Below are 72,089 nucleotides of genomic sequence, written 5' to 3' on the forward strand. Positions count from 1 at the left end.
TAACATTGAAGAAGAGAAATAAAAGCGGAAGTAATGATCAAAATATATTTAAAACATCTAAACAAAAAGCCATCAAATGACAGGAATTAAACAATACCTGTCAATAATTACCATAAATATGAATGGATTAAACTCCCCATTCAAAAGACACAGATTGACTGATTGGATTAAAAACTAGACCCAAGTATATGCTGTCTTCAAGAGACCCATCTCACCAGTAGAGACACACACAGACTAAAAGTAAAGTGGAAAAGATATATACCATGCAAATGGAAACCAAAAATGAGCAGTACTAGCTATTCTTATATAGGATAAAATAGACTTTAAACCAAAAAACATAAAACGAGACAAAAAAGGCCACAATATAATGATAAAAGGATCTATCCAGCTAGAACACAACAATCATAAATATGTATGCACCCAATACTGGAGCACCATAGAGCAAACACTCTTAGATTTAATGAAAGAAATAGGCCCTAATAAGTTAATAATGGGTGACCTAAACACCCCTCTCGCAGTATGGGATAGATCTTCCACGCAACAAATCAACAAAGAGACACAAGATTTAAACTACATGTTAGACCAACTGGACCTCACAGATATATACAGAATATTTCACCCAACAACTGAAGAATATACTTTCTTCTCATCAACTCATGATACATTCTCTGGGATAGACCACACATTGGGTCACAAATCTAGTCTCAGCAAATTTAAAAAAAAAAAAATTGAAATCATTCCATGTATCTTTTCAGACCACAGTGGACTAAAACTGGAAATTAATAACAAGAAGAACCCTGGAAACTATACAAATACATGGAAACTAAACAATAGGGTCCCGAAAGACCTAAGCGTCCAAGAAGAAATTAAACAGGAGATCAAAAAATTTCTTGAAACTAATGAAAATAAAAATACATCATACCAAAACCTGTGGAATATTGCAAAAGCATTACTAACAGGCAAATTTATTGCAATAAACACTTACTTCAAAAGAATGGAAAGACTTCAAATAAATTTCCTAACACTACTCAAAGAACTTGAAAAACAACAATCCAACCCTAAAGGCAGTAGATGGAAAGAAATACTTAAGATCAGAGCAGAACTAAATGAAGTAGACACCCACAAAATGATAGAAAAGATCAAGGAAACAAAAAGTTGGTTTTTTGAGCAGATAAACAAAATAGGCAAACCATTAGATAGGTTAACAAAAGAAAAAGGAGAGAAGACCCAAACAACAAAAATCAGAAAGGAAACAGAGACATTACAATGATATCACAGAAATACGAAGACTCATTAGAGACTATTATAAACAACACTACGACAACAAATATGAAAACCAGGAAGATATGGATAAGTTTCTGGACACATACAAACTACCCAGACTGAACAAAGAAGAGACAGAAAACCTGAACAGACCGATAACAAGCAATGAGATTGAAGTGGTAATCAGCAATCTTCCAACAAAGAAAACCCCAGGTCCAGATGGCTTTACAGCTGAATTCTACCAAACCTTTAAAGAGGAATTAATATCAATTCTCCTCAAACTATTCCCAAAAATTGGAACAGAAGCTATTCTCGCAAACTCATTCTATAAGACCAAAATAACTCAGATACCAAAAACAGATAAAGCCATGCCAAAAAAAAGAAAATTATGGCCAATATCCTTGATAAACATGGATGCAAAAATCCTCAACAAAATATTAGCAATCAGAATACAGCAACACATCAAAAAAATTATACACCATGATCAAGTGGGATTCATCCCAGGGATACAAGGATGGTTTAACATGCAAAAGTCAATAAATAGGATACATCACCTCAATAAAATCAAGGACAAAAACCATATGATTATCTCAATAGATGCTGAAACATCATTTGACAAAATTCAACATCCCTTCTTGATACTCTCAACAAATTAGGTATAGAAGGAAAGTATCTGAACATAATAAAATCCATCTATGACAAGCCAACCACCAGTGTCATTCTGAATGAGGAAAAACTGAAAGCTTTCCTCTTAAGAAGAGGAACAAGACAAGGATGACCACTCTCACCACTTCTGATTAACATAGAACTGGTGGTACTAGCCAGAGCAATCAGGCAAGAGAAAGAAATAAAGGGAATCCAGATTGGAAAAGATGAAGTCAAACTGTCCCTATTTGCAGATGACATGATATTATTTATAGAAAAACCTAAGGACTCTATCAAAAAACTCCTAGAGCTGTTTAATAATTATGGTAACATTGCAGGATACAAAATAAATCCCTCAAATCAGTTGCATATATATTCTACAATAATGAGCTAAAAGAAAGAGAAAACATGAAACTAAGCACATTTACAACACTCACAAAAAAAAATACCTAGGAATCAATTAAACCAAGAAGGTGAAAGATCACTACAATGAGAACTACAAACCACTATTGAAAGAAATTAAAGACACAAAAAGATGGAAAGATATTCCATGCTCTTGGATTGGAAAATTAACATTGTGAAAATGTCTATATGACCCAAAGTGATCTAAAGATTCAGTGCAGTCCTCATCACAACACCAATGACATTTTCACAGAAATGGAAAAAATGATCTCAACATTCATATGCAACAACAAAAGACCCTGAATAGCCAAAGTAATCATGAGCAAAAAAAATAAAGCCAGAGTATAACACTACCTGACTTCAAATTATACTACAAAGCTATAGTAACCAAAACAGTATGGTATTGGCATAAAAATAGACAGTTGGACAAGTGAAGTAGAATAGAGAACCAGAAATCACCCTTCTGGCTTACAGCCATCTGATATTAGACAAAGGGAACAAACACATACATTGGGGAAAAGACTGCTTCTTCAATAAGTGGTGCTGGGAAAGTTGGATATCCATATGCAGAAGAATGAAACTGGACATGCACCTCTCACCATATACTAAAATCAACTTAAAACGGATTAAAGACCTGAAAATGTAAAATTACTAAAGAAAAATATATGAGAAACACTTCAGGAACTAGGTCTGGATACAGACTTTATAAACATGAGCCCAAAAGCACAGGCAACAAAAGAAAAAAATAAACAAATGGGACTATATCAAACTAAAAATCTTCTGCACAGCCAAGGAAGCAATCAACAGAGTGAAACAACAACCTACAGAGTGGGAGAAAATTTTTGCTAACTATGCATATAACAAGGGATTAATATTCATACTATACAAGGAACTCAAGTAATTATACAGTAAAAAAACTAATAACCCAATTAAAAAATGGGCAAAGGAACTGAATAGACATTTCCCAAAGAAGACATACCAAGTACATGAAAAAATACTCACCATCACTAGTCATCAGGGAAATGTAAATTAAAACCACATTGAGATATCACCTCACCCCAGTTAGACTGGCTATAATCAAAAAGATGTTGAGGGGGCCGAGCCCGTGGCGTACTCGGTAGAGTGCTGCGCTGGGAGCGTGGCGACGCTCCCGCTGCGGGTTCGGATCCTATATAAGAATGACCAGTGCACTCACTGGCTGAGTGCCGGTCACGAAAAAACGACAAAAAAAAAAAAAAAAAAAAAAAAAGATGTTGAGGGCCGAGCCGTGGCGCACTCGGGAGAGTGCGGCGCTGGGAGCGCCGCGACGCTCCGGCCGTGGGTTCGGATCCCATATACGAATGGCCGGTGCACTCACTGGCTGAGGGCCGGTCACGAAAAAGACAGAAAAAAAAAAAAAAAAAAAAAAAGATGTTGAATAACAAATGCTGGTGATGGTTTGGAGAGAAGGTAAAGTTCCTGCACTATTGGTGTGACTGTAAATTAGTACAACCACTATGGAAAACAGTATGGAGGTTTCTTAAACAACCACAGATAGAGCTTCCATATGTTCCAGCAATCCCACTTCTGGGTTATACCCAAAGGAATGGAAATCATCATGTCAAAGGGATACCTGTACTCCCATGTTCACTGCAGTTCTATTTACAATAGCCAAGATATGGCACCAACCTAAATGTCCATCAATGGACGATTGTATAGGTAAAATGTCGTATATATACACCATGGAATACTACTCTGCCATAAAAAAGAATGAAATTCTGCCATTTGCAACGATATGGATGAGCTTGGAGAAACTTATGTTGAGTGAAATAAGCAAAGCACAGAGGGATAAATACTGCATGTCCTCACTCATAAGTGGGAGCTAAGAGAGAAAGAAGGAAGGAAAGAAAAACCACAGTGGTGCATTGGATTTGCAGAGAGAGAGAGCATACCTAGGGATACAAAGTGGAGTGGGAGGAAGGGGGAGGGAGAGGGGAAAGGGGGGTAGGGAGGGAGGTCAAGGATAATTGTGTGGGTGACACAGGGTATACCCACAATTTGTGGTAGTGGGCATGCTGCCAGTATGGTTCTGGCCATCACGTCTTGGGCACGAGAGGTGACAATCAGCTTTGTATCCCATGAATAATCATAACCAATAAAAAAATTAATAAATTTTAAAAAATTTTATAAACTTCCATCTTACTAAGTCATCTTTTCATTTTAATTAGTTATTTTTCATTGATTCCTTGGGGTTTATTAGGTAAATATTTTCAACAGATTTATTAAAGTATAATTCACATCATACAATTTACCCATATAAGAGTACAATTAATTAATTAATTAATTTTTTTGGTGTTATGTTTACAGGATTTTGCAACTGTCACCACAATCTAATTTTAGAACATTTTCATAATTCTTAAAAGAAACTTCAAACACATTGCATTTCTCCTCACCCCAGCCTCACTACTAGTCCTACGAAATCACTAGTCTACTTTCTATCCCTCTAGCTTCTCCTCTTCCAGACATGGAATCATACAATATGTGGTGACTTCTTTGACTGGCTTCTTTCACTTAGCCAGTGAAACAAATTTAAGTTTCATCTATATTGTAGCACATATCAGTAATTCAATACTTCTTATTGGCGAGTAATATTCCATTGTGTAGATATTTCACATTTTACTTATTCATTCATCAGTTAATAGACATTTCTGTTGTTTCAATGTTTTGAATATGATGAATGAAGCTGCTATGAAAATTCGTGTACAAGTGGACATATGTTTTTATTACTTTTGGGAATATTTGTATGTCTAGGAGTAAAATTGCTTGGTTATATGATAATTCTATGTTTATCTTATTGAGAAGCTGTCAAATTGTTTTCCAAAGTGGCTGCACCATTTTACAATCCCAGCAGCAATATGTGAGAGCTCCAATTTCTCCAAATCCATGTCAACACTTGTTATTGTCTTTTTCATGATAGACATTCATGTGGGTATGAAGCAGTATCTCACTGTGGTCTTGATTTGCATTTTCCTAAAGAGTAATGATGCTGAGCATCTTTTTATGTCCTTATTGGCTACTGGTATATCTTCCTTAGAGAAATGTCTATTCAAATCTCTGTCCATTTTTAGAATTTGGTTAATTGTCTTTATTGTTGAGTTGTAAGAGTTCTTTACATAATCTGGATACTAGGCTCATATCATCTATATAATTTCAAGTACTTTCTCCCATTCTCTGTGTTGTATTTTTACTTTATTGATGGTACCGTTTCTAATACAAAATTGTAAATTTTGATGTAATTCAATTTATGTTTTTTTCTTTTGTGGATTGTACTTTGGGTGACATATCTAAGAAACCATTACCCAACCCAAGATTGTACACATTTACTTCTACATTTTGTTCTTAGAGTTTTATACTTTTAGCTCTTAAATATAGGTCTACCGTCCATTTTGAGTTAATTTTTGTATATGGTATGGTGTAGAGACTCCACCTTTATTCTTTTTCATTTGGATATCTAGTTGTCCCAGCACAATATGTTGAAAAGATCATTCTCTTTCTACTGAATTGTCTTGGCACCCTTGTCCAAACTTAATTGATCTTTTTTTTTTTTTTAATTTTATTTTGTCGATATACATTGTAGCTGATTATTGCTCCCCATCACCAAAACCTCCCTCCCTTCTCCCTCCCCCCTGCCCCCCAACAATGTCCTTTCTGTTTGCTTGTTGTATCAACTTCAAGTAATTGAGGTTGTTATATCTTCTTCCCCCCCCCCCGGTTTGTGTGTGTGTGTGTGTATGTGTGTGTGTGAATTTATATATTAATTTTTAGCTCCCTCCAATAAGTGAGAACATGTGGTATTTCTCTTTCTGTGCCTGACTTGTTTCACTTAATATAATTCTCTCAAGGTCCATCCATGTTGTTGCAAATGGCAGTATTTCATTCATTTTTATAGCTGAGTAGTATTCCATTGTGTAGATGTACCACATTTTCCGTATCCACTCATCTGATGATGGGCATTTGGGCTGGTTCCAACTCTTGGCTATTGTAAAGAGTGCTGCGATGAACATTGGGGAACAGGTATACCTTCGACTTGATGATTTCCATTCCTCTGGGTATATTCCCAACAGTGGGATAGCTGGGTCGTATGGTAGATCTATTTGCAATTGTTTAAGGAACCTCCATACCATTTTCCATAGAGGCTGCACCATTTTGCAGTCCCACCAACAATGTATGAGAGTTCCTTTTTCTCCACAGCCTCGCCAGCATTTATCGTTCAGAGTCTTTTGGATTTTAGCCATCCTAACTGGGTTAGATGGTACCTCAGTGTAGTTTTGATTTTCATTTCCCGGATACTGAGTGATGTTGAGCATTTTTTCATATGTCTGTTGGCCATTTGTATATCTTCCCACAGGTTTTGGTATGATGTATCATTATTTTCATTAGTTTCAATAAATTTTTTGATTTCCTGCTTGATTTCTTCTTGGACCCATATGTCATTAAGTAGAATGCTTTTTAATTTCCATGTGTTTGTGTAGTTCCCAGAGTTTCGTTTGTTATTCATTTCTAGTTTTAATCCATTGTGGTCTGAGAAAATACATGGGATAATTCCAATTTTTTTGAATTTATTGAGACTTGATTTGTGACCTAATATGTGATCTATCCTGGAGAATGATCCATGTGCTGATGAGAAGAATGAATATTCTGAGGTTGTTGGATGGAATGTTCTGTAGATATCTGCCAATTCCAATTGGTCTAGAGTATTGTTTAGATCTTGTGTTTCTCTACTGATTCTTTGCCTAGATGATCTCTCTAATATTGACAGTAGGGTTTTCAGGTCCCCTGCTATTATGGTATTAGTGTCTATTTCTTTCTTTAGGTCTAATAGAGTTTGTTTTATAAATCTGGCTGCTCCAACATTGGGTGCGTACATATTTATGATTGTTATGTCTTCTTGATGGATCAGTCCTTTTATCATTAAGTAGTGTCCCTCATTGTCTCTTTTTATGGTTTTTAGTTTAAAGTCTATTTTGTCAGATATAAGAATAGCCACTCCAGCTCGTTTTTCTTTTCTGTTTGCATGGTAAATCTTTTTCCATCCTTTCACTCTTAGTCTATGTGAATCTTTATGGGTGAGGTGGGTCTCTTGTAGGCAGCATATAGTTGGGTCCTGCTTTTTGATCCAGTCAGCCAGTCTGTGTCTTTTAATTGGGGAATTTAAGCCTTTAACATTAAGAGTTGTTATTGAAAGGTGTTGATTTATTCCTAGCATTATATTGGTTGTTTGGTTGTCTTAGGTGTCTTTTGTTCCTTGCTTTCTGATTTACTGTTTGGTTTCTTTGTTTGTTGGTTCCTTAGGTTGTAGATAGTGTTTTTGTTAGCTTGTTTTCTCTTCATGAATGCCATTTTTATTGTACTAGCGGGTTTAGATTTTTCTTAGGTTTTTATGGCAGTGGTAGTTATTTTTCAGGAACCAAACCCAGTACTCCCTTGATGATTTCTTGTAAGGGTGGTCGTGTGGTAGTGAACTCCCGCAGTTTTTGTTTGTCTGAGAAATATACTATTTTCCCCTCATTTCGGAAGGATAGCCTTGCAGGGTAGAGTATTCTTGGCTGGCAATCTTTGTCTTTTAGTATTTTGAAAATATCATCCCATTCCTTTCTAGCTTTTAGGGTTTGTGATGAAAAGTCTGATGTTAACCTGATTGGGGCTCCCTTATAGGTGATTTGACGCTTCTCTCTTGCAGCTTTTAAGATTCTCTCTTTGTCTCTGAGTTTTGCCAATTTGACTATGACATGTCTTGGAGAAGGCCTTTTTGGGTTGAATACGTTTGGAGATCGTTGAGCTTCCTGGATCTGAAGATCTGTGGTTTTTCCTATATCTGGGAAGTTTTCTGCCACTATTTTGTTGAATATGTTTTCAATGGAATCTCCATTTTCCTCCCCTTCTGGAATACCCATGACTCGGATATTTGAGCGCTTGAGGTTGTCTGATATCTCTCTCAGATTTTCTTCCATGTCCTTGATTCTTTTTTCTTTCTTTTTGTCTGCTTGTGTTATTTCAAACAGCCCATCTTCAAGTTCAGAGGTTCTCTCTTCAACTTCGACAAGCCTGCTGGTTAAACTCTCCGTTGTGTTTTTTATTTCGCTGAATAACTTCTTCAGTTCAGCAAGTTCTGCTACATTTTTTTTCAGGACATTGATTTCCTTGTATATTTCCTCTTTCAGATCCTGTATACTTTTCCTCATTTCATCATGATGTCTAGCTGAGTTTTCTTGTATCTCATTCAGTTTCCTTAGAATTATCACTCAAAATTCCTTGTCAGTTATTTCAAGGGCTTCTTGTTCTATAGGATCTAGAGTATGAGATTTATTAACTTTTGGTGGTGTACTTTCTTGATTTTTTGTATTTCTGGTGTCTTTTTTTTGGTGTTTATTCATTGTGGCAGGGGGTTTCACAGTCCACCGGTTTGAGACTAATGACTAACTAGGATGTTGCTGTGGTTGCCAATTTGGTATGGCTCCCGCCGTGACTGCTCAGTTGGCCTCTAGTGTCTTGTGTGTGTGGTTGCCTCGGGTCTTGGGCTTCTCCGGGGATCCACCTTTCTGGTCAGCTTGGACTCTGCTGGGCTGGTGGATCACGTACCACAGGGTGTGTGATCTCTGTTGAGCTTTCACTTTCTGTACAGGACTTCTCCCCGTTCCATGTGCTCTGGCCCAGGCTGTTAGATCGTGCAGTGGCGACCCCACCGGGTGTGTGGTTTCTGTCGAGTCTCCGCCTCCCTGGCCGCACGTCTCCCCCCTCTGTGCACACTGTGCTGGGCTGGGGTGTGTCTTCTGCACCCCTCGTCTATCAGCTGGGCCTTCAAGACCCTGCTCAGCACCGCCTCGCCCAGGAAGTCTACCAGGTTTCTGCTAGGCACAGACGACCGGTCTCTCTGGGTGCCTTTGTAGCACTGTGTAGATCTTTCTCGGGTCTTGTTCACCTTTGTATCCCCCCGGTATAAACCGAGTCTAGTGCCCGCCTGCAGCCTGCTCTCCGGCAGGTTCAAGCGGACCTGGGAACTCTCCTACCACACTATTCCCAACCAGAAATTCGTTAGGCTTTTTTCCAAATTGGTGGTCGCAGAGATGGTATCTGCCTCCCAGTAACAGGAAGTTTACCGGGGCGGAGTCCCGGGTGTGGTGGAGTGACAGTCGGCCCGCCCGTACTTCGTAGCCCTCCCAACACTGGTCAGGATGCCCCACACCCCCAGCCCCGCCAGAGAACCGCGGAGGGAGTGGGAGAGGAGGCCGGCCCGCAGGCTCCGGAAAGCCCCGCGCCAGGCCAAGCAAATGGGCTCAGTGATGGCCGAGCAGGGTGGAGCTGCCCGCACCTGGGAAAATGGAGGCAGCACCGGGGCAGTGAGTGGCCTGGTGGTGCAGGCGGGAGCCGCGTGGGCATCCACCCCCCGAACAGAGCTGTGCCAGGGATCACTCACAGTGCTGTGCCAGGTCGGGCGCTCGCTCTGTCTCTGGTTTGTTGCCTTCCGTGTTCTCGGCGCTGCCGCCTCGGGCTGTTCAGTTGCGGCGCCGCTCGGGCGCTCCCAGGAATCTTCTTTAATGCCGGCCTGAAACCTCGAATCCTGAATAGGGCAGCTGGCTGCCTTCAGTGCGGCCCCAGCCTCCGGGATCCTGGCTGCATCCACAGCAGCCCTGGCGCCGTGTTCCCTGTTTCAAGACTCGCTTTTGCAGCTAAGAATCAGTTCTTTTCCTGCTCCACACTTCAAAGCTGTTGCCTGTAAATGAGGCAGCCTCTCCTGCCGGGGGCAAAGTGGCGTTGAGCCCCCACGACCGGCCAGCAGCAGCAGTCCTCCCTTAAGAGATGGCCAGAGGAAGGTCCACAAGTTTCCCGGCTGCCTGAGGCCCAGTGACCACCTTTTCCACCTCAGCTACTCCGCGCCAGCCGCCGCAGCCGCCGCCATCTTGAAACTCCCCTAATTGATCTTAATATAAGGGTTAATTTCTAGACTCAAGTAATTTTTGTTTGTTTGTTTTTTGTTTTTTTTATTTTTGTTATTTTTTTATTTTTGCAGCTGACCAGCATGGGGAACCAAACCCTTGACCTTGGTGTTACAAGGTAGCACTCTAACCAAGTAGGCTAACTGGCAAGCCTCAAGTAAATTTTGACTTATTTATTTATTTATATTTATTTATTTATTTCAAATATTCATGAGATACAAAGCTGATTGTCCCCCCTCCTGCCCGTGATGTGAGGGCCACATTCATACTGGGGGCATACCCATTACCAGAAATTACTTTTGTACCCTTTGTTCCCTCTCAATTATCACCCAACCTCCCTCCTCTTCCCCCCCTCCCCTCCACTCCAATTTGTAGCCCTAGGAATGTCACCTCTCTCTGTTGGATCATGGCACTGCTGTGGTCTTTCTTTCCTGCCTTCCTTTCTCTCTTAGCTCCTACATATGAGTGAGCACATGCAGTATTTATCCCTCTGGGCTTTGCTTGTTTCGCTCAACATAAGTTTCCCCAGGTTCATCCATGTTGCTGCAAATGGGAGTATTTCATTCTTTTTTATGGCAGAGTAGTATTCCATAGTGTATATATACCGCAGTTTCCTTATTCAATCATCTATTGATGGACAATTAGGTTGGTTCCATATCTTGGCTATTGTAAACAGAGCTGCAATGAACATGGGTGCACAGGCATCTCTTCGACATGATGATTTCCATTTCTCTGCTTATATACCCAGAGAGGGATTGCTGGATCATATGGAAGATCTATCTGTAGTTGTTTGAGAAACCTCCAAATTGTTTTCCAAAGTGGTTTTACTAATTTACAGTCCCACCAACAGTGCAGTAGTGTTCCCTTCTCTCCACACCCTTGCCAGCATTTGTTATTCACCATTTTTTAAATTATAGCCAGTCTAACTGGAGTGAGGTTCCCTGATGACTAGTGATGTTGAGCATTTTTTCTTGTACCTTTTGGGCATTTATATGTCTTCCTTTGAAAAATGTCTATTCAGTTCCTTTGCCCATTTTTTAATTGGGGGTCATTTTTAATTGGGTCTATGTATATTCCGGATATTAGTCCCTTGTTGGATGCATAGTTAGCAAAATTTTCTCCCACTCTGTAGTTTGTCTTTTCACTCTGTTGATTGTTTCTTTTGCTGTGCAGAAACTTTTTAGTATGATATAGCCCCATTTGTTTATTTTTTCTTTTGCTGCTTGTGCTTTTGGGTTCACATTCATAAAACCTGTGCCCTGACGTAACTGCTGAAGTGTTTCACCTATACTTTCCCTTGGTCATTTTACAGGTTCAGGTCTTATACATAGGGCTTTAATCCATTTTGAGCTGATTTTAGTGTATGGTGAGAGATGCATATCTAGTTTCATTCTTCTGCATATGGATATCCAGTTTTCCCAGCACCACTTGTTGAAGAGGCAGTCTTTTCCCCAATGTAGATTTTTGTTGCCATTGTCTAATATCATATGGCTATAAGTCTGTGGAGTGATTTCTGGGTTCTCTATTGTACTCCACTGGTCTGAATGTCTATTTTTATACCAGTACCATGCTGTTTTGGTTAGAACAGCTTTGTGGTATAATTTGATGTCAAGCAGAATTTTGCATCCAGCTTTGGATGTTTTGTTGTTGTTGTTGTTGTTCAGGATTGCTTTGGCTATTCAGGGTCTCTTGTTCTTCCATGTGAAAGGTAAGATTATTTTCTCCATTTCTGTGAAGAATGTCATTGGTATTTTGATGGGGATTGCATTGAATCTGTAGGTCACTTTGGGTAGTATAGACAATTTCACAATGTTGATTCTTCCAATCCAAGAGCATGGAATATCTTTCCGTCTTTTTGTGTCTTCTTTAATTTCTTTCAATATTGGTTTGTAATTCTCATTATAGAGGTCTTTCACCTCCTTGGTTAAATTGATCCCTAGGTATCATATTATTTGGTGACAATTGTAAATGGTCTTACTTTCTTTATTTATCTTCCTGTTTATTCATTATTTGAGTATATAAATGCTACTGATTTGGGGGCATTTATTTTGTATCCTGAAATGTTACTGAAGTTATTAACCAGCTCTAGGAATTTTTTTGATAGAGTCTTCAGGTTTTTCTATATAAAGCATCATGTCATCTGCAAATAGGGAAAGTTTGACTTTATCTTTTCCGATCTTGATTCCCTTTATTATTTCTCTTGCCCGATTGTCCTAGCTAATACATCCAGTACTATGTTGAATGGAAGTGGTAAGAGTGGACATCCTTATCTTGTTCCTGTCCTTAAGGGGAAGGTCCGCAATCTTTCCCCTTTCACAATAATACTGGCAGTGGGCTTGTCATAAATGGCTTTTATTGTGTTGAGATATTTTCCTTCCTTACCTAATTTGTTGAGAGTCTTTATCATGAAGGATGTTGAATTTTGTCAAATGCTTTTTCAGCATCTATTGAGATAATGATTTAGTCTTTCCATTTTTTTTTGAAATAAGCATTTACTGCAATAAATTTGCCTCTTAGTACAACTTTTGCAGTATTCCACAAGTTTTGGTATGATGTATCTTTGTTTTCATTAGTTTCTAGAAATTTTTTGATTTCCTGTTTAATTTCTTTTTGGGGTCATAGGTCATTCAGGAGCCTATAATTTATTTTCCACATATTTGTATAGCTTCCAGCATTTTGCTTATTGTTTATCTCCAGTTTTAGTCCATTGTGGCCTGAAAAGATTGTTGGAATGATTTCAACTTTTTAAAATTTGCCAAGACTAGATTTGTGACCTAATATGTGATCTATCCTGGAGAATGTATCATGAGCTGATGAGAAGAAGGTGTATTCTTTAGCTGTTGGGTGAAATGTTCTGTATATATCTGCCAAGTCCAGTTGGTCTAGGGTGTAGATTAAATCCTCTGTCTCTTTGTTGACTTGTTGCCTGGAAGTCTTGTCCCATACTGAGAGAGGGGTGTTCAGATCACCCACTCGTAATGTATTAGGTCCTATCTCCTTCTTTAGGTCTAAGAGTGTTTGCTTGATATATCCGGGTGCTCCGGTATTGGGTGCATACATGTTTATGATTGTTATGTCTTCTAGCTGGATAGTTCCCTTTATCAATATATAATGGCTTTCTTTGTCTTTTAAATGTTTTTTGGTTTAAAGTCTATTTTGTCCAATATAAGAATAGCTACTCCTGCTAATTTTTGGTTTCCATTTGCATGGTATATCTTTTTCCATTCCTTCACTTTTAGTCTATGAGTGTCTTTACAGGTGAGGTGGGTCTCTTAAAGACAGCATATACTTGGGTCTCGCTTTTTAATCCAGTCAGTCTGTGTCTTTTGCATTAGGAGTTTAGTCCATTCATATTTAGAGTAGTTATTGAGAAGTGTTCTTTAATTCCTGTCATTTAATTTTACTTGTTTAGGTGGTTTATATATCATTTGATCATTATTTCCCCTTTTATTTCTCTTCTTCAATGTGAGTTGGGATTTAAGGTGGAATAATTTAGCTTCTTTCTCTTCCTTGCTGGCATTTTTGTTTTAACTGTGGGTTTTGCTCTTGCTTGTATGTTCATGATGGTGGTCACCATTATTCAGATTCCAGATAATTGACTTCCTTGAGAATATCTTGCAGGGCTGGTCATGTGGTGGTGAACTCCCACAACTTTTGTTTGTCTGGGGAATACACTATTTCTCCCTCATTTCTGAAGGAGAGCCTTGCTGGGTAAAGAATTCTTGCTGGCAGTTTTTTTCTTTTAGTATTTTGAATATATTGTTCCATTTTTTTCTGGCCTTTAGGGTTTCAATTGAGAAGTCTGCTGTTAGTTTGATGGGGGTTTCCCTAAAAGTGACCTGATGCTTTTCTCTTGCTGCTTGTAGAATTCTCTCTTTGTTTTTGAGCTTTACAAATTTAACTATAATATATCTTGGGGAGGGCCTTTTTGGGTTGAATCTGTCTGGGGACCTTTGAGCTTCCTGAATCTGAAGGTATGTGTCTCACCCTGCACCTGAGAAGTTTTCTGTTACTATTTCCTTGAGTAGGTTTTGAATACCTTTTCCTTTCTCCTGCCCTTCAGGAATACCCACAATTTGGATGTTAGAGTGCTTGAGGTTGTCTGCTATCTCTCGTAGGTTTTCCTCATTATTTTTAATCTTTTTTTCCTTTTTTTTTTTTTGTCTGCCTGAGTTATTTCAAAAAGACCATCTTCAAGCTCTGAAATTCTTTCTTCTGCTTGCCTTATGCTCAAGCTTTCAGTTGTGTTTTTTATTTCATTGAGTGAGTCATTTCTATAAGTTCTGCAACACTCCTTTTTATGGTATTAATCTCTTTTTAGATTTCCTCCTTCATATTCTGGATTTTTTTTCTTGTTTCATTGTGTTCTCTAATTGAGTCTTCCTTTATTTCTTCAAGTTTTCTTAATACCATTGCTCAAAATTCTTTTTCAGACATTTCAAGGATTCCCTGTCCCATGGAGTCTGACTTTGGGACATTACTGTATCCTTTCAGTGGTGTCATTTCTTCTTGATTGTTTGTACTCCTAGTATTTTTTTGCTGATGCTTGGTCATTCGGTAGGAGGTTTGCTTCTTCTATTACACTGAGGTTGGCTGTGGAGTGGCCCTGGTTGCTACTGTGGGGAGTGAATTTTCTTTACTTGACAGTAGGTGTGGTGGGGGTTACGTTAAACCACCTTGGTTCCCATTCTAGACTTTGTGGTCATTGAATGAACTCCTAGCACTGTGGAGTTCTGCTGGGCCAAACTCAGTGGGTCAGATCTGTAGGCTGGTGCTTCCCCTGGGTCTGAGGCTGGGTGTGGGGCCACATCCAGTGTCAGGGTTCCACTGGCTGGTGTTGCTATTGGCCGCTGCCAGGGGACTCACCTGCATGGTGCCAGTTCAGGGTGTGGAGGCTGGGCCTGGAGCTCCCCGCATGCCTGAGTTCAAGGCAGCATCATAAGGGAGCCACGAAGAGCCATGTATTTCCACTGGTTGGTACTGACAGTCTCACCTGCACAATGCTGGTTCAGGGCACAGGAGCCTCAAGTAAATTTTTAAACCAAATAAAACTAAAGATAATTTGGTCTTTTTTCTTTCCAATTCTTATGCCTCTAATTGTCTTCCTTGCCTGAATTTGTTGGCTAATATCTCTAATACAAGTCAAATTTTATTTGGGAATAATCAACATTCTTGCTTCATTCTTGACTTTAGTAAAAAAATATCTGTTGACTCTCCATTAAACATGGGGATAAGTTATATTTATGTTATAATGTTAAGAAAGTGTTCATTAATTTCTGTTTATTATACTTTTTAAGGAAATGGTGTGAAGTTTTGTCGAATGCCTTTTTAGTGTCTCTCAAGATCAAATGATTTTTATTAGATTTATTAATGTGATAAATTATAATAATGGATTATATACTAATGGGTATTCAACCATCTTTGCATTTCTGGAATCAACTCTACTTGATCAAGGTTTATTATTTTTAATGTATTGTTGCATCTATTTGCTATTATTTTATGTAGAATATTTGCATTAATATTCATAAGTAAAGCTATACATACACAGTATTATCCAGATTTAGCTATCAATATTATACATATTTATAAAAGTAATCTGGAAGTTTTTCTCTTTTTGTATGATCTTCAACTGTGTTGTCAAATAGAGTAGCCACTGATAATATGTAGTTATTTAAATTTACCTTAGTTAAAGTTAATAAATTAAAATATATAGTTTCTTTGTCATATTAGCCACATTTCAAGTTATCAATCACCCTATATGGCTAGTGTCTACTGTGTTGGATAGTACAGATATGAAATATTTTGGCCATTACTGAAAATTCTCCAGAACAGTGCTGCTCTAGAATATATACAGTGTAGAGCTTGGGGGATGGTAGAAAACTGATAGCCAACCTTATTTCTTCTGTGAAAATTGGTGCATTTGAATTTTATATATCCGCTGGTATCATTTTGAAAAGTTGTGGTTTTCTAGAGACTGTTCATTTTATCTAAACTTTATATTTCCTTTGAGTTGTACAAGGTGGTATCTTATAATTTTTAAAATTTCTTTTTTTTCAATGATGTTTATGCCTTGCTACTTTTGTTTGTTTTCTGTTTTGTTTATTTGTTCTTCCTTTTTTTTTTTTTTTTTTTTTGGTTAACTTGTAGCTCCCTACTTTGTAGATTTTTTTTTTTCAAAGAGCTAGCTTTTTGATTTATTAGGTCTACTGTTTATTTTCTATATTTTCTATTTTCTAACTCAATTTATTGTCTTATCATTGTTATCTACCATCTGCTTTAGTTCAGTTTCATTTTTTCCCCAGACTTCCTGGTTTGTTTAATTGATAAATTTTTATTCTTTAATTTTAATTTATATATGACTTTAAACCTTTGCATTATGATTACTGCTTTAACCATATAGCATAGATTTTGAATAGTATATTTTAATTATCAGTACATTCAAGAATTCTGTACTTTTTTTTAGGGAAATATTTAATTTAAAGGTGGAACAGCCTTCATGATTTTGAATTTATTACTTATTTTTAGATCTATTGCCTTGTGTTCACATAATGCTGTCATAGTATTTCTACTTAGTGGAATTTATTAAGCTTTTTATTGTTATTTTATATGTGATAATTTTTCACTTAAAGTTGTTAGACTCTTATATTAGCATGTTTCTGTCTTTTTTTTGTTGAATCTCCCAGAATTTCTGCATTAAGAAATTTGGTACTATGTTACTTGGGGCATAAGTATGTATAGCTATTATAACTATTATACCTTTATTGTTAAGTGTGACCTTTGGAATTCTTAAGTATCCTTCTTTGTTTTGTTTATACTTTTTAGTATGAATTCTAACTTAAGAGATATCATGTTCATGGATATTTTACTCCAAAGTGTTTTTATTTCCATAGACATTTTTATTTTCACTTTCTATTTTTTTCTTAGGGTATCTTTGAATAGATTTTGAGTCTCTTTCCCTGTTTATAGTTATTTTATTGAATTTTCCTAGACTGGTGATACCTGGTGACCTTACAGGGGATAGGGGTGTGGGGAAGGGCACACAGGCAAGGGTGTACACTTAACTAGTTTTCCTAGTTCAAGTCCACCCTCTTTCACTGCTGACACAAAGTGCAATTTACTTAATAGTGGTATTCCCTTTTTTTTTTTTTTTTTTTTGTCTTTTTCATGACCTGCACTCAGCCAGTGAGTGCACCGGCCATTCCTATATAGGATCCGAACCTGCGGCGGGAGCGTCACTGTGCTCCCAGAGTTGCACTCTCCCGAGTGCACCATGGGCTCGGCCCCTGTGCAATTCTTAAGCCCCTCCCTTTTGCCTACCCAATAGCCAATGCTTTGATCCACCAGATCTTCTACTTGTTCTTTATATGTCTTTGTGTAGGGTAGAACCTTCTACTTTGGGGTGAACCATTCTTGAAGTTATCCATGTCCCACCATTACTGGGGCCCCACTAGACTCTTCAGCTTTCTGTTTATTTCCCACCAGATCTGCACCTTGAAGTGGACTCTAAAATTGACACTTCTAATATTAGATATTTGTTTTTCCACATATATTTCAATTGAAGTAATCATACTCTTTGCATTTTACTTGCAGTATAGTTACTGGCTATGGATAGTTTTATTCTCTCTCTCTTTCTCTGTTTCTCTTTTATTTTTATGGATTTTTAGAAGATGTATGTATGGAGAGAGTCTAATCTAGGCAGCTACCATTAACCTATGGGACTCTGGAACTAAGGTGGGCCTCTAAGATTTTGACTAGATATTTTTAAGCAAGGAAAGTACCATCTCATGGAAATAGTGTTTCTGCCTTATTTATCTGATTCAACCAGTCACTCTGTCAAACTGTACAGTTTACAGCCACAGATTCATGTGGAGAAAGGACAACTCGTTGGTCCTGTTTGAAAAGAGTAAACTTCCTTGCAATATTTCTGGGAGAAGTAAATCCCTTCTTTTGGCCTTCAATCTCTTCTCAATTCAACAAGAATTTGAATTATTTCTAGGAAAGAAAGTATCTAACTTCAGAGTAATAGTCACTATCACCACTGCCCTGAATCAGTACCCCTCTCAGAAATGCTAATGCCCTTGCTTGTTATGCTTAGCAGACACAATGGCTTGGCAATCAGTTGCTTAGTAGTTCTGTCTGGTTCCTGAAATGAGCATTAACTAGAGAGTGTGGATTAATTTAAATGTTCTGGAAATGTAAGGAGTTGTCTCCTGACAAATCAGGGGATCAACAGTGTCTTCTCATCATACGGAAGCCTCCATGTGGGTTTCTCACCCCAGTATCACCCCCCAACCCATTATTCCTATTTCCCCAGGTTAACTTTATACAAATACATTTCTGGGCAGACTGAAGGCTGTGACCTTTGATGGTTCCCCTACTGCATGCAAAATAAAGTCCCAGTTTCTCAGCATAGCACTTCATGATCTGAGCTGTGCTTATCAAAGAGCCACTTATCCCCATACTCCAGTCTCACAAAATTATAGCCCTGCTTTTTCAGATGTCTGGCCCTTCATTCATGAGGATCCCTTGCTGTGACCTTCTCTGTAATCAAGCACTAGAGAGCATCTTTATCATCAATTTAAATGAATCCATCCCTGATCTCCCGAGTCTGGTAGGATCTCTACGTTATATGCTCAGTCCTTATGTTTTCTCTATTGTTCTTTCTACTGCAGTTCTGAGCACATTGCATCACCATTATCTGTGTGTGGGGGTGGGTGAGTGGGTGGGTGTAGGGTCTGTGTGTGTGTGTGTGTGTGTGTGTGTGTGTGTGTGTGTTTCTGTTTTGCTTTCTTCTGTGCTGAAAGTCTCTTGAGAGCAGGAGCCAATGCCACATTAATTTCTATAACCCCAGGGCACAGCACGCAGTACCTGGCACAGGGAAAGTGCTCAGTAAATGTTTGAATGAATGCATGCATTTTGAATCTAAAATTTAAAATCCTAGTCAGTGTTTAATTCCCTAACACCCATTAATATGGTACCCAGCTACACTCTAATTGTGTTTTCCTGTATTCCAGAGAATACCAGGTTTATGACCATCTTTAGACAGGGAAAGGTTTGATATATCAAGCATGTCTATGAAGTGCTGTATATTAAACTCCCATTTTAGACAGTATCTATACTTAAGAATGTTAGTACATTAAAGATTCTGAGTTCTACAGTGCTAAAACATATTTTCCTTTTTTTAGCCCAGTGTTTCACAAACTTATCTGATCATTAAGCCTTTTCTTCAAGTGACATTTTATTATACCCTGAAAAACTAGAGTTCTAAAGAACACACTTGGGAACACAGAAAAAGGAAGGTGAGTGGTCTTGTTACCAACAGGTCAAGCTCGGCTTGCCCTCTCGCCTTAAACAAATGACCTGAAAGTCCAAAAGTTGATGCAAGGATTGGAAGGTTTATTTAGATTGCCGGTACTCAACTAAATGTCTAACCAAGCAAATAAACAAAGACAAAAGAGAATCAGTGGGGTCCGGTTTAGCCTAGTCCTAATCGGCAGGGCCAACCTATTCCATTAACAGTAATTGATAAAAGCAGTTCTCCCCACTGTTTTCAGCATAAAGAAGAAAATTATCGACTAGATTTACATCAGAAAAACAAAGCATAGCCAGGAGCCCTCCAGGGTGCACCTATACAGACGTGGATACAATCCAACCAAACAGAAGAGGGCTCAGAAAATCAGAGAAAGGTAAAGAGAATAAAGCATTGCCTTGTCAGAATTTAGGCCAGGGACTCCAGGAGAGATCTACCAGCAGCAGAGACATGGGAGCAAAATAATCCCAGTGGCCACTTGCCTCTTGCAGCTAGAATCTTTTCTGGTGTCCAAAGCTTTCCAATTTTTGCTAGTGATTAAATTAGGCTCTCGGATTCCAAAGTCATAGAAATGAACAATGTACCCAACAGTAAAGCAAGCAACGCTTTATTAAAAGAGGAGATAGACTTATGCATAAGGGAGGTAGAGACAGTAAAGCTAGCCCCCCAAGGGGAGCTGTTTAGGGTCTTTTATAGGGAAAGGAGTTAAGGGGAATAGGCCAGCATCACTGGAGGTGGTCCGTTCTGTTCTTCCTGGTTGTGTCATGGGTGCATGCTCAGTAGGCAGTGGTGTTCATTATTGTTACCCCAGGAGGGTCATTGTAGCAGTCACCTTGATGCTTTGTGCGCAAGTGGGAATTTTTAAGGGGGTCTTAAGGTTAGTTTGTAACTTTTACAATTACAGTAAACAAGCCTTGGGGGGGGGCGTTACAACTCAGTAAATATGTTTCCTCTCTTATCTCAGTCTGTCAGGGCAGCCCATGGGGTAATCATTTGCCCTGAGGGGTCTCATGACTGAGGAATGGAAAAGTAACAAAGTGTCCTCTGCAGGGAAAATGGAGTCAGTTTGGTTCACAGGCCTAGCCTTACTCTGTTTCAGTCTTGACTCCCCTCCCCAAAGCCACACAATGGGTCAGTGGCAGAGAAGAAGAGGTATGGTGGTCATGGACTCTGGATGTGAAGACAGTGATAGGGTCACTTGAACAGAATCCCTGTTCCAGCTTCTCCAGGAATACTTGGGGCACTAGGCACGTATGGTCATGCTTGAATGCTCTAGCTTACAGAAACTTTTGATTGTAGAAACAAAAACTCAGCTCATGCCAGGTTATGGTCTGGCATCCTGCCTAGATGGATCCAGCTCAAAGTCACCACGAAGTAGTCTCTCTCCATGTCTCTCAATTCTATCTTCCTCTGTTTTAGTTGTATTATCAGACACATTCTAGCCAAATAGAGGTAAACTGACCTCCCGTCATCCCTAGCTTACTCTGCTTCCAGCTAGCACACCCAGTGGAATGACTGCTTTTCTGATCCAATGGGCTGAGAGTAAGAGTCCCAGGGCTGTCTCTCATTGGACCACTTGGGACATTTACCTAACCCTAAAGTAATCACTGTGGCCAGGGATATGGAATTCTCTGATTGGGACAAGACTGGGTTGCATGCTTCACCTTGGAGCAGAAGATGGAATCATTTACCTAAACCACAAAGAAAGGGCAGTAGGAGAAGAGGAAGTTTCCCAAAGGAAACTGTACTGCTAATACCAGATGAAAAGATTCAGGGCAGGTGTATTAATCCATTTTGTGGTGCTATAACAGAAATACCTGAGACTGGGTAATTTATAAAGAACAGATGTTTATTTGGCTTACAATTCTGGGATAGCTGCATCTGGTGTGGGCCTCAGGCTGCTTCTACTCATGGCAGAAAGCGGCAGGCAGCCGGCGGGTACAAGCAGGTCTCATGGTGAGAGAAAGCAAGAGAGAGAGGGGAGGTGCCAGGGTCTTTTAAACAGCAAGCTCTAGCAGGAACTAAGAGGGCGAGAACTCACTCATTACCCCTCCTCCCCCAAGAAGAGCATTGATCCATTCATGAGGGATCTGCCCCCACAACTCAAACACATTCCAGCACTGCCACATTGAGGATCAGATTTCCATGAGTTCTGGGAAGACAATACATCCAAACACCATCCAAATTCCACCCCTGGCCTCCCAAAAGTCATGTCCCTCTCACATACAAAATACAATCATCTCATCTCAACAGTCCCAGAAATCTTAGCTTTTTCCAGTACCAATTTAAAAGTCCAAAGTCCAAAGTCTCATCCGAGACCAAAGGCCAAACTCCTTCCAGCTGTGACCCTGTAAATATCAAAAGCAAATTTATCTACTGCCAAGATACCATGATGGAACAGAGATTGGGTATACATTTCCATTCCAAAAGGGAGGAATAGACCAGAAGAAAGGACAAACAGGCCCCAAACAAGTCCGAAACCCAGCAGGGCAGACATTATGTCTTAAAGCTCCAAAATAATGTTCTTTGACTCCAAGTCCTGCATCCTGGGCACAATTGGGCATCTGGGCCCCCAAAGCCTCAGGCAGCCTCACTTCCACAGCTCTGCCAGGCACAGCCCAGTGGGCTGTGCTGGTGCCTGCAGCTTTTCCAGGTTGGTGTTGCATGTTGCCAGTGGCCTTACAAGATTTGGGGTCTTGGTGGCAGCCCTGCTGCCTTGGCTCTACTAGACATTTCCCTGGTGGGGGCTCTCCAGGGGCTCTCTCCCCACTTTTCTGCTCAGTGTTGCTCTAGTAGATGACCTCTGCAGTGGCTCCACTCCTGCAGCAGGTCTCTGTCTGGACCCCCAGGCTTTTCCATACATCCTCTGGAATCTGGGTGGAGGCTGCCACCATGGCAGGCAGAACAACAAAAGCATCATCTACTAAGAAGAGTGCAGATGTAGATTAAGGATAGAGATATAGGCGCCATGCTAAGCATTTCTAATGCATTGCATATAATTATTTCCCCATTTTACAGATGGGAAAATTGAAGTCTGGTGAAGTAAAGTGATTTGATCAAGGTCACATGGTAGTCAGGGAAGGAGCTGAGGCTTCACCTCAGGCTGTTTGACTCTAAAGTCTGAACTCTTAACTCCTGGGTTGGGCTGCTTATACCACTTGGTATCGAGCTCCTCGTTTCCCTGTCAGCACTCTCTTCTCTTTTACAGAACATTTAAAATTTCATTTTGTTTAGTTTTCTTAATAATCACATTTCATAGTAGCAAAACGAGGTCTGGGTCATTTAAATTTGCTGCTCCTTCAGAAGCCTCTCCTCCTCCTCCCCAGTCTGTTCTCACTGAAACAACAGCATCTTATTTCTAGTGAGTGACCCAATTGGGGGGGGGGCCTCACTTTGCTCCAGCAGCTTTAGGGTGCCTCTGGTGGACACATGGTGCTGGTCGGCTGCATGGGCAGTTAGCATGCCCATGTGCCGCCCCTCTCCCCCCATCTCCTCATAAACCATTCCCCTTTCTATTTGCACATCTCAGAGACCTTTCCCAGGACCAGCTTGGGACCCAGAAGTGAGAGGAATTGGAGGAGAACCCCTCCCTCCGATTGGACTTCCTCCCTGAAGAGTCCTTCCCTTCTGCTGTCTCGAGGTGTCCTCTGGTTCCAGGTTCCTTCCCCCACCCAGCTGCCTCCCCACCCTGCTGACTCTTGCTCTTGAACCTCCCTGAGCCCCATGTAGACATTCCTCTAGACTCTGTGGTGCTGAGAGACGTTATTGATATACGTGTCACAGTGGTGACATGGGAAGATTTATTTGCTGAGGAGGATGAAGAGTCTGAGGGAATTTGGAGAAGGTTGCAGAAGGAGGAAAGTAGCAACTGTGTATAAGTCATCTATGGCCATGTAACAAATCACCCCAAAACTTATGTCTTAAATCCACGACAATTTACTGTTTCTCACAACTCTATGGGTTGGCTGAGGGATTTCCTGCTGGTTTAGCTGGTGATCACTCATATGGCTGCATTCAGCAGGACAGTCAAGCAGCCCATCGGTGCTCCCCTGGTTGGGAAGCCTCAGTTCTCCTCCACATGACCTCTTATCTTTCAGTATCTAGGTGGGCTTCCCCCAACATGATGGTCTCCAAATTGCATTCCAAAGGGCAAAGGAGGAAGCTACAAGCCTTAGGAGGCTTAAGCTTTAGAACTTGTGCAGTGTCTTTTCCAGAATCTTCCATTGGTCAAGGCAAGTCATAAGGCCAGCTCAGATTCAAGGGAGTATGGAAGGAGACTTTATCTCTGGATGGGAGGAGCAACAAAGTCATATTGTAAAGGAATGTGCACATTTGAGTGGGTGAAATTGGTGGCCACTAAACAATCCACCACAGACTGCATCATCTTAACTGAGCATTCGTTCAATAAGATAGTAGGTGGGGCAGCACTGGACTGAGGAAGGCAGGTGGACAGACCTACAGCACATGCAAGGTTGTAAATAAGTGCTCCTTCTTCCCAAACACTTCCATACCTCGGCGTTGCTACTTTGTGTGGTTTTATTAGGTAACAATTAGAGGTGCACCTAAGGGCAATGGGCTATCTGTGAGGTGGTGAATTCCCTGTCCCTGGCAGGGCTTGTTCTCATGGATGTAGAGCTTATATTCTAGCTCAGAAGACGGATCACTGAACAAGTAGTTGCCCTGGAGTATAAGAAGGGCAACTATAGCAAGCTAATGAGAGGCAGTGGGATATAAGGAGCTCTAGAATCTAATAATTCTGAGTTAAAACTCCTAACTCTGCAAATAACTACAATCACTGTGACCTCAGACAAGTAATCTGCTTACTCTGGGCCTCAGTTTCCTCATCAGTAAAATGAGAATTATGATAGCAGCCATCTCTTGAAATTATTGTGAAGTATAAAATAAAAATTTACATACAGCAAGTACCCAATAAATAACAGTTGCTGGTATGTTGTTGCTATTATTGTTATGATTATGATTATTATAGCAGGTATATGTTTGTTTCCTCAACATTCATTCTTACCTTCCCCAGTTTGAATTGGATTAAATTTACCCCAGTCCTGGGTGGGATTAGAATGTCTAAGCCAGTTAGGGTAATTCCAACCCCCTTGTCACAATGATTGTTTCAAACTCTAGCACAAATCCCAGGCATAAACCAATCAGTGCATGACATGCCTTGGTCATACACAATGATTAGTTCAGAAGTGGTCATGTGATCTAAAGGGACCCAATCAGAGTGAAGCTTATGAATTTGGTTTGATGGTTGTAAAAATTGACATCCCTCTCTCTCTCTATGGGTATGACTAAGGAGGAGATAATCCCAGCAATGGTAGTGAAATAGTGTAATTTGTAAGGAGTCATCTTTTAACCTCAAAGGAAGCCATTCTGGGGATGAAGCTGACTCACAGAAGACTGAAGAGCTAAGAGCATTGTAAAGAAATGATCCAGAGCCTTAATATGATTGTGTCTGAAGCCACTCCACCTGGGAGAAATGATGTAATTAGTAGGAGCAGAAAGAGCTCTGGGCTGACAGTAAATAAGATTCGGGCTCTAGTCTCAGATTTGCAACTTGATATTTGTGTGATCCTTGGCAGCTCTATCTATATTTGGGGCCCTCAGTTTCCTCACTTATTAAATGGGGGCAACACTAACAATTTTATTCATAATTGTGTCTATCGCCAATACCTAGAACAGTAGTGCTCAATAATTATGTTGAGGATGGGATAGGAGGATGGGAGAAAGAAAGGGTGGATGGATGAATGGTGAGTCAGATCTGGTCCATATCATTATTTTTATCGAGGACGTGGATCTTAGCTTAAATGATCCAGAAGTAGAGCCAATACACACAATTGAATACATTTTGGTCAAACCAGGATACCTAGGAGATCTAAATTGGAACGCCTAAATAAGTGCAGCAAGAGTCTGGCTCATGGCAGGTGCTCAGTTTGCATTTGCTGAGTAAAAGACTTGTTCAGGGAAAATGTTCTCTAAAGGGAGGACCTGACACCTCCATAGTTGCTCTTCCAAGTGGCATTCTAAGAAGATTCTTTTTATCCCAACTGGATAATTTTTAAATAGGAAGCCATCATGGTTTTAGATCTGTTAATGAGTAGATTATCACTAGTTCCCAGTGGAAAGGGTTTAATCAGTATGTAAATCAGCACTATACTGGGTGGGATGTGAGAGGGGCTTGTCTCATTTTAAAATACATTTTAATCATCTTTGAAGATGAAATTCATTGACTCTGACCTTCCCAAATTCCAATAGCTCTTCATAAATTCAGGAAGGAGAAGATTCTTGAGTTTAAGGCAAACCATGCTTTTCTTCCATAGATTGTCAAAAGCAAAAATTTTCCCGAGTCAGAAAGGAGCCACTTTCCTGACAGAAGCAGAATTACAACCCACTAGCGTTTTTCTCTCCACTGTTCTTTCTCCATAAGATGGTGCACCATGCACCTACTCCAAATGAAGATACTAACCACCATTTGAAGAACTGTTAGTAGTACTGGTATATATTACCCTTTATTGAGCACATACTGTGTATGAAGGAAAGGACTCATTGCTTTACAAATAGTATTTCTAATTCTCACAAGCCTGCAAGGTAGAATCACTACTCTCATTTCACAGCTGAGTAAAATATGGCTCAAGGTCACCTGACAGAGCGGCTGGAATTTGAGTTGCTAGGTCCTAAAGAACCACACTGATCATTTAACACCATTTGATTCAACGAATAAAAGTTCCATCCAAGCCCCATCCCACTCCATTTGATAGATGAAGAAATTGAAACCCAGAGAGGGAAGTAGCACAGGACCCAAGGCCTGGCCTCCTCTGTCTGCCTATGATCTTGGTGTGCCCCAATATTTGTACTCCCTTCACTGCTGAAGTTGCTCCCATTCTGGGGCTGCTTGGCTGGGATCTTGCAGGTCCCTCTGAGCTCCCACTCAGTGGTCATGTTTCCATGTGCAAAATACAAGCCTACAGGTACACACATCTCTGTTTTCACTCCCCGGTTCCCTTCTTTTATGTTAATTACCATCAAAAGGAGCCAAGCGCCCTTAGCAAAGTATAAAAAGAGCCCTGCTATAGAGAACCAACCATGGAATAGAAAAGAGACCCAATATATATATACATTTTTTTAACTCAAAAGAAGGTGAATGAATGAAACTAATACTTACTGAGTGCCTGCTATAAGCCCAATGCTATTTCACAGAAGCACTTCACATAAAGTATCTCACCCAAGCCTCACCACAACCTAATGACACTATCCCCACTTTTTTTGTCTCAGGCCCCACAGGTTGTGGGTGGCAGAGCCAGGACTTAAACCTTGGTCTGTGCTTGCAAAGCCTGAATGCTTAACACTCCCCAGGTGCCTCTCCAAAATTGCTTCCCTTCCCCCTAGTTGGCCCGCCAGGCAACCAGGGAGCCGATAAAATAAATAACGGCTGTCGGTTTGTGCTGGGCCTCCGCTGTGTAATGAGGCGTTGGGGAATGAATTTGCTGTTGTATGAGTGGAGTGCAAACATGGGAATTACAGCATTAGAGTCAAGGCTTCCTCCTGAGACTGGTGTAATGATTTGCAGCCGTTTCTCTGCTGGAATTCCAGAGATTAAGCCTCTGAAAAAGACTTGGCCAGAAGAGGGCAAAGCCAGGAATTGGAGGTTCGCAGGCCCAGGCATGCAAAAAAATCATCCATTTATGGAGAATGGGAACTGTAAGTAGAACAAGCTCTCCTCGGCACATACGTATATGGAAGCTTTCCTCTCAGGCAGTTCCCAGGATTATGGACAGGTCGCTGAAACAGGCAGGGTCACCGAGTTCCTGGCATGTGGATGTTGCCTTTACAGACTTTCCCCAAAATGCATCCATCAAAATGATTATTGAAGCCTGGATAGAACACAGAGTCCAAAGGGACGACAACAACAACAAAAAAAGAAACCCACGGGCATGGGTCCTGGTCCTGGCAGACTCTTGCTAGATGGTTTCAAATATGGTATTCCCCCCGACCCCCATCCATAGGAGATATGTTCCAAGACCCCCAGTGGATACCTGAAATCATAGAGAGTACTGAACCCTATACAAGCATTGTGGCCATAACTTTTGCAGTTTGAGGTGTAACAGCACAACTAGCATAAATTTCTTTTTCCTTCTTCACAATTTCATGAATAGAAAATTTGCCCTTACTGTAGATCTTAGCAACCTGAGCATATAATTATTTTCTTTCCTTATTAAGTTGAGATCTTCCACCTTTTCACTTAAAGGAAGCACTTTACAGCTCCTCTTTGGCATATCCACATTGCCAGCATCCCTACTCTTGTGCTTTGGGGCCATTATGGAGTAAATAAGGGTTGCTTGAGCACAAGCCCTGTGATACTGCCACAGTTTGTCTGACGACTGAGACAGCTACTAAGTGACTGAGGGACGGGTGTTGTCTACAGTGTAGATATGCTGGACAAAGGGATGACTCATGTCCCCAGCAGGGAGGAGTCCCCTGCCTGTTTTAGCTCAAGATTTCATCACTCTATTCAGAATGGTGTGCAATTTTTAAACTTATGAATTGTGTATTTCTGGAAATTTTCATTTAATATTTTCAGACCATGGTTGACCTCAGGTAACTGAAACCGTGGAAAGCAAAACTGTGGATAAAGGTGGGACTACTGTACATCTTCTTAAGCTTCGTAGCCCATTTGAAAAATTACTGTTATTTCCTCCACTTTCCAGGTGAGATAACTGCGTCTCAGGGAGGAGCTGAGCCTGACTAGAACCTCATTTCTGACCATTTCTGGTTTTCTCCACCACTGCCCCTGACCTTATGGAGAGGCTTCCACTCAAGTGAAAGGGCCCCTGACACCCCAGCCTTCCTGATGACCTCAGATGCCCCAGGGGTACAGTTCATTGGGGGGGGGAGTATTTCCTGCTGTGGTTATACAAGTCCCCTGGGGGGAAACTGGACTGTTCAAATTCATCACTTCTGTGATCTTCAGGCTGTGAGCCCTGGATCCCCTCTTTCTTTAAGGTCGAGTTTATTGATCCAGATTATCTCATGAACTGCCTGCTTGTCTTCAAGGCCACCACACTCAATGCCCCCTCTTCCTGAATGCGTTCCTTCACTTCTCCCAAGCCTGATCAGGAAAGTCTATGTCAAATCACTAAACTTTATTCAGTGCTTAACGCTGTAGAAGCCACTCATCTGGAGACTGCACCCTTCCCTAGAAACAGCACCCAGACCCCAACATGATGAGCCCCGAAGGGCCACATCTGATTGGTCCAAGAGTCGATGTAAGACCTGGGCCAATCAGAATGTCCCCCCGGCCACTGGAAGAAAGTGGGGAGGGAGGCTGGGCATGCTTGGTAACACAGCTGTGTTAAAAGCAACACTCTAGACAAAATAATCTTGAGCTACCCTGGTCAGGTCCCCTGTTTTTCCCCTCCCTCCTCGAAGCCTTGTCATCCCATGACGTACTCAACACCCATCTCCCCTTACATAGATTTTGTTACTTCTCCCTTTTGTTCAAGATGGCCACAATAGGTTTTTGTTGTCTGCAACCAAAACAGAAATGCTATATTTTACTTGCTTGTTCTCCTCTTTATTTTCCCTCTTGACCAAGCTCCTCAAATACTGCAACTTTGTCCTAAATGCTTGGCCCAGAGAATGTGTTCATTCAGCCTGGGTGAATAATTGGTGGATAGCCTCCCGTCTCCATTTCCTCTCTTCTTAGGCATCTACATTCTTGTACGTCCTCTTCTTCACATGTTTTCCCTCAAGGCATGCTGTTAAGCAACCATGATGTGCTTAGATCTTACTAGAACAATAAAGAACACAAGGTCATCATATAGGGGCCTGCCCTTGTGTGCTTGGAGCAGATGTGATATCAAACACAATAAATTATACAGAAATGCAAAAAAGAACAAGAGAAATGATTGATGATAATGGTAGGTAATAGCTACCATTTATTGAATGCCTACTGTATGCTATGCAAAGCACTTTTACACATCATCTCATTAAAATCTCACAGCAACCTTGGAGAAAGGTGTCATTAGACCTGCTTTACAGAAAGGAAACCTGAGACTCAGAGTTAAGTGACTTGTTCAGTGTCATACAGGTAATAAGTGAAGGGGCCAAAATTTGGCCCAAGCTCTCTCTGTTTCTAGAGCCTGTCACATCTCTGGGCTGCCCCACCTAATCACAAAGCTTAAAGGCTTAGACAGGAGCAATAGCTGTGGGACCAGGACAATCAGAACGCAGAACGTTCTCTGGGACAAGTGGTGGAAGCACTTGACAGAGTTGGAGAGAGGAAGACAGCAGCAATCTGCTAAAGGAAGTGGGTCAGCCGAAGGGGCAAGGGGGGCGGATCTCTGTGTCTCTGGCGCTGTCTACTCTCTGGGGAGCTGGGGAGCCAGCTTTCTGAGTATGAGCCAGGGTATGGGCCCCAAACATCCCTTACTTCCATTTCTTATCTCCTCTTCTAATGTCAAACAATTATGCCAAGTGGCATATAAAGGGAGGCGGCTGGGTCCAGGCATCAAAATCTCAGGACCAGTACAAAAAACAAAACAGCCTCAGTTTCTCCCAAGTCTGGTTGGGTCAATCCAAGAGGTCGGTGGGAGACCTTCAGATATATGTTATATTTATTCTGGAGCTAAATTATTTCTACATTAGTCACCTTGCTTCTGACAGAAATCCAATGCAAAGTGGCTTAAACAAAAAAAAAAAGAAAATGGAATTTATTGACTCATAACAGAAAGGGCAGAAATAAGGGTGTTGCAGGGGATAGCAGTCAGTGTCCTCAGGAATCTGGTGCCTGTATCACTTCACTCTGCTCTCTTTTGTATTGGCTTCATTCTGTCCTTACAGGGTAGCAAGACAGCCCCCTCGCACCTTCAAGTGTGTCTACCAGCTCAAAAATGCCAAGTAAAACACAAAGTGCTTCTTTCCAGATAGTTCTGGAAACATCTCTGGATTGATGTCATTGGCCCTGATCGGCACGTGCTCATCCCAGATCTACTTACTTAAGGTATCTGGGGTTCTCGTAGGCCAGGCCTGGGTTGTGAACACATTCTTGGAGCTATAGTTGGGGTAAACACCCTTACTGACCTAAACACGTGATGTGATAGAGAGGGATATTTTCTAGTTTCTCAAAGGAGTCTCAATGCAATATTATCAAGGGAAGGAGGAATAGATGATGGGAAGGTAAAACCATGTGGATGAAAGTCTTTGGGAAACATTCATCTACTTGTTCCTTTACAGTGTGTGCACTACACAGGAGAAATGGTGCTGGGAATAAATAAACCACGAGTCCTTGGTGTCTGTCATAAAGAGTACAACAGATATTTCTGTTGTTCTTTACAGATTGAAAGGTGCTTTGATCTTCGTGACCTCATTTAATCTTTATATTAACTCTTCATGGTATCAACAGCCCTACTCTACAGATGAGAAAACTGAGGTTCAGAGAGGTAAAGTCATTAGTCTAAGTTTCCTTGGTGTCATAGATTGGATTATTGTGCCCAACTCTGCCAGTCTTTCCTGTAACAGGATTACGGATCCATAGCCTTTGTCATGTGACTTTGCAGGCCTCTTGGTAGGCAGAGTGACCCACTGAGTCTGAGCCAACTGAATGAACATGGATGTGATGTGCACCCTATGCCAGGAGAGGCTTAAAGTGTGCTTGCAAGTTTCACTTGGCCTCTTGAGGTCTTGTGCTCAGCCATGAGAAGAGCATGCCCAAGGAGAAAATGGCCCACAGAAAGTGCTCAATAAGCCTGGCTTCCAGACTGAACAGACATGCAGAACAGGCTTAAATCCATCGCACTGCTGGGATTCAAGTCCAGCTGAGCTCATCAGAAGCACAGTCAACTCACAGGTCTGAAGGCAAGAAAATAATATGTGTTGTTGTAAGCCACTGAGATTTTAAGGATGATTGTTACACAGCAAACACTGACTAACACACATAACCAATAAGTTATGAATCAGGGATTTAGAGGCTTGTCTGACATGGTGGCACAGAGCATGGAGAAAGGGCTTTGAATGTCAGCTACCAGTTTAGACTTCACCCTGAGGATAGTCAGAACTACTGAAGGGAACGACCTAGTTAGGCATGTGCATTAGCACGCTAGGTCTCGTACTTTAGTGAGCAAGGCTGTGAACAGGAGACCCACCCAATGAGAAGGTGGGATCTGAGGTTCAAAGAAAAGATAAGATAATAAGGGATGCGACAGTGGCAGCCCAGATGTGAATGCAGCTTTCTGTACAGCTGTTACAGCTCCATAATTTCTCAGCTCAGTTAGAAATTATTAAATCAACAGGGTCAGGTTAATTCATTATGATGTCTGCTAAAAATAAGTTTCTCGAATAACCTGTGCAATTGGCAACAGCAGATTTTTCCATCTATTGTCTGTTTTCTGATTAGAATTCACTTAATTGTGATTACTGAACATAATTCAGTGTCATGTTTTATACATGTGGCAAATACTGGTTCTGATTTCTGACAAAGTGCTCAACCACGTCTTCTGTGTTCATTTGTGTGCAACAAAACTGTCCTTCACATTTTGGGGAATTTGGACTTAGGAATATACACATCTTGGGGACTTTGGTCTTGGGAACATTTAGAAGCTGACACTGGAATATATATTGTATACATTTTAAAGATAAACATCGGTTTTTTTAATTCAACAAATTTAAGAACCAGTGTTCACTTCTGAAAACAGGTGTTTGGGGACAGCCTTTATATAGAGGGCTCAGATTTGGATCTCACATATTTTGAGCTCTTGTTCTGTGCCAACCCTCCACTTTTATCTAGTTATTGCTCTTCACCCTTGTGACAATTACACCCATTTTACAGGGGAGGAAATTGAGATTTGGGGAGGTAAAGGAACTTGGGGGTAAGAAAGAGAAACATTAAAAAGAAATGTTAATGTGATAATCTGCTTGGCAGGGCTGCTTGGACACCTCCTTTCAGAGAATTATCTTCTTAAGACCCTCCTTCTCTGAGCCTCAGTTTCCTCATTCGCCGAAAGGGTAAGAAGAGACCAAAGTCACAAGACTGCTGTACAGATAAAATATGTAGTTGGCTCTTCTAGCACCTTTGAAAGCCCTGTTAAGTTAGAAAACTTCCTCACCATATGAATCTTGAACCTTCAATTGACTTTACTTTTAAATAGCTTTATTGAGATAAAATTTACACATCATAAAATTCACCCAGTTTAAGTTACATGTAGTGATTTTTAGGAAATTTACAGAGATGTCCGACCATCATCATAATCCAGTTTTTAGAACATTTTCATCACTCCAGAATGATCCCTTATACCTATTTGCAGTCCAGCCTCATTCTTGCCCCCAGCCCTAGGCAACACTGATCCAATTTCTATCTCTATAGATTTCCCCTTTTCTGGACATTTCATATAAATGGGATCATACAATTTGTGGTCTTTTGTTTCTGCTTTTTCGCTTAGCATGTTTGGAGGTTCATTCGTCTTTTTACTGCTGAATAGTATTCCATTGTATGGATATGCCACGGTTTGTTTCTTCATCATCAGTTGATGTATATTTGAATTATTACAAGTTTGGGGCTATTATAAAAATGCTGCTAGAAGCGTTTGCATACATGCTTTTGCTCTGTTTCTCTAACTAGCTTGTCCAACCTCCCTTGCAGCTAGGGTACAGGAATATGATCGAAATTCCACCAATCTGAACCCTAGTCATAATACCTCTGTTAATTCCCATGGCAGCTCTATCAGACTGATATTGATATCTACAGGGATAAGCTGCACCACCTTTTGACAGTCAGATTACTTCAATAGCTCACATTTATTGGGCTTTTACCATGTGCCCTGCAATGTGCAAAGTACCACGTGCATTTTATCATTTAATCCTCTCAACAGTTATCTGGGGTAGGCACTATTATTATGCCCACTTTACAGATGAACAAACTGAGTACAAAGAGATTAAGTCACTAACACACTGGGAAGCAGCAGAGCCAGGACTTGAACCCAGGCAGCCTGACACCAGAGGTGGCTGCGTGCTTAACTGTCTCTTCATATTCTGAAAAGTGGCTGAATTCGGCCAACAAGCTCAGATCTAGTTTTCTTTTTTAAAAGCTACAGAGTTTCACTTCGAATAATTTTGTCCAGGTTCATCCATGAAAATTATTCGAAGTGAAACAACCCAGATACAGAAAGAGACATACCACATGTTCTCACTCAAAACTGGGAGCTTAATCCATAAATAAACAAATGAACAATAAAGAGAGACAGAGGGAAAGAAACAACAATCACAATAATACGTTGAACTTTTAGAAAAGTAGAGGGGGAAAAGGGAGGGGAGAGGGAAAGGGAGGGGGCTAATGAGGAATTGGTCAATGGACACAAAGAATGATTGCGTATTGTGATGATGAATAAGCTAACTATACTGATCTAACCATCACACGTTGTACGCAATTATTGAAAATCAGTATTATACCCTACATGTATGTATAATAAAAATAAGTAAGTAAGTAAATAAATAAATTAAAAAATGGTTCCAAAAATAAAAAAATAAAAGCTACAGAGTACTCTGCCTCTAACAATAATCAGCAGCTCATTATTTCACGAATACAAGGGATCTTCAAAAAGTTTATGGAAGGATTTGTATTATCTTTTAATTCAATCTTTCCATGAACATTTTGAAGTACTCTTGTATGTGGAGTGGAGCCACAGAAGCAAGAGCATCTGTGGGTCTCAGAGTGCTGACAACCGCTGCCTTCAGGTCAGTGCTCTGCAGGCCCCAGAGGCCACTGGCATCCACACCCCCATGTGATTGTCTGGTCACCAGGCAAAGAAGGGAAGCCCATCACCATCTCCCTAAGGGGTGGGGAAATGAGATTCAGAGAGGTGCAGTCACTTGCTCAAGCATGCATAGAAAGTGAGTCCCAGAAGCCAGGACTTTGTCCTCAGGGGGCCATTTGCCAGTTCTGAGCCCTCCCCACTTCAATGTCTACAAGTGCAAGGCTCCACGGGTAGTGGCTGAGGAGGGTAAACTCTGCATTGCCCTGGGTAGCAGTGGAGGGTTGTAGGTGGGCTCCAGGACCTTTCAAAACCTGGATCAAATTCAGGTTCTCCCATGACTTGGAGAAATCCTTTATTCTGAGCTTTTTCCCCCCATTTTGCAAAATGGTAAAAGGGTAATACTCTGTGGGGCTACTGTGAAAATTGCTTGCTAGAAAGATTACTCCAAATTATACCCATCAGCAATATATGAATAGTGCCCATTTTCCAGCATCCTATTCAAAGGCACCTTGTTTTTAAAATGCTGATAAATGCCCTGGAATGTGCAGATATTTTAAAAACTGATTCTAGAAACCAGAAAAATCAGAGATTGATTTATTTTCCCCCAAGTTATCATATATAAATAGCTGCTTTGCTACAAATTAGTTGGAAGCAAACTTTCTGCCTTAAATCCAGCACAAGGATTTTATGCTTTATTTTGACAAGTGCATTTAGGAGAACCTTTGTAGCTTCATACATTCATTGTAACCATTTCAGCTTGTTTGGTTTTTTCTTCTCATTTATATAAATACCAAATTTAGCTACACACTACAAACAAAATTGCCACACAATTCTGGTGACATATATATCCCCACTATTGTCCTCCCCCTCCACGGCTGCAGAGAACAAGACAATATCTGGTAGGAAGATGGGGAATTACAAAGGGTAAGAGACACGGGGCTTGTGTTCCTAAGGACAGGCTTGCTCCACAAAGCTTCACCCCAAGGCCTCTCTGTGCCATGCCCAGTGCTGAGTCAGGCTCTCATTCTCCAGGTTAATAAGGCAGGGCCTCTACCCTCGAGGAGTGACATCTAGCAGGGGAAGCAGGCTAAAAGTTCACTGCAGAATGCTATGGACAGATGGAAGCATGAAGGAGCACAGAAGACAGAAGCACTAATTTCTATAGAAACCAAAGGGAGCAAAAGACACCTTGCCAGCCCCAGGAAGTGATAGTAGAGAGCTCCAGGCAAAGGGAATGGCATATGCAAAAACAGGGAAGCTTGACAGTTCATGGTGAGTTTGAGAAAGCAGAGTCCCAAGTGTTAGAATCCTCTTTGTGTGGGTGTGTGTGTGTGTGTGCGCACGCACGTGTCCATGTGTAGAACATGGATTGTAAAAGAGGGAGGGTAGATAGGTGACATCAGTCAGACATGATGCCAGCTCTTCTCCCAGAGCTTTTAGTTATGGGAGGCAGTAAATTTCTTTTCTTTCTTTCTTTCTTTCTTTTTTTTTTTTTTTTTTATCTTTTGCTTAAACCCATACCAACTCCCAATTTTGGCACAATGGTTTCCCTTCACATGAACATGAATTGATGGTCCATAGATTTTTTTGTCCTATGATTCTGTCTAGCTCATGATGGTTCTCATCTTATTTGCAGCATAATATTCTGAATTCAAGTGTCCTTGGTTACCACTCTTTCTTTAATAGTCTTAATCACAATAGAAAACCCAATAGAATAGAGTACTTCTAGTCTTAAAGTCTTTTGCACTTTTTCTCCCAAGAGACCTACCAGGTCTTTATGGACAGAGGACTCCTGGTGGCCATTTGAAATGCAACTCTCCAAATGTGGGTCAGCACCACAGTGTCCCCACCTGCCCACCTTGTCCTACCTGAGATTTCCCTGCTACATCCTCAAATGACTCTCCCACAAGGCTGAAAACTTCAAGGATTTCAGCCTGGACGCAATTTGGAAACTTGAGACAACAAAGGTAAAAGGGCTGTTTGACTACACTTGCCCGGGCTGGGTACTGCCATCAGCACTTTCCAGGAGTCCTCTCTGCATTTGAACCTGAAGCTGTCTGTCCGCAAGCCCGAAGCTGTCTGTCCCCAAGCCCAGTGCGCCGACTTTATACTGCATTCCAGGTCACAAAAATGGCCAGAAAAAGGGAAATTCCAGAATAAAAAAATGAACTGTCTTCTTTGAGTTTTAGACAAAGAAAAGGAATTTGAGATATCACACTGTGGCCCATCATTAGGTTTTGCTCATCTAAGTGGGATGGATCTGAGAGTATCTTATGTTAACTGTGTGGACTAAAATGTAATGGAAGGGCTAATAAAGCCAAATTGAAAATAATAAGGACAGAAAAAACATTGGGTTTAGAGACAACTATATAAGCAAATGACCCATGAACAGTAACTGATGGAAGTAAAATCTTGAAGAAAGGGGAAAAGATAAGTTTATCTCCTGAATATGTCCTAGTAGAGATCTAGTGGAGTGTTTTTCCAAAGAAGAATTGCTGCTATCAACAGAAAGAAATACATTTTATATCTCAATACAATACACATAGTCGTGTATATATGTATATGCATATGTACGAGGATACTTGACAAGTTCATGAAAAGATTTGTATTATCTTTTCATTTCTATTTTTCCATGAACTTTTGGAAGCACCCTCATGTATATACCTGAATCTAGATATTGATATAGATAAAAGGGAAGAGGGCAGTGCCCAGCACATGGAAATAGTATTGATCCACACTACCCAAAATGTACTTTATTTTCCAAACTGTTTGATTCTATTTTAGTCAAGTCTTCTATTTTTTATTTTTATTATTTTAGTCCCAAGCCCACTAAACAGACTTTACTCCCCTTGAATAGGTTAAACTTGTAGTATGAAAAGCCCCATCCTGCTGGAAAGGACTCTGGGTAACCCTGGGGTTGAATCCCAGTTCTTCGTGTACTCTCTGTGTGACTTCATGGTCTTTTAGAGTCTCAGTTGTCTTATCTGCAAAATGGGAGCGATAACTCCTCTGTCAGGCTCCTTGGAAGGAACAGACAGCATTGCACCTGTAAAGGTTCCAGGGTAGCACCCAACACACTGAGCGAGTGTCTTTAACATCACCAAACCACAGGGGCTGCATTTGACCCAATGTAACAATTTCGGATTCTCTTAAAATCAAGAGAAATGAAAGTACGGAAGGCATTGCCATTTCTCAAGCCTCTCTGTCTCGATTCCTCTTGGTCCACACTGGCCGGACCAGCTGAAATGTGGCATTTCTAACACAGAGCCCATTCCCCATCCAGGCCATGGATGGAAGTTCATGGCCCCCAGGCATTCCTCAGGCTGCCCTGCTGCTCGGGGATCATTTCAGAAAAAAGCAATGTCTCAGGTAATTAATCATCATGAGCCAGAGCCTCTCTGACTCATGCCAGGGAGAGGCAGCACGCCAGGGAACAAGAATTATTTAGGACTTGAAAAAGTTCTAACCTGCCAGGGAGCAGAACGATAAGCCAGCTGCACAAGCTAGAAAATGGTCTGATAAAAAGTTGAACATAAAAATGAACCATGTGGGGGCTGGCCCATGGCTCACTTGGGAGAGTGTGGTGCTGGTAACACCAAGGCCACGGGTTTGGATCACTATACAGGGATGGCCGGTTGGCTCATTTGGGAGAGCGTGGTGCTGACAACAACAAGTTAAGGGTTAAGATCCTCTTACTGGTCATCTTTAAAAAAAAAAAAAAATGAACCATGTGGACCTAAAGAGAGATACAAGGTTGCAGACTGTAAAACAGTCTTTTTTCTAAGTGTTTTGCCTGTTTGTCCATCTGTTAAGTCATCTATTCATTCACTGAGTACATTTGGCACTCACCCTGTTTTCCAGCCCTGCTCAGGACGTAGGGAGTCCTGATGAGTAAAATGCAGCACCTGCCTTTGAGGAACTCACAGCACAGATGGCCTCAGAGGAAAGTCAGTAATTACGATGTGTTGTGATGAGTGGCACCACATCTTGGTTATTGTGAATAATGCTTCAATGACCATGGGGGTGCAGACATCTCTTTGAGATCCTGATTTCAATTTGAGGGATATATACCCAGAAATGAGATCCCTGGATCATGTGGTAATTATCTTTTAATTTTGAGGGGGAACCACTGTACTATTTTCCATAGTGACTACACCATTTTACGTTCCCACCAACAGTGCATAAGGGTTCCAATTTTTCCACAACCTTAATGCATATCACCGAATGAATGGATAAAGAAAATGTGGTATATACATACAATGGAATGTTATACAGCCTTAAAAAAAGGATATGCTAACATTTATAACAATATGGAAGGGCCCTGAAGACACTGTGCTGTGAAACATGTCAGACATAGAATGACAAATACTGGATAATTCTACTTATATGAGGCACCTAAACCAGTTGAACTATGTAAGCAGAAAATAAAAGGATGGCTGCCAGGGAAATAGAGAGCTACTGTTCAAGGGGTATAAAGTTACAGTCACCCCAGATGAAGAAGACCTGCAGAGCTGCTGGATAACACTGTGCCTACAGCTAAGGATAAGGTATTGTGCACTTAACAATTTGATGAGAGGGTAGACCTCATGTTAAGTGTTCTTACCACAATTAACAAACAAACAAATAAAAGTGAAGGGACACAAGGAAACTTTTTGAGGTGATGGATATGCTTATTGCCTTGATTGTGGTGATAGCATCATGGGTGTTTGCATATGTCCAGACTCATCAAATAATGTACAGTGAATACATGCAGGTTTTTCATAAATCAATTATACCTCAATAAAGCTGTAAAAAAAAAAAAAGCTGAGAGGGTAGAAAAGGAAGAAATGAAATTATTACACACCAAAGTTTTTTTAATCATATAAAGACAATTAATTAAGTAATATTTTATTCCTGATATTTGTAATTACAGAAAATATATTCAGTTATATGTTCTGTACTTTTTAACCTTCTCACAATGAAATTGTACTATTTATAATATCAGAAAAATAAAAAATAACTGCAAACTTAAAGTGTTTAAAAGAAAAACAGAAAAGCAAAGGATTTCTCTTGTACCTTTTTACTCTCTATATCATTTATCCAAGTGTTCAAGTGCTAACAATCTTCCAGAAGTTTTGTACATCCTGAAGTTCTCTTGTTTGCTGTCTTTTAACCAGAGTACATAAAGAAATCTTATGTCAGGGTAGAGGGATGAATGGCACAGAGATGTGGGGGCCCTGGGAATGGGGTGACTAACTTGGCCTGGGAAGACAGTGGAAGACAAGATTACCAGGGGAGAAGAAAGAAAAGGGAACTCTAGGCATAAGGAGCAGCAGAGGCAAAGGCTCAAAGGAAAGACAGTGACCTGAAAGCAGACTAATGAAGACAAAGTTTGAAAGGGAGTCAGAGGCAGAGGTGACTCAGGAAAAAGAGGTTGGGCCAGATTATATAAAAACCTGAAAGGCAGGCTGAAGGACATCAGACTATCCTGCAGGCAATAGGGAGCCATCGAAGGATTTGGAGGAGGGGAGAGACAAGTTCAGATTTGTGATTTATGAAGAGCTCTCTGGAGCAGTGATAGGTCCACTGGATGAAGAGCCTGCGGGCAGGGAGATCACTCTGGATGCTGTCCAGGGAAGAGATGATGAGGAACTAGGGAGATGTGAACACTGATTAGATATTTGTTAATATTAAGGAATAAGTGTTATTTTTTTGGATTTGATAGTATTGTCATTATGATTTTTTTAAAAAGTGAGTCCTTATCTTTCAGAGATATATACTACAATATTTATGGATGAAATGATGTGATATCTAGGATTTTCTTCAAAATAATCTGGGTGTGGGGTGTGCAGAAATTCAAGTGGAAGTAATAAATGAAACATGATTGGCTCTCAGTTGATAATTACTAAAGCTGAGTGGTAGATACATTAGGGTTCATTCTGTTACCTCTCCACTTTTGTTTATGTTTGGAGTCTTCCATAATAAAATGTTTTTGAGACAATAAAGATTTAATGACAAGAAAGAAACAATAAAAGTAAGAGGTGTTATGTATAGGGTACCATCCTGATTCACAAGGTCTTGCATATATTCACTACCTTCACAGAAACAGCAGCCATGACCCAGTTGTTATTAATATCTTCCTTTAACAGATGAAGGAACTGAGGGTCAAGTGTACCAAATGGTGGAGTGGAAATTCTGACCCAGTCCTGGAAATGACAGGTTATCACTGCTTCATCAAGCCCTGTTCTAGAACAGAGATACCACAGTGAACAAACAAAAATATACAGACAATAATCAAAATAAATTATATAGTATGTTAGAAAATGATAAGGAGAGAAATAAAGGAGAAAAGGGACATAGAAAATGCCATGTCAGGAGATGGACTGGGGAAGGGAATCGTGTGTGCCATTGAAGAAGATAGTTGAAAAAGCAAAGCAGATAGCTGGGGGAACACATCTCAGGAAGAGGGAACAGTAAGGACAAAATTCCTCAGGTGGGAGCACGCATGGTGTGTTCAAAGAACACCAGGCAGAGTGAGGGATGGAGAGAGTAGCAGAAGGCGAGGTTAGAGAGCTCATAGGGGCGCTAGATCATGCAAGGTTTGCAGCTATTTTAAGGACCTTGGCTTTTATTCTAAATGAGGTGGATATCTTACAGGGTTTTGAGCAGAGGAGCTGTGCAGAAAAAAAAAAAAAAAGGTAGCACGACAGGTATAACAGGCCTGACAACTGTCCTTTGAAAGGTCTGCTTACATGGTTGGCCCTTAGCTGACATCTTGGAAGTTGGATTTAGGGAGAGTTCCCAAACAATGTGGATTATTCTGAACACCTGCTTTCCTTCTGGGAGTCTGGAATTTGGGTATGTTCCAGGCAGGGAGTGTTTACATGACTAGCCCCCAGTAAAACCCTGAGTGCCAAGTTTCTAATGAGCTTCCCTGGTAGACAACACTTCACAACTTGTGGCTGGATGAATTAAGGATGTCCTGTGTGACACCATTGGGAAAGGACCCTTGGAAGAAGCTTGAGTTTGATTTTCCCTGGACTTCACCCCATGCACCTTTTCCCTTTACTGGTTGCGCTTGGAATCTTTTTGCTGTAATAACTCCTAGCCATGAGTACGACAATCATATACTCATTCTTGTGAATTACTAAACCTGACAGTGATCTTGGAGATTGATCCAACATGCTTTAAAAAGATCACTTGGGCTGCTTCATTGAAAGGGGACAGGGTAGAGGCAAGGAGACCAGAAATGAGCCTGTTGCAACAATCTGAGCAAAAGCTAACCATGGCTTAGACCAGGATGGTACTAACAGAAGTGGTAAGAGGTAAGATTCTGGATTTATAAGTGTTGGGACTCAGAGGCAGGCAGAGAAAGTCACCAGCAATGCCCGTGAGGACTGGAGCTGCTAATCAGAGGATAGTCCTTACTCATAAGCTTTGTTCCATTGAACCAATCCCTTAGTATGGTAGAGACTCATGACAGATATCCATTACAACTTCCAGTAGGGTCTCTGGTATGTTTATGCAAATACAATTTTCAAGGATCTCTTCCTCTTATCTTGCACCTATTTGCAGAGTTCAGCCCAGGGGAGAATCTCTTTCCATGAAAAGACAAGTGTAACTTATAAGACTTAAGTGCCCTTGAATCCAAGATTGTGGGATTCTACTAAATAAGAGGTGTTTAACCAGCCCATCCCTGCTTCCTGATCTTAGCTCTACCAAGAATTAAAAGAAGACAGACAGAATTTGAAAAAAAGAAAAAAGTTTTCAAGGACATAAAAAAGATGCCTTTTTGGTTGCTAATACAGATGGGGGGCTGCTTCTTCAGTGGGGGGCGGGAAAGACATCTCTTTTTATGACTTAGATTACACAAACTTTCTTGAACTCTGAATCTGAAATAGCATATTTCAAGGCAGGTGGGTGGATGGGTACAGAGGAGGAAGAAGCAAAAAGACAAAAGGAAGAGAGCTGGGTGAGCTCTTGGGACCTGCTCGCAGAGTGCTTCGCAGAGATTTTAAAGCTGAGGAGAGATACTATGCTAATCTACGTTCTAATTGCTCAGCAATAAACAACACCCACTTGCAGCATAAATGTCAGGACCAAGACTATTTCTAAATCTGCTTTGAAACAGTGTCAGTCACCATGAAGAGTACAAAGAGATTGAGCACTTTTGTTAGCATAAAAATTGTTTTAAATATATATGACTGAGGGGTATTCGTTACTGAAAGTAACAGAACTCAGATCCCGTGGGGAGTGGGAGGACAGGGCTGTGGTTAGGTGGAACTGTTTGCCAGCTGACTGCTTAAGGAGGGAGGAGCAGCTGACTGATGTGTCAACGACACTTGTCACCTATTGCTGAAAGTGTCACAGAGCAGGTTACTGCAAAGCTAAAGATGGCATTGGGTCGAGAGGGGTTGGAGACCACAGCTTTTCAAAGAAAAATTAAAGCTGGTGGGACAACTTTGAATTCTCTAGTCCACCAAGTCTGTAAACATGTCAAGAACTGAAGTTAAAATAAATGAAATAAAATAACCAGATGCTCTGTCTGTTCTAATCACAGGCTGGGAAAGACTGCTCACAGCCTGCTCACGGGGGGAGTGGAAATAGCTTGAGTTTGGGAGCCTGACAATATGAAACTTTCTCTTCTGCTTTTCCTGTGTGTCATCAGGCAGGTGTTCAACCTCTCTGAGTCTTAGTTTCCTTGTCTTTAATAAATGATAATTATTATAGCTACCTGTTTGAGTGGACATGAGGAGCAACACACTAATGTGTCTATGTAGGTACATGAAAGTCTCTGGTATATAATAGGCACCTAATAAACGCTACCATAAGCAGCCTCAACCAGTTGAACACTGCAACTCTTTAGGAGATCCCTTAGTCTCCTAAAGTGCAGTGGGTCACCCTAGCACCCGAAAGGACCTCCACTAATCCTTAAGCGCCCTGCTCTGGCCTGTCCTTGCTAATTTGGATGAAAAGCCCAGTGGACGGTGGAAACTGACCTGTACCTCAGATGCTGATGTCAAACATCATAACAGGGCAATGATTCTCCAAAGCAATGGCTGCTTTTGGTTTCAACCTCCTCCTTACCTCAAATGTGGGGTGGACTGGGCAGTGAATCCTAATGGTTAAAAGCATGGACTTTGGCATCAGAAAGAACAATTTTAGTTCCAGGCTTTTTGCCATTTCTAGCTGGGTGACCTTAGATAAGTTACATAACCTCTCTGAGACTAGATCATCTGAATAGAAATGACAGGGGGAGACAGACCTGTGTATTCTCTGTGTACCATTAAACCCATCGTTACTCTCAATTTTGGAAATACAGCCATGTAAATTTATTTAGTAAGTAGAGAGTTGTTTGGTCTTTTAACATTTTCTCCAAGGTAGAAAGAGTTATTAGAACCTGGCCTTAAAAATGAGACCAAACTTAGATTTTGAAGTGTGTACTCTTCTCACTTTTACAAGACAGTTTTCTGTTGTTGCTGTCACATATGGCCAAATATTTTATTTCATTATAGATATCAGTAAAATATTATGTTCTTCAACAGTTGAAACCCTGAGGGGGATTGGAGATGAAAAACGAATAGGACGTGCTTTCCCCAATTAGCAGAGCTTCTCTTAGAATCTCTCTCTCTCTCTCTCTCTCTCTGTGTGTGTGTGTGTGTGTGTGTGTGTGTGTGTGTGTGTGTGTGTGCGTGCGTGTGTGTTAAACCAACTATTTATATGTGGATGTGCACATTAAGGACTGTCAAAATAAAGTTCTTTCTCTGTGGGGTTCTATTTTTTTTTTTAATCCAATGTGTTGGTTGGAAGCAGTTGTGCAGGGCCTGAGGAGCCATCAATGTCTTCTGACCCCCTGGAGAACTTCATCAAGAACTGCTGGGTGAGAATGCCCTTGCCTGTCCTAGGGAGGGTGTGACAGTCCTAGACTAAGACGTGGGCCACCTTACTGCATGCAAGATAGTGACAATCCCTCCCTCTCTACTCATTCGGGACAGTGCCGAGCACTTGGGTGAAAGGTAAGAAACATCAGGAAAGGCCAGGAATACTATTATTTCCTGCAGTGCTCAACACTATGGGCTTGACTGAGCTTTCTCTCAGAGGCATAAGGGGGAGGCCACCAAAGGATCAATGTCTGTGTATTAGTTTACCATAAAAAAGTACCACATGCTGAGTGACTTAAAAATTTATTGTCTCACAGTCTGGAGGCTGAATGTTCGACATCAAGGTGTGGGCAGGGCTGGTTTTTCTGAGGCCTGTCTCCCTGGCTTGCAAATGTCCACCTTCTCCCTGTGTCCTCACGTGGTCTTCCCTCTGTGCATGTCTGTGTCCTAATCACCTTTTCTTGTAAGGACACTGGTCATATTGAATTAGGGCTCACTCTAATGGCCTCATTTTAATTTAATTTCCTCTTTAAAGACCCTTCTCCAAATACATTGACATTATGAAGTACTGGGGATTAGGACTTTAACATATGAATTGGGGGGGGGGGCAATTCATCCCATAACACTCTTGAAGAGAAATTCCCTGTTTGTTTGTTTCTTTTGAAAGAGCTAGTCATTGCATAGATGAGAAAGGAAGTCTCTATCGCGTAGCTGCAGTTGGGTGGGGAGGGGGTGGCTTTGTGACACCTGGACTGTAAGGAAAGATATTGAGTCTGGGGAAGTGGCTGTCCTGCTGGCTTAGAGCGACAGACCCTGGGGATATAAGGGTTTGTACTGAAGATGAAGTTCCAGAGTCAGACCTAAAGCAGTGTGATTGAGAGCTGAGTGTGAGTCATCCTGGAGGAGGATTGTCAAGGTCAGGATGAGAGAGAAAATCAAGTGTCAGAGCTCAGAGGCAAGTGTAACACCATCAACAGAAGAATCTAGGTGCAAGGACCCAGGAGGAGATCAGGAAGGATGAAGCAAGGTGGGTCGAGGCTGAGGGCTCAGGAGAGAAGCTGGGGAGAGGGAAGGGGAGTTAGCCCATTCTGGTTGGATGTCTCCTGGGCAGAGTGGAGAAAGGTTGGCTGCTCTCGATATTCAGGAAGAGGCTGGGCAACCTCAAAGGAGAGGAAGAGTCAGGTACAAGAAAGGGGTATGGGGAAGAGTGAAAACCTCACGGTCATGAGTCTCCTGGTGAGACAGAGAGGGAGGTGGGCATGTTGGTGTTTTTCTCCCCTCAGCTACTTTAGCAGGAGCTGGCAGATTCCATTGACAGTGTTCAGGGTAGGCTCTCCCAGTATGATCCCTGAGACTGTTAATTCCCCTATTTGTGCCCTTCTACAATCAACGTCACCCCCACCACCCAACATGAGCATGTCTGGTATGACATGTGTTGATACAGAATCACACTAAGAGAATGGATTTTGGTTAGGAGTGAACAGGTAGATGCCCCAAGAGGTCAACCCCAGGTTGGCCAAATGAGGAAGATAGTACAGGTCATGGGCAGGCACACTTGAGTTCGAATCTGGCTGGTTGTGTAGCATTGAACAACTGACCTCAAGTCTCTGAGTCACATTTCCTCATCTGTAAAATTTACATAAAATGCTGAGCACTGACTCTATCTCAGGAAACTTTCAAAGCTCCTATATCAAGTAGAAACGCTTTCAATGGTAGCTATTGGAATTACTGACCAATAGTTAGCTTAAAAAATAAATTCAATGACCTCACCTAACAGAAAGTCGGAAAGTGGGTGGCTTCAAGTTTGCACTAGGGACTTGGTGACTAGGACACATTTTATTCTTTCTGTTCCACCATCCTTAGCATGTTGACTTCTTGTCTCATGGTCCCAACATGGCTGCTGCTACTCCAGGAATTATGTCCTTGCACCAACAGCCTAGGTAAGAAGGAAGAGATGGGGCAAAAGCCTTTCTCTTCGGAGACTGTCTTTTATTTCTACCTTATTTCAGATCAAAAGAGTTTGACTTAGAGACCATTTTTTTTAACCACTGTAACACAGGATTATTGGGAGACAACTACACTATGCATAGGAAAAAACTAGCATATGACAATCATTCAATAAGTGCTAGTTTCCTTCTTGGGAATGAAGTACAGCAAAATCTCAGGCTCTAGAGTCTGGCTGAGACCATGAGCGAGCTACTTCCGTTTCTGTGTCTCAGTGTCCTCAACTATGGAAAGACAATAATAGCAGTCAAATGGTAAGCACTCTATACCCATTCACTGTTCTCATTATGATTATTTTTTTCTAGCCTGTGTAGTAACAGGCTCAGCCTGAGGTTGAGAATTTACCTTTGAGACATAAATCCTAGTCAATTAATACGTTCAGTCTAGTTTTCTGTAATATTGCTTTTAGAAATAGTCTTTAACAAGGATATCTGCAATATGTCTGCTGTTCTTCAATCTTGGAGATGCTAGGGAATGCCAGCAATAATTATCGCCTAGCTGGGCTCCTCTTAGAACTAAGGATAATTAAGTAGATGTGTAATCTGATGCCTCCTTAGAAAATAGGCCTTTAGTATGTAAACAGATGATTATTCATCACCAGGAAAAATGTTGCTTTATTTGCTCCTGCTTGACAAAGTTTGCTGCTCAAGAAAGGGTTCCTTTGCATTGGGCTAGTACACAATATTTATTTTCAAAATTTAGCAAATATAATTAGATGGAAAAGAGAGACATAAAGCTGGAGTTTGGAGCTTCAGCTTTAATTATCTGTGCCATTAATTTGATCTAATTTTTTAATATTTTATCACTAGAGCAAGAGGTCTTTGTTTGAGCATTTTACTCGATGACTACTCATATATCCAACCATCCTTTCATAGCAACCTCCCTGTGGCCAGACACTGGGGAGACAGAAATAGGATACCCTGCTCCTTGGCTTGCACAAGTTCACAGCTGGGTGGGAGGCTGGTAAAGAGGTGTGCACTCACAAGCCAAGTGGCTCTGAGGAGGACGTGATGGATTGCACCTGCTCAAAGCTGGGGAGTGGGATGGGGTCACTTCCCAGAGGAGCTGATATGTGAGCCAGGAAAGTGATTTCCAGGGAGAGAAAATGGCATGTGCAAAGGTATGAAGGCTGGAAACAGTGATGTGATTTGAGGAAACTATTTAGTTGGGGAAAACAAAGAGTGAAGGGATGTAGCAAGAACTAAGGTTAATGCAGCACAGGTTTGTTCTACACGCAAAAGAGTTGGAGCCCTCTCCTGAGGTCAGTCTGCACCTGAGGATATTTTTCTTTCTGTCCTTCCTTCTTTCCTTCCTTCCTTGCTTTTTTCATTTAATCTTTCAAAATCAGGGTCACACTCTTTCTCCTTGTGTAGTTTCAGATAAGTGGCAAACAGGGATCCTTAGTCCATCTGACTCCCAAGGCAGAAAAGATCCCCTATATTTTGTTTTGGTTTGGTTTTGCTTTATTAATTGTTTATCTGTGCAATCTTTTTCTATTCACATTCCCACAGCTTCTTTGAGTGTGATTTCTCCAAGTCAAAGGTAGTTGGAAATATCAGGCCAATAGTACAGAACATTTCCTGGGGTTCAAAATCTCACTGTGTGTGTGTGTGTGCGTGCGTGCATGCGTGAGTGCACGTGTGCGTGTGTGTGTGTGTGTGTGTGTGTGTGTGTGTGTGTGTGTGTGTTGTGTAATATGCTGTATTTTCAATTAAGCTGTATAATGAGGAGCTGGCAACGACAGACCGATAACACCTACCCAGAGAACCATGGCTTCACAGCCAGGTCAGTACAGTGAGAAACTATGTTGTATAACAGTCAAAAGTATGATTTTTTTGAAAGGACCAAAGACCTAGGTCCAAATCCCTGTTCTACCATGTGCTGGTGGGTAAGTGGTCTCATCTTCCTGAGTCTCAGGTCCCACACCTGTAAAATAGGGATGATGATATTGCCTCTGTCATTGGCTTGTTGTGAGGATTAACTGGGGCTACGGCCATGCGGTTTCCAGCACATAGGAGTATGACTAGAACTTCACCTTCTATGTCCACTCTGCCCCTCCCAGCCCTATGGTGTGCTGTCATTTGGGGTCTGTGAATCATTGCAAGTAAAGGTCCTGCTTGCCATGATGGATTTGAGTCTGGTGTTGTGTGACTGAGCGACTGTGCCTGAGGATAATGAGATGCTGTAATTAGAGCCAAAACAACCACCCACTCCTGTGAGAAATGAGAAAACCATAGGAGCTACTGGGGAGTCAGAACTGAGAAGACAGTACAAGTTGAAGGACAGAGGAAAGCTGGGGAGCTGTGTCAGGAAGTTTCCACAGCTGTGACTCAGGAACGGCTCTTCTCAACTTTCTTAGGCATCCCACCTGAACTAGCCAGCCCTCCTTCTCAGGCATCTGCTTTTCAACAATTCTTGAAAAGCTGAAGACCTTGTGTGGCTTGGCAAATGGAATAAGGAAGATGCTAATGTTTATGAAGCCATCCATTATTCTGTAAAATCCTCAGAACAAGTCCTGAGAGGTAAGCATTGGTATCCCTTTTTTACAGATGAGAAAACCAAGGCTCAGAGAGGTGAGGCAACTTGCCCTATGTCACACAGCTTGGAATATGGATTTGGGTCTATGTGTCTGTAAAGCCCTGCTTTCCTGCTTGACCTTACTGAAGTCCACTAATACTGTGCCAGATTAGCGACGTTATAATGTACTACTTTTGCCAGGGTGGGCTAACAAGGATCATTGGAAAATAGTCTTATAAGACCAGGCTATTTGGGGGACTTTTGCAGGAGTTCTCCAACTTAACCATAGGCTTCTCTGCAATCCCTAAGCACTCACTAAATGTTGATTGGAGAAAGACTTACCATAATGGCTAACATTTATTGAGAGTTAACCATAAGCCAGGCTCTGTCCCAAGCGCTTTTTATGTCATAGCCCATTTCGGCCTCACAACAATTCTAAGAGTTAGATGCTATCATTTGCACCATTTTGCAGATGAAGAAATGAAGGCACAGAGAGGTGAAATAACTTGCCCAAGACAACACAGCCAAGAAGTAGCAGAGCGGGGCTTTGCAATCAGGTAGTTGGTCTGGTGTGGAGTGTATGTTCTCCATTCACTGTTATAAGATCCTCTCCTAATTGAAAAGGTGATGGACAGACATATGGACATCAGACAAAGGTGAAAGGAAACCATTATCTATTGAGTGTCTCAGACTCACTGAGGCCTGTGCTGGGCTCTTTACCTATTGCGTCCACCCACATATCACCCTCATAACAAGCCTATGGGGTTAATGACATAAAGATATTGGGACACAGAATGTTGAGGTGACTTGGACAGCCACACAGCTGCAGAGCTGATATTTGCAGCAAAATCGTCTCCCAAAGCCCAAGGTCTTTTCAATTCTCTGGGGCGCCTCTCAGAGGTCAAGAGGGAGAAATACACATCACTGAGTGCCACAGGGCTACAGCATTGGGCAATTTGCTGGTTGTAAAAATCTAGTCTCAGGAACTACCCCCTACCTCCCAGCCCCACCACAAGGCCCTGATGATTGGCAGCCTTCCTTTGTGTGAACTTTGCTCATTGCAGGTTTTCATTTTCGGTGATGCTCCTGACAGCTTTTGTGGGATGATTGCAGGGTGGAAGACTGTAACCTTCAAAGATGTGGTAAAAACTCTGCAAGTGGGAGGTCTGTCATCTTCCCCGGGCGTGTTAGCAGTGACTGCTTATAAATGTTTCTTTACAAACCCTGGTGCCTGAGTTCATAGGTGAGGAACGCCTAACTTACACAACAGCCAGGATACACAGGGAGGCGGGAGGGAAATCAGGAGAGGTTATAATGTAAGACTGCAGGACCCGAGCTCTGTGGGATGTCAGGGAGGAGGACAGGCAGGAGTCAAGGGTGGCTGCCAGCTTTGGAGCAGCTGAATGGGTGGGATCCTGGACACAAGGGGGCCATTTAGGAAGTGGGAGAGCCGAGAAGACAATTCCCCATCCTCACTGAAGCTCCTCACTGAGACCTCAAAATACAATCTCTACCCCACCACTTTGGTGTGCCTCTGATGCTCTGTGGCTGTGGCCAGGACTTGGGAGAAGCCAGCAGTCTGGCTGGGGGAGTCTCCTTTTGTGTCACTGGAAACCTAATTCAGGATCCTGATTTGTCTTCCAGCTTTTTGTCACTGTCTCCCTTTTCTCTATTCTGGGGAGACTCAAAGAACAGAGGAAAGTTAGGCATTCCTCACCTATGAACTCAGGCACCAGGGTTTGTAAAGAAACATTTATAAGCAGTAGCTGCTAACACATTTAAGGACATTTAAGTTGACACTTGCCTGCCCAGCTCCTTCCTCTGCCATTTCTCCTTTCCTCTTACTCCTGAGCACTGACGTGGGCTTCACACACACCCTCAGGGAGGTGAGCCCTGGGATGCAGAGCCCACCAGATACCTTGCCTGCCTTAAGATCCTCACAGCCCAGGGGGGAAGCCTACAGATACAGGTGGCTCCAGGCACAGGAGAAGGGCTGAAGGGATCAGAGGGAAGCAGGGAAGTGAGAGTCTGTCCTATCAGAGAGGCAGGGAGGCACCCCAGAAGAGGCTGGCAGGGGCTGGGCCTCAGAAGGTGAGCACGGGCTTCCCATTCCCAGGCAGAAGAAATGGGGAAGGATGTCTGAGCAGAGGCAGGAGGGCCATCTGTGCCAAGGCAGGAGATGGGAAGAAAGCCACGTATATAAGCACAGGCAAGGGACTCCATGTGATTGGAGTACAGGATCAATGGAAAGAAATGGAAAGAAAAATATGTTAGAATCAGACAGGTCCTTCAATGCTGTTCAGAAGAGTTCTGGCATTTCCTGTGAGTTGATATTTCCTTCTGTGTGGTCTGAGGAACACTCCTATCAGAATCATCTTGCAGCACTTGTTCAAAATGCAGATCCTGATTCCCACTCCCAGACCCAAAGAATTAAAATCTCAGAGGACAAAGCCCAGGAATCAGCATTTTTAAAGTGTACAAATAAGCATTGTGTATTCCTGCAGGCGATGGGAGTCATGGAAGGTTTCAAGCTGTAGAGAGATGAGGTTAGCTTTGCCTTTTAGATCCCTCTGGAGGGGCAGAGGGTGGCATGATGGGAGGCTGTCACTAAAGGCGTCCCTTGTGCACCAGAAGACAAGCAGAGGACAACTGTCTAGGCAGGCAGGAGCTTCTCTCCCCAGCTCCCCAGACCAAAGGCTGCTGAGAATGTCCCAGAAGATGGAGGCTGCCAGCACCTATGTTGCTGTAGCACAATTGAGCCCCATGGATGGTAATTCCAGACTGTACAGCTGGGATTGCCCTATGGACAATTCCAGCCCAGTGGTGCTATTTCCATAACCTGGAATGTGGATGGTTCCCCCTGTAGTTGTGAAATGCCGCAGCCCTGCCCACAGACAATCCTGAAGTGAATGCAGAAGAGAAAATCCCAGGAAGCAGGGCTTGAAGGCAGGTGCAGGTGATGGGTCTCCCTCATCCCTGTCCCAACAGAGGAGAAGCTGGCACAGCCTCTGGTTACTTTGGGACACAATTTGTCTGCAGAAATTTCCAGCCAACCCAGACTTTGGGCTGTGGTTTTCTAGCTGCCCTGCATTATGCTATGGAAATTGCCTGGTCTGCAGTGGAGGGTACCAGGAGGAAAACTCTACAGGCCTGAAGGCCCAACTGGACTGCATTTCAAAGCTCACTCACTCACAGGTCTAGAGCCTCTGCTGTGACAGCTGGGACAGCTGCAACTGGCCAGGGACCTCTTTCTCTGCATGTACTCTCTTTACACAGCCAGTGTGGGGACTTCCTTATGCTATAGCAATCTGAGTGTTCAGGTTTATTGCATGATGCAAGCATCCCCAGAGACCCAGATGGAAATTCCAAGGCTACTTCTGACCTACCACTGGAAGTTACTCAGTGTCAGCCTGGATCCAAGGAACAAGGGCTACACCAGGGCATGAATACCCAGAGCTGTGGCTCACTGAACATGAGCTACCACACCTGTAGTGAGAGAGTCTGGTTAATATGGGACTTAACGAATATGAGAAAACATTTGTTGCCACCTCGGATAGCACACTATAACATCCAACAAGCAAAGTTATCCCCAGCCAAAGGTATAAATAATATCCAGTGTGTTTCCAGAATTCACTTCCAATCCTTCCTCACCAGAATTGGCAAAACCAAATGGGACAAAGGAAATTGCCTCTGTCCTAGACAAACCAGATACCGTCCCTATTTTTCTTGCCTCAAGTCTCAGAATCCTTCTTTCATAGTTTTTATACATTGCCAGTGTTAAAAAGAAAAATGCAGAGTTCAGAATAGTGTAAAGAAGGAAAAATCTTTCTTTTCTCTCATCTCTCATTTTTAACCCTCTAGAGGTAACCACTGTTAATAGGGCTTGGCGTGTCCTCCCAGAAATGTGCTGTATGTTTATGAGCATAAAAGAATTCTTCTGGAAACAAATAAGCTCATACTGTACACAAAATACTTGAACTTGCTTATATGTGTGTTTAGTTAAAATATATGCTGGGCACTGTTTCACACGAGCTCACAGATGTCGGCCTTATTCTTTTTCATAGTTACATAGAGCTCCATGGCATGATACCCCATTGTTTTGCTTTCAACCAGTCCTCATGGGTGGATATTCAGATAGTTTCCAGTTTTTGCCATTACAGACATGACTCCCCTCTTTTTTGTGTCACATGCTGGATTTTTTTCCCCTTATTTGTTTCTCTGCCAGTCTGTGTCTAGATGGTTCCTTCTTTGCATCAGAGTTACAATTACTCTCTGAAGAATTAATTACTAATTGTAGAATATTTTTTTATCTCTGTATTTGCAATTGTTCTAAGTTCCCTTCAAGGACAGAGAAAGATCTTCAGCAGCAAAATTACCAAGGAGACTTACACCCATCTCTGTGATCCTGGATGCCTTCTGTTTGTTACAGATGTCCGAGGGTCTCTTGGGTCTCAATGTGTTCAGCTCCATCTCTCAGCTCTCCTGGGGCTCTCCCAGCCTGTCTCTTTTTGCAATAGAAGATTTTAGGGAACAATAAAAAATTGCTCAGACTTTGAAGTCAGACAGAAGTGGGATCAAATCTTGGCTTGGTGTGTGCTCATGGGAGAGTCACTGATCGCTCTGAGTCTCAATTTCCTCATCTGTAAAATAGGTCTAAATATAGCTCCTAACTCCAAGGCTGAAGGGTTGTGAACTATTCATCGATTTATATATACAATGGGTTTACCAGGGTACCAAGTGTCCAGCAAGAGTTCCACACACACTGGCTTCGTAGTCATTGCTGGGGCAGACCCTGTGATTTTGGTAAGTAAGTTGAAGAGCTGAGAAGGGATTTCCCTGCTGGCCCAGCAGGTGTCATCTCTGCTGAAGCACAGTCCATTCTTTCTGACCTTTACGAACTCATTCCACTACAAATATTTATTGGCCTCCTACTTGGGAAGGAAACATAATATATTGCTTAAAAGCTTCACATTCAAACCAGAACTCACACACACTGATAAGTGGGCATGTAAAAGTTTGCAGCCACTTTGGAAAATGTTCTGGCGGTTTCTTATAAAACTGAATATAAATCTACCCTTTGACCCAGTAGTTTCACTCCTAAGTTTTAGCCCGTAAGAAATGAAAGCCTATATCCATAGAAAAACTAGTACATGAATGTTCGTAGCAATCCTACTCAAAGTAGCCAAAAAAAGGAGGGTGGGGGGAAATAGCCCAGATGTTCATCAACAAGAGAATGAATAAACCAACAACCACGGTATACTCAAGCAACGGGATACTACTTAGCAATGTAAACAAACCAACTACCAACACCTGAATAATACGGAGGCACCTGAAAAGCACTATGCTGAGCCAAAGAGGCCAGATGCAGTAGTATACATACTGTATGATTCCATTCATGTGAAGTTCTAGAAGAGGAAAACCACATATATGATGAAAAAAGTCAGGACACTGGTTCCCTAAGGCTGAGTTGAGGCGGGGTATTGACTCGGAAGGGGCGAGAGGGAATTTCTCGGAGTGATAAAAATGTTTTACATCTTGACAGGGTTTGGTTACACAAGTGTATGCATTTGTTGAATTTCATTGAATGGTACGATTAAATTTGTGTATTTCTCTCTAAGTTTTATCTCAAAAAAGTACTATGAATGGACTTTTAACTCTAATTAATGATACCCATGCTGACGTGTGTAGGGGTGAAGCATATCTATCTGCAGCCTACTTGGAAATGCATCAAAAATAAGATGGGTTGACATGTGGGTAGATGGATATATATGTGATAAAATAAATATAACGGAACACTATAAATTGCAGAATCTAGGGGGTAGGCACAGGGTATTCACTGTAGCACTCTTTCAAATTTTCTGTATGTTTGAAATTTTTCCTAGCAGAATGTCGGGGAGAGAAAGCAACCAGAACCTTACCGCCTGGGTTTGAACCCTAGCTTCCCTCTTTCTTAGCTCTGTGACCTTAGACAGATTACTCAGTCTCTCTGTGCCATGCCTGCATCTCCTCATCTGTAAAATGGGGATAAAACATTGGGCTATTCTGAGGATTAAATGAGTTCTGACATGTGAAGCAAATGCTTTCTGTGACCAGAAAATACACCAAGATGTTGACGGCATGCCTCCGTCTTCAAAGGCTGTACCTGTACAATCCTCCCCAACATTTATCCCAAGAGACAGCATTGTAGAGAAATACTTTGAACAAGTTATTATTCTCCTTCAACCTCAATTTCTTCAACTCAAAAATGGGAATAATTAAACTGCTCTGGGATTTTTTAAAAGATTAAATAAGACAGCATGAGCAAAAGCTGCTGAAGCGGGGTTCAGTAAATATTCATTGAATGCCTCTTTCCTAAACCTCACCTCCCTTCTCTGCTGACATAGTTGGAAGAGATTGATTGAGTCATAACCTAATGCAGCCTTCTGCAAACATGCTTGGCAACAGGCCTCCAATTGTGCAGCCCTGGACCCTGCGGCACCTGATGATGGAGCGGGTAGGGGAGGGGTGGCAAGAGGAGGGGGCTTCTTCATCCCAAAGGGCTTGAGGCAACTCTTTGCAGCTCCTCTGAGGGATGTCGCCTCAGCTCTGCTGGCAGTCTATTTAGCCACAAGGCTGGAGTAAACAAGATTGATCCCAAAATAGCTATCATGGCACTATTCAGATCTATATAGGACACCAATTATGTAGCATTTCAATCCCTCAGACTGGCAGGCCTTTGTCTGAGGACATGCCCTGGTAAATAAATAGACCAGAAGAGGCTGTTCACAATGTCAGCAGCCATTTTTCCCACACAAATTTGTTGTAAAATGATCAGAGAGAGCACGTTTTGCCTTATAGTTACAGGTATTGTCTTTGCGAAACTTCAGAATCACCTGTGAGGCCGCCTACGAGGATTTCGTGAAAAAAACGGTCATTTAGATCACAAATTCAAACTGATTTGCAGGGCTTTCTAAAGCCTGCCATTTTATGATTTTTAGGTTTTTAAACACTTTTCTAATGGGCACTTTGAATTCCTGCAGAAATAGTCTCAAAAAAATAAATAAGGAAATAAAAATTATCCTGTGGTCTGGCTTATTGACTTTTCGGGAAGCAAATTCTCATCCTCAATCTTAAAATCCATCCGGATTTCAAGAGGATTTTAATTCATGCATTGCTGATTCGCTTCTGTCTGACAAAAGTGCTATTTTGTAAGAGAAATTTGCAAAACCCTCCAGAGTCTCTTTAGAGGTCTTTCTAAAAGTGCTTTGATGCTGCAGGAGTTGAAGGGCCGCTCTGTGCTCTGTGTGTGTGTTTTTTTACATTCCTCCTGGAAACACTTGAAGGGAATTCAAATCGCAAATGTCATGAGCTTTCCACTAAGCTTAAACTAGTTAGGGAAGGCTTCTCTAAGCCAGCAAAATATGTGCACGCCCCTTATTAACGAAGAGATTTAATGGCAGATGAGGTGGTACAATGGGATTGAACAGTGCCCTTTTCACCCCTGTTTGGCACCGTTCCTGTAACCCAGGTGGCTGCTGACCCCCTCCTCCTCCCAGGCTGGCTTGCCCCCCACCAAACTCAGCTTCAGCACTTGCTTCCCCTCAAAATATGGTCATACCAAACATATTGATATTTTTATTGTTTTTAACTCAAGATTTCTGTTGTCTCAGGGCAGGATCATGTTGCGCTTCCCACGACATCCGCACATTCTCAAGTCCCCATTGGACGTGACTCTCCCGAATCTCCCCTTGACCCTCAGGTGCCAAGATGACCCCTCCTCCACCGTCTTTCCTCCTCATGCTGGTGTCAAAGATAGTCTTGCAGAGTGGCTGAACCTCAGATTTTGCAGTCAAAAATGTGGTTTCAAAATCCAGCTCCACAGCTGACTACAATGGCCTTAAACTAGTGACTTTACCTTTCTGCAGCTGTTTCCTCATCTGTAAAATGGAGATAATAATGGTGCTTACCATATGGGGTTGTAGGAGATTGTTCATATAAGACCTTTACAACAGTGCCGTTTGTCCATGCAGACAGCAATTAGTGAATGAATAAATTAACAGACACACCCAACTCAGAGGGGAACTCTTCAGGCAGTGTAGCTAGAGGATGCTCTTTAAAGCTCTTTAGAGCTTGAGAAGAGCTCTGGTAAATATAGCTTTCTCCATCTCATTTTGCATGGACAGCCAAGGACGCGTGAGATATGTTACTTATTAGGCTTCTTGGAAATGGATCTAGCTTGGTTCATTACTGAGCTCCTCTCCCAACCCTGGGGAGAGGGTACAGGGAGAAACATTGCCCATCTTACCTTCTCAGGGACACCAAACACAGGGTATTTGGCCAAGCCGACAGACAGTGGTTAGGCCTGCAAGGTGGCCCCTGTGGAGGCAAACCTGACAAGTGGCTTTGGGATCCATTGGAAGTCAAAGTGCTATTCAAGTACCATTCTGGATGCAAAGTCCGTCCTCTAGTGCCAAACCAGAGATTTAGCAAATCCATCACTTTGCAACAGCTGGCCCTAATCAGAAAGGGATGTGAGACTCCTATTGTGACTGTGACCTTGGGGACACAGAGTTGGAAAACTACCAACAGCAACTAATTGAAAAGGACCTCAAAGGCAGAGGTGTCTGTAAACAACAATCAGCTCTCTGTGGTATAAGGACACAGCATGGGGGCAAGCATCCAAGCTCTGGAATTAGACTCAAGATAAAATCCCAGCTTGGTCACAGCAGACTGTGTGGCCTGGAGCAAAGACATTTACCCTATCTGCAATACAAGGACTCCAAATCTTACTCTTCCATATCGTTGCAAAGTTTAAAGGATTGACACATATAAAACACCTAGCAAAGTGCCAGCACAAAGTAGGCACTGAATAACCAGTAGCTATTGTTCATATTTATTAAGTACATGACCCAATAATTCATTCTGAAGACATGGAACTGTGTATGTAACATTTAATAAAGTTCCCTTCCATGAACGTAAGCCTGCAAGGACTCCCCCTAGGAAGAGAATGACATATTCCTTTGCCAATCTCATTTGGTCAACTAGCCCATCTATCTATTATACAGTTATATATGTGAGTTTGTGAACAGACAATACAGGTATATGCATGTAAACATACAGAGGTACAGAGTGCTTTGGCGTTTACACAGATGCCCAGATATAGATGTCATTAACATTAATATAACTAGTAATGACAACAATAACCATTCATTATATGTTTAAGTGCCAAACATTATGTTATATAATATACACACATTTCTTTTTATTCTATCAAAAATGTAATGCAATGTAAATGCTATTATCCAGTGTCAGAGGTCTGACTCAGCATTATAAGTTTTATTTTGTAAATGAAGTAATTGAAACCAAGATGAATACATGGAGAAGTGAGACAAGTTACATTAATGGCAGAACAATGTTCAAACTCAAGCCTGAATTCACCACTAAAACTCTTGCTATTCACCCAAGTTTCTTACTTGAACAATTGAACAAATGAATGGAGAGTGGATGGATGGATGAGGGGGTGGGAGGATGAGCAGACATCAACTAAGAAAGGGAACAGGTTTGGATAATAAAGGTGATCTATTCCATTTTGGAAATGAGTCTGTGGTGCCACTGGACAGAGGGATGCTGGCCGTGTCTAGGAGCCAAAACATATGGGACTAGAAAGCAAAAAAGTTTCTGACTGCATTATTCTGTTTCTGTTGCTTATAACAAAATACCTGGAACTGGGTACCTTGTAAGAAAACTAAATGTATTGCTTAGTTTCGGAGGCTGGGAAGTCCAAAGTCCAGGGAACACAGCTGGTGAAGGTCTTGGTGGTGACAACAGTGACGGTAGAGTATCACATTGTGAAATGGTGAAGCAGAGAGAGAGAGAGAGACAGACTTTCCTCAGAACCATACCCCTGACCACCATTTTTAATCCATTCACTACGGCATGGTCCTACAATCTAATCACCTCTTCAAGGTTCCACCTTTCAATTACCATAATAGGATTCTCACCCTCTTAACAGTCACAATGGGGGCCAAGATTCTAATACATAAAAACTCGGGGGACACAATTCAAGCTTCAGTGAGTTTGGGGGGGACATAATTCAATCCATTACACGGATAGTATGGAATTTTATAATTTACTTCATCTCCCTGAGCCTAGGTTTTCCCTTCTGTGAAAAAAAAAAAAAATGAGAGTAAAAATATTATCTTTGAAGGATTTGGGGGGAATATTATATTCCATTTCAGACTGGGGTTTCTGGCTACCTCCTAACTAACAGGGCTCGGGTGATGAAACAAACAACTTAGAAAAACAACTATAATGCTGCTTTTTCCCTAGTGCATGCAATGCTTTGCATTTGAGCATGATCAAAGCCATGTCGTGTAGCAGATAACTCTGCGGAAAAGGGAGGCTGAGCACAGATCATAAGAGCACAGTAGTTAAGAGTTTAGTTGGCCCAGTTTACCATGGCAACTCTGCATGGCTAAGCCCCACCACCCCAGAAGGCAAGACCATCTAGACTCACTGTGGAGCCAAATATTCAATCTCATTTGATGCCTACATAGCCTAGGATTGAGTTCAAATTTGGTTTGGAATTTGAGATCTTAGGAAATCTCCAGGCAGAAAACCATCTTGCTTTCATATTGCACCACACATTTTTATTTTATCCAAGTGACTGAGGGTAACCTAGTTGGAGCTTAATCAAACTGAAAAAATGGAATAGGAGCAAAATATGTTATCAGATACCTGCGGATATAAGGATGTCCTAGGAGGCAAAGAGCAGAGGGTTCACCATGAAGTAACCTTGAGAAAGTCAGTAGGAAGGGAAACAGGAAGAGAAACACATTTTTTTTAAAATAAGAAAAAAGTCTCACAAATAGAAAAAGGCCCTGGAAGAAGGATGTACCACTTAGGGAGAAAGAGACCTGACTTGGCATCTTAAGAACACAAGTTATTCTAATCACCAATTTCTAACTCTGGCACTTACACACTCTGTGATCTTGAGATAGTAAACAAGATCCTCTGATGTTCAACTTTCTTATCTGTGAAGCGGGAATATTATCTCTCTATGTTACTCAGGTGTCCTGGGGTTGCAAGTAATAGAAACCCAGCTCAATGTGGCTTAGATAAATGGGGGAATCATTGTGCCTTTCACACACCTATCATGGCAAAGTCTACTGGATCTGAGGCAGGATAGAATAAGGACATGCCCCAGGGAGGCTGCTCATGGACGTTCAGTCTGAGCAGACAAACAGCAGCAGCAGCTGACCCACCCTATCAATCAGCTCACCCTTTTTCAAAGCCCTCTGACTTTCTGAGCAGGAAACAAAACCACAAAGCACCAAAAACCCCATTTTTCCTTTATTCTCAGAAAAGAGTTTACACCTGCAGAAATCACCAAAAAATGCACCTTCTTTTCCCTTGATTCTCAGAAAGGAGCTTATTCCTGCAGGAAGCGCACACACACACACACACACACACACACAGCTTCTTTCTTCCCCTACTATTCCTCCCTTTAATCAAGTTAGAGACCCTCCCTCTCACAGAAATCAAGATATAAACCCTGTCTCTGAAAACACTTGGGGTGCTCTGTACTCACGAGGATACCCATGAACCCTTCTGTGTGTACTTTCACTTTGCAATAAACTTTTAGTGTGAGTGACTCTGCCGCATGAGCTTGGAGTTATTGTGGTTTACTGATGGGATTCTTCCCTTGGGAAATCCAAAAACCTGCATCTCCAGCATCGGATCCAAGGACTCAAACATGATCACAACTCTCTTTCTTCCTCTAATTTATACTTCTCTGCACATCTCAGCTTGTTTGCTGTCAGAACTGACATTCTCTGAGAAGGTGGAATGGTGGCTACTAGAACTCTTAGGATCACTTCTCCCCATCTTCACTGACAGAGAGGAAAGGACTCTCCCTTTATTTCCCAGGGAAGAAATATGATTAGTCTAGTTTGGGTCACAAACCTATCTCTGGGTAAATCACTCCTAGCCCTGCCCTGGGGTGCAAGGTCTTCTAGGAAGGTGACAGCTCACCTTCGGGCAACTTGTTAGAAGCTGATAGGAAGAACTGAGACATGATTCCCTCAAAATTGACATACTGGTCCCAAAAGAAGTGAAATGTATTGGGCAGATAAAATGATAAATACCATACAAATTCTTTCATCACAGGATATTGTGAGAGTTAAATTGGATAAAGGATATGAAAGTGCTATACAAATGTCGCTACATAATAGTGAAAGTGTTATTAATATCTCATTTAAAATGTTAATAAAATAATTAAAAATTGCCAAAATGAGAGGCAGGTACATTTCTCACAAAAGATGTAAAATAATTTCTATCACCAAGTAAGAAGGCACATCAACATTTGCTGCATTTCAAAAAGTCACCGTCTGTCCCACTTTGATTTTGTAATTTGTAACAAGAAATATATAAATTTTGACCTTTGTCCCTGGTTCAAGACACAAAGCTCCCAAGACCTTTGTAATTTCTTGAGTGACAGGAGCATCTGACACAGAGCTCCCAAATCCCTTGGGATTTCCTGGGTAATGGGAGCATCTTTTGTTCTAGTGAGGAGACTCTTGGTGGGCTCCTGGAGGAGGGATGGTCACCAGAAAGACCAAGCCATGATTAGAAGCTTGCAAGTTCAGCCTAACTGCCCATCCTCTAGGAAGGGGAGAGGAGATGAAGATTGAGTTAATAATCAGTTATTCCTGCATGATGAAGCCTTCATTAAAATCCCTGAACAAAAGGGTTGGGAGAGCTTCCAGGTTTCTGAACACGTGGAGGTGTTGTGAAGGTGCAGAACCCAAAAGGGCATGGAAGCTCCTCCCTTTTCCCCCATATCTTACCCTATGTGCCTGTTCATCTGGCTGTTCATCTGTATCCTTTAAAATGTCATGTATTAAATAATAAACCAGTAAACATAAATAGGCATTTCCATGAGTTCTGTGAGCTTTCCTAGCTAATTATCAAACCCAAGAAGGGGGTCATGGAAACCCTGATTTGAGCTGGTTGTTCAGAATTATAGATGATAACTTAGGAATTAGGATTGGTGCCTGAAGTGAGGGAAGCCTTGTGGGACTGAGCCCTTAAACTGTGGGGTCTGTGCTAACTCTGGTTAATGTCAGAATTGAATTGAATTGTAGGACACCCAATTGATGTCTGCTGGAGAATTGCTTGGCATGGGGGAAAACCTATACAAATTTTGGTGACCAGAAGTGTTCTGTGTTGAGAGTACAGTAGGAGAAAGTAAATTAGTTTTTTTTTCCTAGTAAACACCCACCAAATAAAGAGCTCTATGTGGCCCAAAGCACATAGAACAGAGGCTTGCCTTTAAACAAGAGAATCCAAACTGTGGGCCATTCATTCAACTAACACTAACTGAACATCAAGCCTGTTTCAAGCTCGGTGCTACACTGAAAGGCAGAGATAAACTAGGAGTCATCCCTTCCCCAAGAAACCCACAACCTACAGGGAAGAAAGATATGGAAAATATTACTCTAGTTCTGTGTGATACAACTCTTGAAAGAGGAATGCCAAAGGCATTGTGGTAGCATTTACAGGGTCAGTTCAGTGGTTCATCCAGGCTAACAACATTTGGTGAAACCAGCTTGGAGATACTGTGTGATTGCCCCCTGTATAAGGTGACTATGCATTTGGGTTTGCCAGGAACAGTCTCAGTTAGTACAGGTTAATCTGGCTTAATTACTAATAGCCTCCTCTACCTTTTCTCTCAATAGAAATCAAGTTTGAATGATTAGTCAACCTATCTCTATGGCTTTCTACCTCTAACTTGGGTAGATGTGTTTCAAATATTCCAAATATAGTGAAGAGAGTGCAGGCTTGGTAGTCAGGTAGGCCTGGGTTCAAATCCCAGCTCTGCCATATATATACTCTGTGACCTCAGAAAAGTTACTTTACTCTGCAGAGATTAAAACTTCTTGTCTATGAAATAAGCAGCCTGTTCTGCATAGAGAATGATTTTATAAATGAGGAGTACATGAGAGACTGTAAATCCCTACCCAAGTAACAGTTGTACATCCCAATAAATGGCACTATCATTGACCCAACAGCTCACTCAGGTCAAAACCCTGAGTCATCTTAGATCCCCTCTTTTGCTTATTCTCCAACATTCAATCCATCTACAAGTTATAGTGACTCTATCTCCAACAGTTATCCTGATGATGGCAGTACTTTGGGCTCAGAGAAGAAAGGCTGCCAGAAAGCATGTCATATCTTCATTTGAAAACCACAGGTAAACTTTAACCTCATTGTCTGAAAAATTTAGGCAAACACCATGGAGTGGTTGTGACCTGAAACATGGTCATCTTTTCTATTCAAGTTAGGAAAAGATTCAGGGACTCTCTACTCACGTGTCCTTCCCAGACTTGAAATTAACACATTACTTCTTAGGGCAGATAATACCCTGGATGGAGTGCTTGAACTTAGCTATTACAGAGGATTCTAAACACTTCAGGGCTAATTTCTTCTTCTATCATAATCACAGATGAACATTCCAATGGGATTCTGTGTTCCTACTAAGCATTTCTCCATTCATTTTTACCTGTGTCCATTTTCTCATCAAATCAACAGATTTCTCAACATCCTCTCACTCTCCGAAACAATCAAAAGAAGTGAGGGAAGAGGGAGCCCAAAAAGAGGGTGTTATTGGCATGGCAAAGTGAGATAGCCATAGACCAGGTATCAGGAAACCCAGTATCCAGCCTTGTTCTGCTTGGGCTGCTTGTATAAACTTGGACATGTCCTTTTCCACCTGGACCTCAGATTTCTCATCTGTAAAGGGACTGGGATTATATCATCTCTAATGATCTGCTGACTCTGACTTTTTATGGTCAATGACCATGGTGAATTGGGAAATTGCTAGAACTACTAATTTCCCTCTAAGGTGTATTTGACTGCTTCTGCTTTCACCTAAACTCTTGTGTTCAACATACTGTATTGTCAATATCTTCCTTCTTGTATAATGGGTATGAATTTCAGTCTCAAACTTAGGAAGGAAAAAATGAGACTGTATGTCTCTGTAACAAAACTTCGCTTAGATCTTTGAGTCCTCATTTCCTCTGAGTAGTAGGAAACATCATCTTGCTAGTTGAAGGCAAATTCATCACTAAGGAATTTTCACCATCTCATTTGCATCCATTTAGATTTCTTGCTCTCCTTTTTCTCTCTCCCTTCTGCCAAGGAAGATCTGAATTTGGGGGCTTTACACACTACTCTGGCATCAGGGGAGAGGAACTGGTCTTCAGCATTGCTCCAGGAGGGCTTCTATTGACATGCAGAGTGCTCATCTGCACTTGCTTTGTTGACTTTATTTATTCTTGATACATCTGCTCTTCAAGAGTCCATATCGATATCCATCTCTCCCTTAGCTTTTCCAATGGCAGCAATCCCTCTGCATCTACCTAGCCCTGATCACAGGCATCTCTACTCTGCCCAATCCTGCCCTGCCACAATTGCTGCTCTTCTGTGTCCCAGCCAGTTCTGAGCCTTTGCAAGGCTGTCTCCTCCCAGGGTTTCAGATGGCAAGTGAGGTCCAGCTCCCTCTGATCTTGGTCCTTGCACATGTATCTGGGACCTCTCTGATTCTCCTTCTGGGACTCAGGCTAGGAGACCTACCTCAGGGCCCTCTTAGAATCATTCACCTGAGCCTCAGCCTCTTCTCTCTTTTCCTGATTCTCCGCTTCACCTTTACTATGGTGTTTACCAAGTCTGAGGTAAAAACTGCATTCTTCCCCAGTCTATGTTTATGAAATCAACCGTTTGCAGTAAGTCATCCATCCCAGTGGCTTTTGATTTATGAAGCCAAATGTTTAAACTTAAAAGAGGGAGAAGGAGGGGGTTTTCAAGATGGCGGTAGCTGCAGCGGTTGGCGCGGAGTAGCTGAGGTGGAAAAGGTGGCCACTGGGCCTCAGGCAGCCGGGAAACTTGTGGACCTTCCTCTTGCCATCTCTTAAGGGAGGACCGCCGCTGGTGGCCAGTCGTGGGGGCTGACCGCCACTTTGCCCTTGGCAGGAGAGGCTGCCTCATTTACATTCAACAGCTTTGAAGTGTGGAGCAGGAAAAGAACTGTTTCTTAGCTGCAAAAGCGAGTCTCTAAACAGGGAACATGGTGCCAGGGCTGCTGTGGATGCAGACAGGATCCCGGAGGCCGGGGCCGCGCTGAAGGCGGCCAGCTGCCCTATTCATGATTCGAGGTTTCAGGCAGGCATAAAAGAAGATTCCTGGGAGCGCCCGAGCCACGCCGCGGGACCGAGCAAGCAGCCCGAGGCGGCGGGAACCGAGAACGGGGAAGGCGACAAACCAGAGGCAGAGAGTGAGCGCCCGACCTGGCACAGCCCTGTGAGTGACGCCCGACCCGGCCCTGCTCAGGGGGCTGATGCCCACCTGGCTTCCGCCTACATCACCGGGCCACTCACCGCCCTGGGGCTGCCTCCATTTTCTCAGGTGGTGGCAGCTCCGGCCTGGCTCAGCCAAGCCTGTTCTCCTCGCCTGGCTCGGCTCCTCACTGAGCCTTCCCACTTGCTTGCCCCGGCTTGGGGCTTCCCGGGGCCTGCAGGCTGGCCTCCCCTCCCACTCCCTCTGCAGTTCTCTGGCAGGGCTGGTGGCATGGGGCATCCCCAGCCAGCGTTGGGAGGGCAAGGAAGTACGGGAGGGGCCGACTGTCACTCCACCACACCCTGGACTCAGGCCCCGGTAAACTTCCTGTTACTGGGAGGCAGATACCATCTCTGTGGCGACCAGTTCGGAAAAACACCTAACCAATTTCTGGTTAGGAATAGTGTGGTTGGAGAGTTCCCAAGTCCGCTTGAACCTGCCGGAGAGCTGACTGCAGGTGGGCACCAGACTCGGTCCCTGCCGGGGGGATACAAAGGTGAACCGTGTGCTGCGGGCTCCTCCCCCGAGGAGCTCATGCTCTGGTGTGGGAGATAAGACAAGTACACAAATAACCGCGATACCAGGAGGAAGGTGATAAGTCCCGAGAAAGATCTACACAATGCTACAAAGGCACAGAGTGACCAGTCATCTGTGCCTAGCAGAAACCTGGTAGACGTCCTGGGTGAGGCGGTGCCGAGCAGGGTCTTGAAGGCCCAGCTGATAGACGAGGGTTGCAGAAGACATGTCCCAGCCCAGCCCAGTGCGCACAGAGCGGGGAGATGTCCAGCCAGGGAGGCAGAGACTCGACAGAAACCACACACCCTGTGGGGTCGCCACTGCATGATCCAACAGCCTGGGCCAGAGCGCACGGAACAGGGAGAAGTCCTGCACGGGAAGTAAAAGCTCAGCAGAGATCACACACCCTGTGGTACGTGATCCAGCAGCCCAGCAGAGTCCAAGCTGACCAGAGAGGTGGCTCCCCAGAGAGGCCCAAGACCCGAGGCAACCATACACACAAGGCACTAGAGGCCAACTGAGCAGTCATGGAGGTAGCCATACCAAATTGGCAATCACAGCAACATCTTAGTTAGTCAATAGTCTCAAACTGGTGGACTGTGAAACCCCCTGCCACAATGAATAAACATCAAAAAAAAGATACCAGAAATACAAAAAATCAAGAAAGTACACCACCAAAAGTTAATAAATCTCAAACTCTAGATCCTATAGAACAAGAAGCCCTTGAAATAACTGACAAGGAATTTCGAGTGATAATTCTAAGGAAACTGAATGAGATACAAGAAAACTCAGCTAGACATCATGATGAAATGAGGAAAAGTATACAGGATCTGAAAGAGGAAATGTACAAGGAAATCAATGTCCTGAAAAAAAATGTAGCAGAACTTGCTGAACTGAAGAAGTTATTCAGTGAAATAAAAAACACAACAGAGAGTTTAACCAGCAGGCTTGTCGAAGTTGAAGAGAGAACCTCTGAACTTGAAGATGGGCTGTTTGAAATAACACAAGCAGACAAAAAGAAAGAAAAAAGAATCAAAGACATTGAAGAAAATCTGAGAGAGATATCAGACAACTTTAAGCGCTTAAAGATCCGAGTCATGGGTATTCCAGAAGGGGAGGAAAATGGAGATTCCATTGAAAACATATTCAACAAAATAGTGGCAGAAAACTTCCCAGGTATAGGAAAAATCACAGATCTTCAGATCCAGGAAGCTCAACGACCTCCATACGTATTCAACCCAAAAAGGCCTTCTCCAAGACATGTTATAGTCAAATTGGCAAAACTCAGAGACAAAGAGAGAATCTTAAAAGCTGCAAGAGAGAAGCGTCAAATCACCTATAAGGGAGCCCCAATCAGGCTAACATCAGACTTTTCATCACAAACCCTAAAAGCTAGAAAGGAATGGGATGATATATTCAAAATACTAAAAGACAAGGATTGTCAGCCAAGAATACTCTACCCTGCAAGGCTATCCTTCCAAAATGAAGGGCAAATAGTATATTTCTCAGACAAAGAAAAACTGCAGGAGTTCACTACCACACGACCACCCTTACAAGAAATCCTCAAGGGAGTACTGGGTTTGGTTCCTGAAAAATAACTACCACTGCCATAAAAACCCAAGAAAAATCAAAACCCACTAGTATAATAAAAATGGCATTCATGAAGAGAAAACAAGCAAACAAAAAAGCTATCTACAACCTAAGGAACCAACAAACACAGAAAACAAACAGTAAATCAGAAAGCAAGGAACAAAAGACACCTAAGACAACCAAACAACCAATAAAATGCTAGGAATAAATCAACACCTTTCAATAACAACTCTCAATGTAAAAGTCTTAAATTTCCCAATCAAAAGACACAGATTAGCTGACTGGATCAAAAAGGAGGACCCAACTATATGCTGCCTACAAGAGACCCACCTCACCCATAAAGATTCACATAGACTAAGAGCGAAAGGATGGAAAAAGATTTACCATGCAAACAGAAAAGAAAAACGAGCTGGAGTAGCTATTCTTATATCTGACAAAATAGACTTTAAACTAAAAACCATAAAAAGAGACAATGAGGGACACTACTAAATGATAAAAGGACTGATCCATCAAGAAGGCATAACAATCATAAATATGTACGCACCCAATGTTTGAGCAGCCAGATTTATAAAACAAATTCTATTAGACCTAAAGAAAGAAATAGACACTAATACCATAATAGCAGGGGACCTGAACACCCCACTGTCAATATTAGACAGATCATCTAGGCAAAGAATCAGTAGAGAAACACAAGATCTAAACAATACTCTAGACCAATTGGAATTGGCAGATATCTACAGAACATTCCATCCAACAACCTCAGAATATTCATTCTTCTCATCAGCACATGGATCATTCTCCAGGATAGATCATATATTAGGTCACAAATCAAGTCTCAATAAATTCAAAAAAATTGGAATTATCCCATGTATTTTCTCAGACCACAATGGATTAAAACTAGAAATGAATAACAAACGAAACTCTGGGAACTATACAAACACATGGAAATTAAAAAGCATTCTACTTAATGACATATGGGTCCAAGAAGAAATCAAGCAGGAAATCAAAAAATTTATTGAAACTAATGAAAATAATGATACATCATACCAAAACCTGTGGGATACTGCAAAAGCAGTATTAAGGGTGAAATTTATTGCATTAAATGCTCACCTCAGAAGAATGGAAAGATGGCAAGTGAACAACCTAACACTTCACCTTAAAGAACTAGAAAAACAAGAAGAATCCAAACCTAAAGTTAGCAGACGGAAAGAAATCATTATGATCAGAGCAGAACTGAATGAAATTGAAACCCAAACATAATACAAAAGATCAATGAATCAAAAAGTTGGTTTTTTGAAAAGATAAATAAAATTGACAAACCATTCGCATGGCTAACTAAAAAAGGAAGAGAGAAGACTCAAATAACAAAAATTAGAAATGAAAATGGCGATATTATAACTGATTCATCTGAAATACAAGGAATCATTCGAGACTACTATAAACAACTATATGCCAACAAATTGGAAAATCTGTAGGAAATGGATAAATTTCTGGACACACACAAGCTCCCAAAACTGAACCATGAAGACGTAGAAAATGTGAACAGACCAATAACAATAAAGGAGATTGAAGCTGTTATCAGAAGGCACCCAACAAAGAAAAGCCCAGAACCAGATGGATTCACAGCAGAATTTTACCAAACATTCAAAGAGGAATTGACACCGATTCTTTACAAACTATTCCAAAAGATTGAAACGGACGCAAATCTCCCAAACTCATTCTCTGAAGCAAACATCATCCTGATACCAAAACCAGGTAAAGATATTACCAAAAGAGAAAGCAACAGGCCAATATCCTTGATGAATATAGATGCAAAAATCCTCACTAAAATACTAGCAAAAGGAATACAACAACACATACATAAAATTATTCACCACGATCAAGTGGGATTCATCCCAGGGATGCAAGGTTGGTTCGACATACGCAAATCAATAAATGTGATACACCATATTAATAAACTCAAACACAAGGACCATATGATCATCTCTATAGATGCTGAAAAAGCATTTGATAAAGTTCAGCACTCATTCATGACAAAGACCCTCTAAAAGTTAGGTATAGAGGGAAAGTATCTCAACATAATTAAAGCCATATATGACAAACCCACTGCCAATATCATCCTGAATGGGGAAAAGCTGAAAGCTTTTCCTTTAAGAACAGGCAGTAGACAAGGATGCCCACTCTCACCACTCCTATTCAACATAGTGTTGGAAGTACTAGCCAGAGCAATCAGAGAAGAGAAGGAAATAAAGGGCATCCAGATTGGAAAAGATGAAGTCAAACTGTCCCTGTTTGCAGATGACATGATCCTATATATGGAACAGCCTAAAACCTCTACAAAAAAACTCTTGGAATTGACAAATGATTTCAGCACAGTAGCAGGATACAAAATCAACACACAAAAATCAGTAGCATTTCTTTTCTCCAATAGTGAACATGTAGAACAAGAAATCAAGAAAGCCTGCCCATTTACAACAGCCACCAAAAAAATAAAATACTTAGGAATTGAGTTAACCAAGGATGTGAAAAATCTCTATAATGAGAACTACAAACCACTGCTGAGAGAAATTAGAGAGGATACAAGAAGATGGAAAGATATCCCATGCTCTTGGATTGGAAGAATCAACATAGTGAAAATGTCCATACTACCCAAAGTGATATACAAATTCAATGCAATCCCCATCAAAATTCCAAAGACATTTTTCTCAGAAATGGAAAGAACTATTCAGACATTTATATGGAACAATAAAAGACCACACGTAGCCAAAGCAATGCTGAGCAAAAAAAATAAAGCTGGAGGCATAACACTACCTGACTTTAAGCTATACTACAAAGCTATAATAACCAAAACAGTATGGCACTGGCATAAAAACAGACACACTGATCAATGGAATAGAATAGAGAATCCAGAAATCAACCCGCACACTTATTGCCATCTGATCTTTGACAAAGGCACCAAGCCTATTCACTGGGGAAGGGACTGCCTCTTCAGCAAATGGTGCTGGGATAACTGGATATCCATATGCAGGAGAATGAAACTAGATCCATACCTCTCACCGTATACTAAAATCAACTCAAAATGGATTAAGGATTTAAATATACACCCTGAAACAATAAAACTTCTTAAAGAAAATATAGGAGAAACACTTCAGGAAATAGGACTGGACACAGACTTCATGAATACAACCCCAAAAGCATGGGCAACCCAAGTAAAAATAAACAAATGGGATTATATTAAACTAAAAAGCTTCTGCACAGCAAAAGAAACAATTAACAGAGTTAAACGACAACCAACAGAGTGGGAGAAAATATTTGCAAAATATACATCTGACAAAGGATTAATATCCAGAATATATAAGGAGCTCAAACAACTTTACAAGAAAAAAACAAGCAACCCAATTAAAAAATGGGCAAAAGAGCTAAGTAGGCATTTCTCTAAGGAAGATATACAAAAGGCCAACAGACATATGAAAAAATGCTCAACATCACTCAGCATCCGGGAAATGAAAATCAAAACTACACTGAGATACCATCTAACCCAGTTAGGATGGCTAAAATCCAAAAGACTCTGAACGATAAATGCTGGCGAGGTTGTGGAGAAAAAGGAACTCTCATACATTGTTGGTGGGACTGCAGAATGGTGCAGCCTCTATGGAAAATGGTATGGAGGTTCCTCAAACAATTGCAGATAGATCTACCATACGACCCAGCTATCCCACTGTTGGGAATATACCTAGAGGAATGGAAATCATCAAGTCGAAGATATACCTGTTCCCCAATGTTCATCGCAGCACTCTTTACAATAGCTAAGAGCTGGAACCAGCCCAAATGTCCATCATCAGATGAGTGGATACGGAAAATGTGGTAAATCTACACAGTGGAATACTACTCAGCTATAAAAACGAATGAAATACTGCCATTTGCAACAACATGGATGGACCTTGAGAGAATTATATTAAGTGAAACAAGTCAGGCACAGAAAGAGAAATACCACATGTTCTCACTTATTGGTGGGAGCTCAAAATTAATATATAATTCACACACACACACACACACACACACACACACACAAAAAAAAAAAAAAAAAAAACCCTGGGGGGGGGAAGAAGATATAACAACCACAATTACTTGAAGTTGATAGACAAGCAAACAGAAAGGACATTTTTGAGGGGGAGGGGGAGGGGGGAGGGGGGAGGGAGGGAGGTTTTGGTGATGGGGTACAATAATCAGCCACAATGTATATCGACAAAATAAAATTAAAAATAAATAAATAAAGAGGGAGAAGGAGGAGGAGGAGGAAAAGGAGAAGTATTTTTGCTTCAAAATTCCAGATACTTGCAATTATAAGCTTTGGTTTTTAAGAAATTTACTCTATAATGGGATCTCAAGAGCCTGTTTTGCAATCTTTCACTAATAATTTTTCTTGGCTACAGACGGCCTCCTCCTGAGTGAGGTCCATGCTCCCTAGACAGTGGAAACAGTAAACTGGGTACAACAAGTGGAGGGGGATGAAACGGGAGGAAGTGCTGGCTAACGTCGCAGAACATCGTCCACTACGATCATCTGCCTCTCCGGTGACCCTGAGCCTCTGAAATTCATTGTGCAGTCACTGAATGCTCAGAGTGTACCGAATAAATTTCTTAGAATATTTCAGTCATAGAACACTGTGTCTTCTCTTCAAATTGTCTTCAGCATGAAACTACGTTTTATTTTCTCTAAGATACAAAGGAAAGAACAGAAAAGTAATCCTTTTCTTTTCTTTTTCTTTTTTTCCCCCAGAGTAATATGATGAAGTTGCATCTGCTTCTTTTTTCAGTTGTGAAATATACTGTTCATCAGCTCTACCTGCCCACTGTGGACACCTTCTCTGAACCATTAG

Source organism: Cynocephalus volans, chromosome 2 (assembly GCF_027409185.1).
Source record: "Cynocephalus volans isolate mCynVol1 chromosome 2, mCynVol1.pri, whole genome shotgun sequence".
Taxonomy (NCBI): domain Eukaryota; kingdom Metazoa; phylum Chordata; class Mammalia; order Dermoptera; family Cynocephalidae; genus Cynocephalus; species Cynocephalus volans.